The sequence below is a fragment of the Rhinolophus sinicus genome, linkage group LG07 (genome assembly GCF_036562045.2).
Source record: "Rhinolophus sinicus isolate RSC01 linkage group LG07, ASM3656204v1, whole genome shotgun sequence".
Classification (NCBI taxonomy): Eukaryota; Metazoa; Chordata; class Mammalia; order Chiroptera; family Rhinolophidae; genus Rhinolophus; species Rhinolophus sinicus.
In genome coordinates, this window is record NC_133757.1 from 12,954,725 (window position 1) to 13,026,813 (window position 72,089).

The window sequence follows — 72,089 nt, forward strand, 5'->3', positions numbered from 1 at the left end:
GAGCGCGCCCTGAGCGCAGAGCCAGCCCGACGCCCTGGTGCAGTCCGGTCGGGGTGCAGTCTGAGGGCCCCAGAAGCCCAGTGAGGCGTGGGTCCCGACCGGCCCGAGCTCTGACAGAAGGTTTGTCCGGGATTGAGCAGTTAACGTGAATGAGCCTCGACTGCAGAGTGAGGGGAATAAATTATGTGCAGAGTTCTCTTGCTAGGTTTTTCCATTTAGGGGCCTTTCTCCAGCTCACCTTGTTCCTTGTCAGCTGAAGCTAATTCAGAGCTTCCTTGGTTTAAGAGTTGGGGGGAGCACAGCGAGAAGTCCGTATCATATTTGTCGTGCGGGAGACCCTGCTCGCTGCGCCATTTGTCATGCCGGGCGGCCGGCGGGGTCTCTGCTCCCGCTCCCCACACAAGAACGCAGGATATGGTGAGGCCAAAAAGGAACACCCACGGAGCCATAGGTAGGGGAGTCATACCACTATATTCTCTCTGGCGGCTCTATACTCTCACTGGAGGCTGGGTCCACACTGTCCGCAAACCGCCATCCACACTTGCCAGCCCAGCCACCACCTCCTTGCTAGCCCCCATTCTTTTTGTCTCCTCTCTCCCTCTCTCTCCTAGCGTAGCCACAGCAGTTATATTAGTGGCCAATGGCTCACTGGTTACAGCTGACGGCCAACAAGCCACAGCTGATGGCCATGCAATCACAGTTGATGGCCATTTACTACCTGAGCCAGCACCTGTCTATGTGAGGCTGCGAGCCTGCAAACTACTTTCTGGGGCTCTGTCCCCACAATATTCATCACTGCCAGAGTTAGTCAACAGCCTTAGACATTGGGCCTTGCAGTCCCCCTGAATGTAGGGTACCACATTTGTCAGTTGACTCCCAAGCACTCCTGAGACCATTCAGATTTTCCTTTTAAACTTTGAACTGCCACATTTATACTCTCATTTTCATGAGGAACATTCTGTTTTAATTTTAACTTTTTATTTTGAAATAATTATAACCTCAGAGGAAACTGGAAAAATAAGAGACATCCTGTGTACCCTTCCCCCAGTTTCCCCCAAATGATAACATTTTGCATAAGCAAAACCAAACTAGATTGACATTGGTATGGCTATGTGGATTTTACAGGGAAACTTTTTGCAAAAAAAAAAAAAGATTACTTTGACCATATATGTATTGATGGTGATGTTAAAGTGACTTGGAGGGATAAAGCATTTTCTGATCTGGAAATCTCTATGGAACTATAGATTCTAGTAACCCTGAAAGCACAGAACACTATGGAAAGGAGTATGTTAGTTACACAGCTGGTACTCAGCTAGGTTATAGTAATCATAGTTTTAAAACTAACTATTAAAGGAATGAAACTACCTCTGTCACCTCACCTAGGTGGCCTGTGGCCAGTTAATAAAACCAGTAGATAAAACAACAGCAAGAACAAAAAAAATAGTAGTGACAAGCTTCCTGGTTAGGGTGACAGTGGTCATCTGGTTTGTCCTGGATGGTCCCAGTTTATACAGTGTTTCCCCGAAAATAAGACCTAGCCAGACCATCGGCTCTAATGCGTCTTTTGGAGCAAAAATTAATATAAGATCCTGTCTTATTTTACTTTAAGACAGGGTCTTATATAATATATACCATAATATAGGACCGGGTCTTATATTAATTTTTGCTCCAAAAGACGCATTAGAGCTGATGGTTCAGCTAGGTCTTATTTTCAGGGAAACACAGTACCTGTTGTTGATCAATTAAGGTCTCAATCATTTTAGCATTCCTCTTTTACTCTCAAAAGCATCTGGGTCTAGATGATAAATTACAGTCACCCTATTAATCCCGCCACCTAAACTTTTTACATCACATGACTGCCTTATGTGGGTGGGACTTACATTTTATTTGTGCAGTATCCTGACAAATGAATAAGGTTCTGCTTTGTTATAGGAAGACACACTAGACATCACAAACAAGTCTTTATTTTTGGCAAGCTTTCTGAACATAGCAAACTAAAATAAATCCATTTTCCCAGATGTTACCATCACAAATTGTGCCAACACGACATAACTGCCTTTCCACGGCGAGAGTAAGCCATCAAAAACACAATAGGAACTAAAATTTAAATTACACAGTGAAAATGGTCAACATTTAAAGTCTAGAACTGTGCTTACTGAATTTAAGTCAAAACCAGCTTTAATTTAAAAGACGACAAAAATCCAGTATGGTTTTTTATTATAGACAGGATCTCTCTCTCTTTTTTTTATTTCATTGGTATCAGCTCCAAAACAAAAACAAAAACAAAAACATTAGAATGAGTAGTTATAACTATATTTTCAGGCCAGCAATTGCAGCCCAATTTTAAGCAGTAACGTTTCATTAGAATCAAACATTTTCTAGATGATTTAAAAACACAATGGAAACCTGGCACTTTGGGAGCTCATGTGAATACAGCTTTAACTTCTTATTTTCAAAGAAAAATGAGATTTAACTTTTAAAAAAATCTAGTGTTATCCCCAAAGGTTCTTTAAAAAAAAAAAAAACTCAACCTGCTGTACACATTAAATAATTCAAACCAATGATTCTTTTAAGCCCGTAGCAATGCATGAACCAATGGGGGAAAGCAATCTAACGCTTCATGCATTTAGGGGATTGCATTAGAAAGACTTTTAGTCTGTTTCTGCTTTTATGAATGCAAATGTATGCAGAGCAGACAGACTGGGATCTGTACAATTTAGCAATGATCAAAACTTGTAATTTTTGAAAATGGGACAGATGTCCAGACTAGTTATATTAAGATGCTTCTTATTGAAGAAGAAACCAAACAATCCAATTCTACCTCCTCCTTAAAAAGGAAACAAACATACAACAACGCTACCACAAATTAGGATAAGTTGTATATCATCTTGTTTCTTTCACAGATTCTTCAAGTTGAGAGGCAGGTTAGGTAGAGGAATAAATATTTCTAGCATGCATCATCATTGCATTACTCATCTTCCTGTGCCCAAAACACAGCAACAGGGAAACGTTTCCCCATTCAAGGACCACTGATAGGCTAAAGGTTAACTCAGAGATCAGCTACATCTCTGACTCTGTGAACTATGCTCTCCTTGAACTACAGGCAGGAAAGCAGGCCAGCCAGGCAGTCTTCTTTAAACAGTCAATAAATATGTGCTAAATGAATGGCCATCTTTCTTCACTCACTTAAACTTGTTCAGTGCTGATCTTCCCATTCTTAGAGCATCAGGACTTCCAAGGTGATGATACTGAGTATCTAGAATGTGCCAGGCACTGGGGAAATAAAGATGAAAACGTAGTTTTTGCTCTCAAGTAAAGTGAGGAAGACAAATGAATGTATGATTAAAATGGGGTGCTAAGCATGTAATGAACGTTTTTGTATGAGGTGCATGGCGACTGAGATGAGGATTAATGAACTCTGGCCAGGCCATCAGAAAAGACTACATTGCTATAAACTCTTAGTCTTGAAAAATTGCTGAGTGGACAAGGGAAAAAAGCCCCCTTCTGGGTAGAGGTAAAGTAAGTGCAGAGGCACAGAGAGGCAACTAGGACAATGGGAGGCATGGAGATGTCATGCATTCAATCACATCGTCATTGGAAACTGTCTATATGCGAGGCAAGGTGCGACGCTCCAGGGCTATGGCCCCAAAGAAGAAACGGGCCCTGTCATACTTTATTCTGTAGAGGCTAAGAATGTCAACAGAGGAATGACGTGATCAGCTCGTTCAGAACAGCCACTTCAGAATCGAGGTGCAGGATGATGACAGAGAAGAGACTGGACGTGTGGAAGCCTAATTATAGCTACTGCAAGAGCTCAGGTAAGAGGTGATAAGGGCCCAAGCTGACAGTGACCCTGGGCTGGAGAAAGGATGTCTGGTCATGAGGTAGACTCAGCCAAACTTGTCCACCACTCGGCGTCTGCTTCATTTTCAGACAGCTCCAGTTGTTCCAGGTTCCTTCCTTGTACCGAGCTGGCATCGGCCTCCCTCTAACTGCCATTTGCTGACCTCGTTGTGCATCCTGGAGAAATTCAGACATGACAGCTCCTCAGTTACTGGGCCTGCGTTCATGCTTGATTGCCATCAGTGACATTCAGATAAAATATTCATATTCCTCTAACAAACAAAGCAGCAGACTTAGGGTGTATGTTCCCTAAATCTCTTGCCCTAAACATTCACCTGCAAGATGAGAGGTTAAAAGAGAGAAAGTGGTTTTAAAAAATCTTTTTTTTTTTTTTAAACTTCAGCTTCATAGATGTTTGAAATATTTCACTTTACTTTATAAATTGCCCCCTCTTCTTGCTTTTTAAGCTCCTAAGGGAAACTGTGTCTTCATTCAACAGAATAGGCCTTGGCCATTCTGAAGGCCCCTAGACCTCTGCTCAATGGCCAGTGTTTTCCAGGAACAAGGCACAGGTCAGCAGGAGAAGTCAGTTGTTAATGGTTCAGCAACCCTGTTCTCTGCTTTCTCCTCTGAAATACTACCTTCTAAAGCTACCACTACAGGCCCATGATTCTAAGAATTTTCTTGAATTTCTATCTACAGTTTTAGAAAGAGTCCTTCAGCCCAGCCCGATCTACATGGTCAGAGCAAGGCAGTAAACTGAGACATTTATCTCTGCCATCGTGGGCCCGAGTCAGCCAGACGTCTGCCTGTGTGGCAGTCATGCTCTTCTCTTCAGGGAGGCCAGGGATTAATACACTACTGAGCTTTGTTCAGGAAAATAGAATTTTTTTACATGAAAGTTTTCAAACGTACATAAAAGCAAAGAGTGAAATGAACTCACATATTACCTTCTTTCAGATTCAGCATAACCAACATTGTGCCCCACTTGCTTCATTTATCCTTTTCCTTCATTTTTTTTCTCCCCACCTCCTTCCTTCCCTTTTTCTCTTTCTTTCCCTCCTTCAGTTTCTTCCTTCCTGCCTCCTTTCCCTGCTGTAGTATTTTTAAGCAAATCTCTTACATCATGTTGTTCTCCCCCGATGTTTCATGGTAACTCTTAAAAAAATGACATTTTCGTATATAACCACAATACTATTATCACACCTGAACAAATTAATATTAATTCTCTAACATCATCTAATACCTAGTTCCCAGGGAAGTTTTAGAAGCCCTAAGGCTTGAGATTTCTACTGCTTCTAGGGAAAAGCTATGCCTAATAATCTATAGCCTTAATAGATTATTAGGAACATTTTCTTTACACTCAGCTTAAATTTCCATCCTATTACTACACGGCATACCCCCATGTGTCATGCTAAATAATTAATCTCCCTTTTTAATGTTTACACATTTCAAATATTTGTATACATTTAGCTTGTTTTTCCTTAGTCTTTACTTAGCTGAGCTATACATATTTAATTATTTCAGTCTTTCCTTATTAATCAATGCCATCAGCCCTTTAATCATTTTGGAGCTTTTCTTTGAAACTCATCCAGCTGGTTTCCATAAGCTCAGTAATGAGAAGCCAGAACCAGATGCAGTGTTCCAAGAGTAGTCTCACCCAAATTGAACCACTCCCCATCTCTTCTCTGAATGCTCAATCCCAAACCACACGAGTCTTATTTTCTGTCCTATTATAACAGGAACAAATGTCTTGTTTTCTGCTTTTATTTCCATTTATTTTTTGGCATTACAGCATGTGTTTCATTTCTCCCACTAAACATCTGTGCTTCAGATCATTTTCCTCCAGATGTGATATAAACAGCCTTTTGGAATCAGAGATCCAACTCTGCCATTTGGGCTACGTGACTCTTGGCAAGTCACCTAGTACTCAGCGCCATTCAAGCTCTTCTGCAAAATAACAGATATAGACTGATCCTTCCTCCTCCACGGGACTGTTGGAAGATCAAGTGAGATGATGTCAATGAGAGGGGCTTACTAACTTTAAGGGTGTATGTGTGTGTGTGACATTTAATATACAAAAGGTGAACATCTACGTTCTCTAAAGATTTGTTTTCAATGTGTAATCCATATCCTATTACACCATTTGATAATCTTTGCTGTCAGGAAATTCTTTGTTTCAGCTCAATTCTTCCTACCACAACAATTTCTAATAAAGCATTTTTGAAACATATACACTGATTCCATAAACCATCAGACTTTCAGATGTATTCTTCTCTTATATATGAATCAGGCATGTGGCATTTGCTTCTGTTTACTAAGTTCTAGGAATCATGCTAAACACTTTACTCAGATGACCTAATTTAGACTTCATCATTTTATGGAGACACTATTAAATTCCCCATTTTACAAATGAGGAAACTAGGGCTCAGAACAGTTAATTAAGTTGCCTAAAGTTAATAGCTGATGAGAAGCAGAAACTGGAAAACCTGCAATTCTAAGGCCATGCTTTCAATCATAGGCATGATTTAGTATTTCAAATAATAATTGGGAACCCCTAACTATAGATTAAATTCAGCAAACCTACTATACGCCAGGCACTTTGGAGAGAGGTGAAAAGGCATGGTTCTTGGAGGCTCACTGTTTGGTCACGGAGGAACTCGTGGCTGTTAAGAGGAATAAGCATGGTGGTCACTGCTATCATAGGTAACTCCGGAGAACGTGCTACTCTTATACCCAGATTCAGATTTCTTCCCTTAAAGAAAAACTATTGACCCACTGTTGCTAATCATTTCTTCCTCCAATTTCCTGGCCATCAGTTGTCTAATAAATCCCTGAACACCATCAACTGTCCATTCAAACATCCATTATCTGATAACACTCTAGTTCGGAGTTTTTAATACCTCAATCCCCGATGACTGCACCAGACCCAATTCCGACTGGCTTCTCTGCCCCTTCTTTCTGCCTCTCCAGTTCTTGCCACATACAACACTGCCAGATTAATCTCCTAAAAGGAAGGCTTCCGTAAGAACAGTCCCTCCTCTAAAGCCTTACTTAATTCTGGCTTTCAAGGCTCCAAACGATGTAACTAACGCCAGTCTGCCCTCCCAACTGCGTACTGCTATGACTGTTACTCTCCATCCAGACCGTGCCTCTCTGTCCTGACTGCATATGCCCTAGACACTGCCATCTGTGCTAGAACTATTCTCCCACCCCCCAAACTGCTCTCCTTCCTCTTACCTCTTGGAATGTTACCTGTTGTTCAAGGCTCTCCTCATCCGTGCAGCTATCCTCAGCTATCCTGATCACCATGTTGTCCCTCTTCTGTCCTCAGTCGGAGCTGAAGATGTTTGCAGAAATTAATTACTGCTCCACTAAACAACACTAGCACTTTTTGGCAACACCACTCACTGCTACTCAGGTATTATCTTGCACCACTACTTATCTTTTTATATGTACATTTCTTGAGTTCCCATCTGAAGTAAGTGAAAGCTTAAAGGCCTGGAGGATGTCTTCATGACTTCTTTTGTAATGCTATACATTGTTTCCCCACATGAAGGCGCTCATGAATCTTTGACAGTTGACACATTTAAATTATATGGGATAAAATCACCTCGTCACCACCATTAGATCATATAGCCAACATGTGAACCAAAAGATTATTAATGACTTAAGATATCTGACCTCTAAGAGGTGTCCTTACTAATGCATTAATTTGAAGTTGGGAAAAGTTACTTTTCTGTGCCCTAATTTTCTTAGTTACAATGGAAGAATTAAAAGTCAAAATAATCAAAGCACCCTGAATAGATGAATACTAATGTGTTAAATGCTTTGCCATTAGTCAATGGATCAAGAGATTATTTTCTAAGGATATAAAATTAGCTACAATGTTATGGTGTCACAAGTCAGTTAAGGTTATCTAACTACTCTGGTTACAAAGAGTTCCATTTCTAGCAAAAGCAGTGGACAAAATAACCTCAAAACCCTCACAACTACTAATGCTAGGAAAAAAATATTAAAGCATTATTTAAGGTGATGCTTCTACTTAGGATGCAGAAAGCTTGAAGAGAATCTCAATCCCATATTAATAGCAAGAAAAAGCTGGATAACTTCTTAAACCCATCAGAGAGTTGAGATTGCGAGGTAAAATAAACTCAGAGGAAACGTGAATTGTTTCACTTTTGACATAGTACCGAAGGAAGAGGCAGTCATCATAAAAAGTAGGTTAAAATGAAAACAATTGATATTGTAATGAATTCTTAAAGGCCTAGAATGAAATTTTGGGAGCCCCAAACACTAAGGAGTCCACTTCCTAGTTTCTAGGCCTAGAAGTACATAAGGCACAAATATTTCTTTAATATTTTGATTAAAATGAAAATAAAAAAACAGTACTTCAATTAGACTCTGGGAAGAAAACTAATTTGTTTTTGGATGAGTCTTGAAATTTTAAGAGCATATTGATCAGTTTCAGCTGCTGATGAGAGTTAATATTTTAAAGTTAAAAAAATTTATTCATACTCATAAATCTGACAACTATAAAAGGTGAATAATTATTAAAATTAGTTATTTAGTTAGCAAAAATGAAACTAAAAAAAAAAAAAAGGCCATGAAAATACTTCTACCAAGTATTTACTGCATTAATAACTCATACAAATGTATAAAGAAACCATTAAGACATTTATTTATATAAATAAAGTATACAGAAAAGTTACACAAAAGCAAATTATTAACAGAGCAGTTCTGAAGTCCCTTATACTTATTAAATTAGCAACAACTATAAAACCCCAACTCAAAGCTGTAAACTTAGTGAACTGATAATACTCAAATGGTGACACTGTAAAATGGTACAATTCTTTAGGAAAGCAATAAGGCAAACATATTAAGAACTATAAAATTGTTCATATTACTCCACTTAATAATCCCAGTCGCAGGAGTTTATCCTAATAAAATTGGAAATAATTGTTCAGCAATAAGGAAACAGTTTAGATAAACTGAATATGAAGTAATATTAAAATCATGATCAAAACTAACTACATCGGATAATATGAAATGAAAACATAGTCCACTGAAAAGTATAGGTGTCTTAAGACTGCAATCATGTGGACAAAAGAAGAAAAAATAGTAACATAAAATTAAAATTCTGAAGTCACTGGATCAGGATGGTAAGGTTTATGGGTAATTTTTCCATTTGGCAAAATTTTCTTCCATGTTTTCAATATGAAAGAAAAAGATTGGTTACCGTTTTAAAAAGTCACTTGTCTTTTCAAATAATCTCTTCTCTTCCCCATTAGTAAATTATACATGTCAATTTTTAAGTTGAGAAATAGACCAAAAATGCCCCAGTTGTTTTCTAAAACCTAAATATTCCTCTGTTTGGACCTTAGCTGGCAATGCATGAAGACATACCCTCACCTATACCATTTCAATACATAGAAGCAGCCTAACATATTAGTTTCCCAAAACAAAAATATGAAGCACTCATTATATATGAAACTTACTATTTTGTAATGTGATTATACTTTCAAAGTTATGTTAAAGAGGGATAGGAAACTTTCAGTAGGCTGTTTGAATGAAAACGTTTGAGAGCAACTGTTTTTAAATATTTAGAGCAGAAGAAATTAGCTGGAAATGCAGGGCAGCTATAAATAGCATTTGAAAGAGCAAACTAAAAAAACAATGTCATTGGGATTAATGCGCTATAAAAAGGTATAAATACTATAGAAAAAAAGGAATTTTTAATTAAAGATACATTCTTTAGCTTACTTTTGAAAAATTATGTTATATAGTAATTTGGTACAGGGTGGTCGACTGTGTTGAAAATATCAGGGAAAAAATCTTATAACTGCCAAAATATAAGCCATTGGACTGTCCTTTGCGCTAATGGGAGAGTGGAGATGAATTTAAAATTTAGTCTTCCATTTACATCCCTTTAGTGGTAGCAGCAATAATTTGGTTCAATTACAAATATTTATTATAAAAGTTTATTAGTATCCGAGATCTAAACAAACACAGCTATTACCAAATAAATGCACTCTTGTCAAAGAATGTGCTTAATAATCATAAACATAAGAAAGTTAAATAATGGCCTTTTCAAACAGAGAGAATTTCAATACAATAGAGAGACCAGGAAGCCAAAATAAAGTCAAAGTAACACTAACTTACATTCACCTTTGTGACACCAAAGAAACATGTAGCTCGTATTTCTTTTTTCTTTGATTAGAAAAAGTGTTCAGCTTTTTCACAGGAAAAGACTTTGAAGCAAGATCAAAATCAGAAAGTTGCTTTTCCTGAATCCAATCTAACAATATAATACCATCCGAAAAGAACATTCCATAGTATGGCAAAGAATTGAACAACTGCAAGGCTGTGTATAATGGATAGCAGGTAAACTGTACACTAAAGAAACTGGAAATGGTGGACCTTTTTCTTCATGCCAAAAAAAAAAAGGAAGAGTTGTTTGCCTTTTGCACGGAGCTTGTCGTTCTGCACACAGGATTCAAATGTCAACCAAAAAATAATGACCCAAGCCAATCTTAACATGACTTAATTACATCATCTTCTCTCTTTGTCTCATTTAGAGTTATATATTCACAGCTCAAAACTTGTTCATGAGACTCCTCGGGTTTTGATTTTTTAAGTGCCAACTCTGCTGGGAGAAGAGATGAGCAATGCTCAAGAGACTGTGCAATGTCATCAATTGTCCATTTGTCTTCGGGAAGGGCATGCTCTTCTAGTGTAAATGGTCCCTGTTTGGTTCGAGTCAGCTCAAGCACATTGGCACAGGAAGAGAGTTCTACAGCAACGAGAGGTGAAAAGAACGTCCACAAGATAAATGATGCAGTATTTCTCAGTCTAATTTTTCAAATGACAGAAGAACTAGATTAAACCTCTCAAAATCATTCCAAATGTAAAACTCTAATAATCCAATATAAGAACCAAGAGCTTTGAGATTAAGAAATGATTAAGTAGCAAGATACTTAATAACTCACCTTAGATACTGCTTCAAAGGCTATACGGAACTTGCACACATTTTCCTTATTTAACCCATGAAGCAACCCCATGATGTAACTATTACTTTCACTTCACAGATGACGTAATATGACCTGTCCAGTGTCACAACTGCCAGCAAATGGCAGAGACAGAACTGCAACTTTCTGGCTGTTTGTAACACTATATGGTATGGCTTCTAGTTTTTCAAAAATTTGACTTGCATTAATGAAAGTAATTTTTAGAAGGATGAATCTTTTTTCTTATCCCTACTTTGGGTGAAAATATTTTGTACTTGAGAAAATATTGGTCCTTACATTCATTATTCCCATCTTCATTTTCTGTGCCTTTCTCTTCTCTCCCATTTCAAACATTTCACTGAAGCTGCTGATGCTGGTAATTATATGCCATAAACCTATAATGCTTCTGAAGCTGAAGGAGGCAAGAGTACAGTTCCTAAGGCCAGGACTCGGAGAAATGACAAATAGAAAACTCCCTCTTCCCATCAAAAAGGAATATTACTCTCTAAATGATAATTCATAATTCATCTTTATGCTTACCTTTGCCAATGTCACTGACCAAGCTTCTGATATAAAAACCTCCTCCACATTCAACATCTGGAATGTTAACAGTGACATGGTAAATTGCTAACCTCCTATGAAATCCACTTTACATAGAAATGATGCCTCTAAACAAATGTAAAAATGCACTATGCAAACAACCGAGTGATAAAATATTTATATGCTAAAACATAAATTATTCATCCAGCAGCATATGTGTTTGTGAGATTGAAAAGTCAGAGTGTGGAGAAAGCAAACAGCAGAAACTCATGAACACATTTTAAATTAACCGGCAAGTCACACCACTTTAATACTTCAGCCTTGTTCATTTAATAGGTTTTAAATAGTTAGAAATCTCAGCTTTGCTATCATGAGCTATAGATTTAAAAAAATATTTCCCGATTTCTATGCCTTGTTCATTTAAGATGTTTTTAAATGGTGAAACATCTCAGCTTTGCTATCATGAGCTGTAATTTGAAAAATGTTTTCAGATCTTTACACTCAACGAATACAAGGAACAAACAAAAACCCCCTTTTAGGAACAGGAATTATGTTTGGGGTAATAGACCACACGGAGAGCTCAGAATACTTGAATGTTCCCTCGGAAAAATTCCTAAAGAAATCATAAAATAACTGAAATTACACAATGTCCCCAAACTGAACGCATATCTAAACATCTTCTTAACACAAGTTTATTGGTTAAGAGCAGGGATGTGGATTATTTTTATGCATCCACAACATCCTGAGTTTCCACACAAAAAGACTACATTCCAGCTGTTTCTAGTCTTATCATACAAATAAAGCCATTTGAGGGAATCAATCAAAACTGGCTACTGGGGATTTTCCTTCTTTTTCTCTTCCCATTAGCTCAAGAGTGGGGGCCACAGCTGAGATAAAAACATGAGCACTAGGACCAAACGCAGGTGTGCTAACATTCTTGCCCTGTATTTCACTCTGGTGAAAAGACAACTCTCTTGGCCTATCATAAGCTCCAGTAAACAAAATAACGTATTCACAGCTTAAATGCAATTGGAAAAATTTGAGTTTTTCTTACTTTCATGGATATTACCTACTATGCCAACTCAGCTGCTGCATTTTCATGGAATGGAACAAAATATCTTCCGGTATGTTTTTCTCACTATTTGTCAAACATTTTAGAATCAGAAAACTAAAGGAAAGGAGTGACTTTTTTTTTCAATTGTACCAAAAACGCATTTTATAGGGACTTAATACACAATAGATAATATGCCAAAGCAACAAAGTTTAGGAAAAAAGGTTTTGAGAAATTACTTCTAAAAGGAATCCTATTTAGTATGCATGGGAAATTAAGAGTAGGGTCAATTTAAGGGAGCCTAAGAATTCAGACGAACTACATACAGCTGTTATATGTTCAGGGTGTCAGCTACTACTTTCCGCAACTAGGAGATCATAAAATTTCCAAACAATCAAAGCAAACATTTTGTTTTTTTAAATTTAGTTCAAATATGGATTATAAATTCAAATTGATAACCTGCATTAAAATTTACCATGTCCAAGAATATATTTCTGCCTTGTGTATGTATTATTTCCAGATTTTCATGATCTTTAGCAATAATTTGCAGATAACAAAGAAGGCAGGAAAAAATAATCACTCCACTCTTAGATCTCTTGTCTAAAAAATAAAAATGCTTTGTTTTAAAAGAACAAATTAATATGAATTTTAAAACTGAATGTAAACTACCAGATGTAGCCAAAATGGGGGGACTAGTATCCACAAGACAACAAGAAACAAAATGTAAAATTCTGAAAATGTATACTTCTTACCTACTCTTTCTCTGTAGAGATCTAAGTTATGTTACAAGTTTATCATAAGATAATATAATACAATGTATAGAAACACTCAGCCTACTTAGGAAGGCATTTCTGAACCTACACGTGTAGGTATTCTCATTAAATGTGTTATCAAAAAGGTATTAACAAATCTGAACCTTCCTTAAATTCAAATTTTTAAAACTCTCCAATATCCTAGGGACCATTAAAATCACACAAAAGTAGCCAAATACAAAATAAAGGTACCTGTAAATACAAATGATTTCAAATTTCTCCAGCTTACCTAATGTGAAAAATGGTGGCTGGAATTTTTGAAGGGAGAGACTGTACACAGTAACTGGCCTGGCAGGCTTTGCTTCTACTACTTCACCTCTCTTCATCAAAGTTGAAAGTCTCTGTCCATCTTTCTTTAATGCAGAATAGCTTACAAAAGAGGGAGAGAAGAATTAAGAAAGAATGAGGGAGAAGAATTCCAGATTATAGTGTGGAAAGGATAACTAGCAGCCCTTTAAATGGAAAATTCTTCTGAAAAATGAACTAGTTTTTTTTCCCTTTTATTCCACTCCACAATTGCGTCAGGAATAGCTTTCCTAAATATCTTTGAGACTAATGTACTATAGCTCAATCTGGCCCCGATAATCTTATTTTCTTCTTAGCCACCTTCCTGGAGACGGCCTCTTCACATCTTCACAAGTCCTCATGCTGGAGTAGGGGCTCAGTCATCTCAGCTACATTTCCCTGAAACAATTTCCATTCCAATAATATTCATTTTGATATGAAAAGTTACCAAAATGTTTCTAAAAACCAAATGAGCAAATAATGGACTTAACAGATCTTAGCTTTGTGTGACAAAATTGTATTAGGTCACAAAATCTCTGGAATAATCACAGAGAAGAAGATTCTAAAACAGTTCTTATAAATAAATATGAATATGTTTATTTTAATAATAATGATCCAAAGTAATGTTTATTTGTATCCTGCTAAAACTTTTAAATCTTTACATTTGAGGCAAAATTATGAAGAAACATTTCCCCATAGCTATTTCAGTGTTGAAAAAAAAAATTCTTTATTACAAAAGAAATTCTAAAAGAATTGCCAGTAACTTATCCTGACAGATCTAATAGCCATTCAGCCATTTAAAAAAAAAAAAAGCAATTTGCTTGAAATAGTAATGTGCACAAAAAAATGTGGTTATGTGGTAAACCAATATTCTCATACTTTTAATAAGTTATAACTCTCATCTGTTGCAGAGAATTGGGAAGCGTAAGATTCTGGGCCCAAAAGGAATGGTCCCAACACTGAAAGGAAGTGCTAACTAGACTCTGAATTACAATTCTGACACTCGTACTAGACTGGACGGGTCCCTTCATGGCAATTCTGGGAAAAGTGACATCTCTGTGCTCCAGAACTGCCCTGATGTCTTGTAGACGGAATCAGAAAAACTGATAAACACTAGAATAGCATAGACGTCAGGCTGTGGCAATATCCAAGGACAGAGGAGACCACATCCCACTACCTCTTAGAAAACGTGAGAAGTGCTGCATCCTGTCCAAATCAGGTTCACCTTTACGTGACCATTTGCTATGTCAGATTTCAAACCTGTCTCACCACAACACAAAAAGAAGACCGTTTTTGTTATTTTTCATTCAAGTGATGTGAGTCATTGGAAAATAGAATTACACATTTATTCAAATTCAGTAGTTGAACTTACAGGGGAGGTACCTGCATTATATTCCCAGTAAATTTCTGTAAAATGCCTTCAATATCTTCTTGTGTTATTTTATCTGCCAAAAGTGGAAAAAAGTGACACTAAAATAATCATAGAAATACATGTGCTATTTTCACAGCACTGAAAGCTCTGAAAATTCATTAAAATTTTTTTTCCAACAAAACATATACTATAGTGTATGTTTTATACACCAAATTCTATCTTGTTGAAATGAATAAAATATGCATTAGTGAGATAAAAGGAGGAGAAAGTCTTATATAGTTTAATATTAAGACTAAATTCCTTTGCTTCAATTTTTTCTCCAATAAAAGTGATTCAATCATCTTATATCCAGTGAGTTCTTACTATGGCCTTTAGAAGAACTGAGAAAAAAGTTGCATTAGCTGTAGAAATGGTCCTGCAGTGATCAAAAATGAGGTGATCAGAAAGTAGAAAAAAAACCATAAGTTCTTTTCTAAGTTTCTCCAGGCATCAAATATTGTATATAATGCAATATTGAAGATTATCAAATATTAAGCACATTTAAAATTTTACCCGATAGGTTTCAAAACTGTTCTATGGCATGGCATAAATTTTACACAGCCACATTCAATTTTATCCCCAAGTAAAGTTGTATTTATGTGTCTCCTTCCCTCCCTCCACTGCTCTTGAAATTTCTCTGTTCTTTTAAATGAACACTCTGTCAGTAGTCTGACTTTTGCCTCAAAAATAAGCCGGTGCAAAAAGAAAATATATATAGCAAGGATTTTAGCATGATTACTAAGCATTTTTAAAAATGATTTTAGAAAATTTGAATGAAAACATAAACACAACTTTTAATATCTGTTACTTGGTCATGTTTTCAGCTTTTGTTTGACACTCTTTCAAAAAAATGATGTAATATTAATGTACAGTTCTATAATTTTAACAAAAGAAAATTATAACACTGAAATTAAACATTTGGGATTTTTATACTTACAGATGACTCTTTATACATATTTCATATTCAATAATAAACTAGATTATAGACATATTCTATAACTTGTTTAGGTCACAGTAGGAAATTTGTAGGAAATTTAAACTTTTTATTCTAGTATAAACATATTACATTTGATTTCATTTGAACAATATTAATAAAAACTAATTAATGTGCTTTGAATTCCTGTTCTATCACCAGAAGAAAAATTAAAAGACAGCATGGAATACTGTGCCCAGGTTTCAATACCAACACAGCAAGACAGTCTTAACCTCACTGTGACTTTGATCCTTACAAGCTAAACATGAACAAAAGACCAGAATCTACCAGACTCAAACAGAGAAGAACTATAGAACTGAAAAGAATTTCTCCAACACCTAGCAGCTCCCAAAAGACAGATCTCAGATGGCTATTCTGTTCATACTGTTTTTCAAACAGATGTAGCTCATGATACAGATGAAGATTTTTCCATAAAAATGTTACTCTACTGCAACATTAAAACATAATTACTGGTAGCACCTTAGTTATGCAAAACTGACAAATCTAGACAACCAATTCTACCACCATACTGACAAGTGCTAGAAGAAATACCATTGTGGATAAAATTGCAACAGCTCATAACTTAGCCACGCATTTTAAAAATAAGACCAAACAGCTTTCTACTGTTAGGTTGGTCTCTTTACTGACATTCCTGCCAATGTATACTCCTTTGTCCTGCTTCGATGGCTCTCTTTCACTGAGATTCCCCCACACAAGATGACAAGACATGCTCTTTCTCATTCTATGTCTGCCACGCTGTCTCTTTCTCTGACTTAACATCTCAGGCATTTATGCTTTGTGCTGTTCATTCTGTAATTAATCATACAGTTTTTAACTGTTACCTATGATTATATACAGGTATTATCTCACCAATGAAATTCTAAGTTCCTTAAAAGCAAAGACAGTTTTTCTCCTTATATAATGTACACAGTTACGATGGCACTCAAGACATTCTTGCTGAATTTAATTTGCTGAGGAATAAAAGATCTCAAGGACTAAAGGACATTAGAAGTGATGCAGGCCAATCTTTCACCTGATGTTTGAATCATTAGACAGAAAGCCTATGCAGCAAGTTATTTTATAATAAAAGTGAACACCGTATTTTAGAATAAAAAGTGAATATAATAAATGTTATATTCACTACATGAACATGCAGTGAAGCACACTGGCTATATCTAAGACATGATGTTAGTCCAATCCAAATAATAATAATTGTCTATAAGAATAAAGACTCTACTTGCATAGGATTTAAAAAGAAATGGGGACTAAAATTTCCAAAGCAAGTATATCCCATAACTAGCCGTAAGAATTACATTTGGTAAAAGAAGATGGATATAAGTGCCATAGGATTTGGGTAGTTATTCTTTGTTTACCAAACTAATAAATCAACAATGAGACAGCATTCATTTGAAATTAATTTTTTTAAAGTTATTCTCATAAAATTAACAAGATCATGTTACACATTATTATTTGCTTAAAATTTATTGACTCTTCCAGGAAACTGACAACATGATAGTTGGTACTTAACTGAACTATGAAGTAAAAACAATCCAATGGAGTTAAAAACAATATTCAGCCATGACAGGGAAACTGTTACTGGACAAGCTCTGCCACCATAAGCAGCTGTTTAACTGGAAAAAATGTAATAAACAACTGTTTTTTAACATTAGACAACAGACAGCAAGCACTGTGATCCCTGACAGAAGCGAAAGAAACAAGGCAAGGCCCACAATCCCTTGCTTTCGCTTGGAGGTACTTTCTGAACCTGGGGTGCAGTGAAGGGAATTCCAAAGCACTGTGATCTCACTGAACAGAAATCAGACTCTGGGGAAGCAGCAGCAGCTGGAATTTGAGAGAACTACACAGAAAGAAGTCTATAGGTGTCCACTGCAGACTTCAGCTACATTCCAAGCTTCACGTACGTACAGTGAGTTGCCACAAAATTAACCAAAGAACTGCTACCAAAGCTCTTACAAGGCTGAAAGATGTTTGAATTCCAACCATCTGGAATGAAGAAACTGTTGAATGCCCAAGACATTCGACAGAGATTCCAGGAAAGCCATGTCTTAAGCATAGGGCTAATCTAGACCTGGAAAACAATCTACTTGAGACCCACCCTAACAAGAAATCTACACAAAAGCGACTAGAATTAATGAGTTTGGCAACGTTGAAAGACATAAGACCAGTATACAAAAATCAACTCCATTTCTATGTACTAGCAATGAACTATCAGAAATTGAAAAAATTTTTAATCCAATTCATAATAGCATCAAAGTGATGCTATTATAAGCATCAAAAATAAGTGAAAGATCTGATTACTGTGAAAAAAGTGAAAGTTCTATACATTGAAAACTACAAAAAAATATGGCTCTATTTTTGCAACTTTTCTCTAAGTCTGGTATTACTACTTCAAAATAAAAAGGTCATGAAAGAATATAATGAACAACTTGATACTAGCAACTTTGAAAATTTAGATGAAATGAACAAATTCGTAGGGGAAAATTATTTATCATGACATAAGAAATAAAAAAATATTAAGTTCTGCAGTAAAGAAATCCAATCCACGTTTGAAAACCCTCCTAACTCAGAAAACTCCAAATGTCTACCAGTAAATTCTACCAAACAGTAGGAAAAGAAATAATGCCCACCAGACACTAATTCTTCCAAAGAATAGAAAAAAACAGACTACTCTCCCACCCACTTTAGGGGGTCAGCATAACTTTGATATCAGAGCCAGTCAAGGACATCAGGAGAAATGAAAAATACAGGGCAATCACACTTATAGATGAGGATGCAAAACTCCTACACTAAATCCAACAATTTATAGAAAGGATAACATACCATAATCAATTTCGGTTTATTCCAGAAATGGAAAGTTAGTTTCATATTTGAATAAGGACAAAAATCAATAGACATAGAATAAATATTTGATAAAAGTCAATGTCTGCTCATGATTTAAAAAAACACAGCAAATTAGGTATAGAACACAACTTCCTTACTTTGATAAGAAAGCTACAAAAAATACCTACAGAAAAAAATCTGTAAGAAATAAGATAGGAAAACTTGCTCTTTCACAGATCAAGACTTATTCTAAAACTATAGCAATAAAGATAGTTTGGTATTAGCATGAGGATAGACACACAGACCAATGTAACAAAAGATTTCAAACAAACAAATGCCTATATGGTGCTCGATTTGTGACCATGGAGGTGAGGAAACGTGCTGGGCTAACTGGATATCCACATATGAAAAAAAAAAGAAAAAAAAAAAAAAAAAGGTGGACTGTAGATGTAACGTGAAAGGCAAAGCAATAAAGCTTCTAGAAAATAAAAAAATATCTTCATGCTTTTGGGGTAGGAAAGGTTATTTTAAACAGGGCACCAAAAGGACTAACCATAAAGGAAAAAGACTTGATAAATTGGATTAAATTAAAACTAAGAACTTCTGTTTTCCAAAAGACACACTGAAGAGCCGTAAAGACAAGCCACAAAGTGAGAGAAGATACCCACAATGAACATAACCAAAAGAAGAGCACATATCCAAAGTATATAAAGATCTTAAATCAAAAATTCTTTTTTAAAAAGACAACTCAATAGGGAAAGAAAAAAATCAAAGACCAAAAACTGGGCAAGAGACCTGGGAAATACACAAAAGAAGATGACTAAGGAGCCAAAAAACACGTAATAAAGTGCTGAATCTCATTAGTAATTAAATTAAAACTACAATGAGGTATCACTACACAGAATGGCCAAAATTAAAAACACTGTCAATACCACGTGTTGCCAAGGATGTGAGGCAAATGGAACTTATTTATTGCTGGTGGAAATGCAAAGTTATACAAACACTTTGAAAACTGATCATTCCTAATACAGTAAAATACACACTTTACCCGATGACCCAGCAATTCCATTTGGGTATACTATACCCAAGAGAGATGAGTTCACATAACTACCAAAAGACATGTACAAAATACACATAGCAGCTTTGTTCATAAAGGCCAAACAGGGGTCAACCCCAACTCCGTCAACCCCAACTACATCAACAGAAGAGTGAGTGTGTGTGTGTGTGAGTGTGTGTGTGTGTACACATACGTGTGTGTACACACATAATACACAGCAATTTAAAAAAGTCCAGAATACTGATACATGTAACAAAATAGATGAATCTCAAAAATACAGTCAGTGGAAGGATCCAGACACGAATACATATTGTTTAACTCCATTTGTATCAAGTGCAAAAATGGGCAAAACTCTACTATTGTTTTAGAACTATCACCATAGTGCTGGAAGTTTGCACAGTAATCTTTGGAGTTGTGACTGGAATGGGGCATGAGAAGGGTTTCTGGGAATCTTTGATTTCTTCACTTTTCTTTATTTGTGTAATACTTTATAATACAAAGGCTTAAATACAAAGAAAAGGCACCATAAGAGGATTGATACCAGACAACATACTAGCTCTAGTACAGTGTACCCTATTTATTGAAATCACAATTTGACACCCAAGTCAATTCTTCAGCTTCGTCCAGGAAGAGTGGGCAGCCAAACCATAGCCCAAGAGCAGCCGCTCCCATCGACATTCGCTACCTCACTGGAGAAGACCTTGGGAACACCATGTCTTGGGACTACGGGATGGGGTTGTGTTTCGAACAGAGGATTAGCATGAGATACCAATAAAAAAGCCACAAGAGAGGAAAATCCAGTCCCATCTCAGGAGCAGTTAGTCAGGCCTTCACAGAAACTCGGCCCACATCTAAGACAGCCTGGGAAGCCATGGCCCTAGTGTCCTGAGCTCCGTGGAGAACCGATGGGCGCAATGAAGACATGTCCTTAGAGACACTAGCAATTGTACTTGAGACTTACTACCTAGATGTGGACGAGAAAACAACAGCAGAAGGTAGAAAGATGCTTTGCTTTTCCTGTGATGTAACTGGCAGTCACGTTCTTTGTGAGTGCCTCTACCACCCGTCTTACTTACTCATATACTAAATGTTTTATTCTACATGCCACACACTGTTCTAGACACCAACAGTACAGTGAGGACCCAAAGAGACATGGTGTCAGCCTCACAGCTTGGGAATTAACGTGCAAATACACATTCAGAAAGGGTGAAAAAACGCCACTTAGGAGTAACAGAAGGTGTTATGAAAGAGAATAAGGCAAAGGGCCCTATTAATAGGATTTGAATTTTGAGTCTACTGAGCCAGACACTTGTCTTCTTACTCCTCTGAGCTAACTTTCAGCTATCTGAAAAAATGGCTGAAAATAGTATTTGTCTCGACAGGACAAAAATGACCTAAGTGCATTCATTTGCCATTTACTGCATATTGCCTCAGTTACTTTATCCATATGTCAGTCGTTCCCAACAGGTCAATTAAGAACTGCATTTTTTATTGTTACAGTGATTGGGTGGAGTGGCAACGTTAGCAACACTTAATAGATGAGGACCAGGGATGCTAGGTATCCGACAATTCGCAAGATGCTGTAGCACAGTGAATTGTCCTGTGTACTACCTGACTTTTGGATGTCTGCCGGATATTTACATGGGTGAAAAGTTTGTTTAGAATCACCTGTGGCTAGAACCCAACTCCATTTTCTATTGAAACGCAGTGTATTTTGTACTGTTTTTCATCTACTAGGTTTGCCAGTACTGTCATCAACACCACACACCTGTATCAGTCTGTATCTGGGCTTGTGCATTGACAATGATTTATGTATAAGGGTAAACACCTGACTACTTCATTAAGACTTTGAGTGTAGTAATACCTGTGCATTTACATATCAATGTACCCTTTTATTAGAAATTACTTTTATTTCTTCATTATGTTCCATTTACTGCATTATATATATTTTTAAATGTGTAGGTAAATTAGAGTATGTCTGAATTTAATTTCAGGACAGTGAGGAAGGCTTTACAAAATAGTGGTTTTAGGTCTCGGTATCAGGTCTCAGAGTGTTGAGCACCGAGGCCCTACCTCGTTCTCCATTAGACAGAAGTTCCTTAGGGACACAGGCGAGGATGTATACTTATTTATATTCCCCTTGTACCTGCCAGAGCAGCTTGAACAGATAATAAACATTTCCTGACTCACTGAAATCACACGGAAAAATCATGTCAATCAGCAAAATTCTCTGCGCTCTCATTTTCTGGGGCTACAAATACTAATTAATCAACTGCAGGGAGCTCTCCTTTTTAGGGTCTAAATCAAGTTAGTTTCTCCATGATTTATTTCAACATCGTAATGAAATGATTTTTAACAAATGAAGCTTTCTTTAAGATAAACAATGTTACAAATTACACAGTACAGAGCAGTTTTTTAAAATTCCAAAATGCTTAAGGGGAGGAAGGGCATGTTTAAGCATTTTCATCCCCCTGCTCCTCGTCCAGCACCCCCAACTCAATGAACTGTACCACCACGTAACCAGTTTTAAAACCCCCAAACCTAGGGCACGGTTGACAACCTCCTCCTCCGCACCACCCCACCGATCAGCAAGTCTCACCAACTTTACTTCTTCACCATTCTTCTCATTATATGTGTATTGACATACACTTCCGTTTGCCCAGTGCCTCTTTAATCTTAAAAACCTTCTGGTTGAAGATCCTGGTTGGGTTTTCCTTAAGTGAGCGTCTGCTATTACTTCCTAATAATCATAATTTCAAGGATAATTCAACACCTAGTCTTAAAAAGATTCAAAATCAATCAGGAATTCTTTTTGTGTGTGTGGATTATATTGCTAAATTAATCAAGCAAGAGACTAGCTACATATAAATAAATATTAACAGGTCACGTGAAGCTACTATGAACAAGGAAAAAAAGCGGATCTCAGTCCTGGGGCAATATGAAATATACAGTGAGGACACTCAATCCAAAACCACAGGAGAGCCAGATGCTGGATTGCCTACCACTAAATTAAGAAGAGGTAACATTAAACAGGCAAAAAACCAACCCCGAAAGCCTACAAATAATTCACAATTCATGACATCATAGTATAGGTGAACTGACTGTACAAAAATGCGACTGCGGCATTATAAATAGCATGAGCACTGTGAGAGTTGCTAGGAAACCATTTCATTTATCTATCCTTTCTTAAAGTAGTGAAGAAAGGAATAGTAGAAAAATTGAGGTGGGCCCAGTGAGTTCTGCCTTACTTCCAGACAAATAGCTTTCCCTTTGTCGTATCTTTACATACTCCAAAAGCAAAGACACATGATTAGCTTTAAAGCACTGAACCTGGTACATTTATTTCAACAATGAAGAAATAATTGTAAAATAAACAAACAAAAAGATAGCAAGACAAAGGTAAAAATCTAACAAGTCTCTCTGCTTTGTTTCTTTTTTACTAGGAAAAATGCCCTAAATCCTAGCTACAAATGTTTTTTGGAAAGGGATTTGGAAGAATTCTGAAAAACACTGGACATAGGAAAAGAGGCAATTATAATAAATCTTCATTAACACACTAATACTAAAGAAATAACAACGTGATAAACCACTTCCAATCTTATTAATGTAAAGAAATGTAACAGAACTAAAATCACTGGTCACACCAAGTAAGAGATTCATTTTAAAATTCTGGATTCACAGAAACTTTCTCTAAATGCTAAAAAAGAGGAGTGTATGAGATGAACGTCATACCGTAAGGTTTTTCTTCTGTTATTCTCCCTGTAGAATCTAGCGTGTCAGTGGCTTTCCCCAGCTCTCCAATGGCAATGTACCTCTAGAGGAAGAGAAGCAAGGGAGAAGTATAGGCCATAAGGCAGAGAAAACTGTTAGCAAGTTCACACAGAATTTTACTAATACTACCAACTCGATACAAAATAAAGACAAAAATAATAGACTGCAAGTGTTTTGCTAGTTTTTAATATGTGGGAAGCACGTGTTTAAATTGAAGAACATTCATAAACTTCCCACACCATCCAATATGACAAAGTCAAGTCTGACTTTATTGATAATTACAGCTTATAAGCATATTGTAATTGCAAACCAATTTCTAAGACCAGTTTTGATTTTGAAAGAAAATTATTAAACATGTTTATGAGTAAAGAGAATGGTACAATATACCTCTACATGGCCATCACAAGATTCAACAATTTTACCACACGTACAGTTAACATTAATTTTAAAATAAATCCTTTTACTCTTTTTTATAAGAAATACTCAAGAGTATTCTTTGTGACTTGATTATGCACTTAAACAAACGCTAACTACGTAACTCTCTGAAAGGAAGTAAGTCGCTTATAAGAACCGACCATTATCCACATGTGAAGAAGTAGAGCATTCCGAGTTAACTGAGGCGTGTTTTACTTCTCATCTCGGGGCACGCTGTGCTACTTCTGTATACTCCTCTCATATGGTCAAATTCAAATTTTGTTTGCAGTATCACATGAAATAGTGAGAAAAATGCAAGGAATATAATTCCCACTGAAAAGAATATGTAGTATTGTGAGCCATTTTTAAAAGAGGAAGCTCAAATAAGAGTTTATTAATGACAAGCTTATTATGCTAGTAAAGGGACGGGAGACAAAAATGAAAAAATATTAAAATTTCAAATTATCATAAGCAAACAGACATTTTATATCAGCCTCAGTGCCCTTTGATGAAATCATCTTCTGTTATATAGCTCAGAATTTTCTTTTTTACAGATACAACATAAAAGGGAATGTTCCAATGCATTTGAATGAACTTCTTTACATTTTTCATTAAATTGACAAAAATTAGTTTCTTGTAACTAAACATTCGGTCTCATCACCTGCAATGCCCACTCCTGCTTCTATCTTCTGGAACAATCAACCTTGAGACGTACAGCAGGTAAGTGGCAAGAGCACACACGCAAACATTTGAAGCCTCACTCCCCAACAACTGGTAAAGTACTTAAGTTTTAGTCTTTCCTGCTGGAGCCTCCTTTCCTTTATCTTAAAATGGGGAAATAACAGTACCTCCTGAAAAGAAGTCAAGTTTAGAGCCACAGTACCTCGCCCTGGTAAGCAATGGAAAACAATACTATTATTTTAAAAAAATGATAAAGAATGAGTCACAGTAACAATGGTTAGAGTGACTCATCCGGTTACACTGAGTTCCCATATGGAACAGTAAGAGGACAAATGCTCTCTCTGATTTTTATCTTCTGATTTTTATCTTCTGATTTTTATCTTCATCTGTCCAGTTGCATGAGAAAAACACAGCGCAATCATCCAGTATGCTGTGTCTTCAGTGTGTTTCCACTGTTCTGCTACGTAACAGGTTTTAACCGGGAACCTGACAGTGCTTCCCAAGTAGGAATGCTCATTCTAGTCTCTGAACTACGGCGTCCTCGGCCTTGGCACGTCGTACTTCCCTGGCCTGCAGCTCCCTCTCTTCTCTAAGGCTCAAACTTGTTCACCTTTCAAAGCTGCAGTTAATGCACCCCAACTGCCACTCACCCATGCCCACAGCATAGCTAAGAGTAGGTGCTCAACACAAGTTTCTTACATAAAAAGAATGAAGGCCTCTATCAAATCAACATCAGATATTCACTCATTCAGTAGTATGCTCACGTATTCAATTCTGTTTCTTAAGGATGTGAATATACAGAGTTCTCCTACGTACTTGTGAGAGATACAGACATATACTACAGAGGGCCCTGCCTCTAGGTCCCAGTGGAACAGGCTAAGGCACCAATGACAGCAGCCTGCAGAGGGGAAGGGTGTGATGGGGACAACAGACAACCTCTGTTCCCAGTAGTTCATCCTACTGCGTGCTCATGCCATATTGCCTGGCACACAATTCCCTATAGATGTTCACTGCTTTCCTTATCTTCCCAAATTATAAACTGTTACCTCGGATTTTGCATTGTCCTTCTACTGTTTCTTGCTAGATGGAAAAGTCCCATCAGCAACGCTGGAGAAGTTCCTATGTGTGCAATTCTTTGCATTTCACCATAGTTTTGGACATCCAGGATGCACCCGCCAAGTTTCAAACCATTCTAGGTTCAGCAGTTATACCGAATCTGGCCACATGCTGGATTCTTTTTAGGGGAAATAATACCTAAACCGGCAGTTGACAAACACTGTGGTTCCAGAACCCCTACACATACATGAAAATGATTAAGAAACCCTGGCACAATTTCTTTTCATATGGGTTCTATCTGTCAGTATTTACTGTATTAGAAACTAAAACTGAAAAACGTTTAAAACACTAATACACATGTATACATTCCTTTAGCCATCAGAGCCATGACAATACTGTTCATCAGGTAACCTCTGAAAAACCCCACTGTGTACTTGTAAGATTGTAAGTAAAAAAAAGGCAACACTATGAAAATAGTTTTGCCTTCAACAGAAACGCTGAAAAAGCCTCAGGAGTCTCGGGTCCATAATCTATGAACTATTGATCTAAATCATAGTTGATTGCCAGTTTTCCCTTGTCTTGGAATCTAGCTATAATTATCTTTCAATTCTATTTAATGATCCACAAACTACTTAGGAAAACCCACCCAGACAGTTAAGCCTGCAGCTGAAACAAAGCCTCGCCACCAAGAAGTTATGGGATAGAAGAAAAGAGACATGGGAATGTGTATATACAATCCTACCCTTTTATCTTATGGGGTTTAAGATACTTTTCACTGGCCTAAATTCTACACAAAAACAGGGTTTTAAGAGTTGTTTATTCTCCATGGTATATATCTATTAATGTATTCATTGCAATATAAGTCCACTACAAGAAATGGAAGTCCTGTAGAATTTTTAAAGAAGTTTCCATCGAACAGTGTGCTCTTTGGGATTCCTGGTTTCTCAGTGATTCTGCTGTTACTCTACCCTCTACTTCACTCATCTTCAAGCTCCCTGAACCCCACAGCAGACAGTAACTAGATAACTTTAAAAGCAAATTGGTTCTGTACTCTTTAGGAGAAAGGAAAATGTTTGCATTACAGAAAGTGTACATAACCATTTCTACCTTCACTAGGCAATGGCTTTTTCTGAAGTTTGATTTTGAAAGCTTATGATTCAAAGTTTCACAAACCGACAAAGGAATATTATTTAGAATGAGGAAGAACATTTAGAAACAAACAAAAAAGCCTCACCAAACCAAAAACGTGTAGCTTTGAATGTCTTCATTAAAAAGGAGTAGCTTTGTACAGTTCATAAGTGTAAGCTCTTCAAAATTTTCAATATAGTACTTATGAAATGTTAAGATTATTAAGTGTAAAGAAAAGGTACAAATTGGACTAACCTCTGGAGAAAGTGGCTTAGAAATGCTCAAATCGTAGATAGTTGGCTAGGTTTCGCAGGAGTATTACTCAAGTCACACTTTAGAGTTGACATTGACTGGTTACCCTAAAAATGCTTCTGTGTTCTTGGGATACATTACTGTCCTTTGAATACATCCAGGGTAGAAAAGTTTGTACACCCCAATGATAACACTTGTAGGGCACACAAAGCTGTTTTCTGAGCAAATGTTGGCTTTACTTACAGGTATTATTATGGTGTATCTCCACACAGATAAGGGAGTAGCCTTGTATCTGGAAAATGCTAGAGTCTTTATATGGCATCACTGATTTCATAACAGAACATCAGCCCTTCCATCTGCTCATCTGGTTTCTAAAGCACACATACGGTAACCAACTTTAATAAGCAATATAGAAACTTAATAAATACTCAAAATCTCATCAAAGTCTGTTGCTTCAAAGTACATCTGCTATCCAGCTCTGCTCGATGACTGGCTCAAAGAAAGTATAGTTTAGGGGAGATAGAAGAGGGCCTGGCTATGCATCCATTGCCTTTTCCCAGGTAACCTACGTTCCATACTTAGATCAAGTTAGGTCAGAGGGACCCACTGGCCTAACTTGTCTCAGAATCATTTCACTTGCTATAGTTCTGTACATCTACATGTGTTATAAAACCATTTTTGAGTACCATCACCTATCTGTCATTCAATAGTCCTGACTGTGAGAAATTTCTTTCTGACTTTAATGCCCAGAGAAACTGTCACTCCCTTAAAGAGCTGGCATGCTTCCTTTTTCTGTTGCGTGCCATGCTTTGCTCAGGCCACCAGAAATCACAAAAAGGAATGAAAGGAATGAAATTAGCTGTATTCAAGATTTCCAACAGAACCTGCTTGGAGAAAATAAATGTCAGGTGTCTGTGGAACATGACGTTAGAGATCCAACAGGCCTAGAACTCAAGCGAGAGAGATTTGGGGATTGGTGAGACACTTAGGAATAGTAATAACAACACTTACCGAGCAACTTCTGTATAAAAGCGCTGCTTGTTATACAGAAACCTAGCTGCTTGTTATACACATTATACACGTAATCCCAGAAGGGAATGAAGAGGGAAAAAATGAAAGAAGCAACATGCTCATTGGCAGAGCAAAGCTTTCCATAAGATGGAGACAAAGCTAACGAAGAAGACCAGGAAAGACTCTCCTCTTAAATCTTACTCTCATCTGAAAGGGAAAGAATGCGAAAAAGGAGTGGCGGGGTCTGAATAATGTCTGGTCTTCAAAACGGAAGCAAACTAACCTCATGGTCTGAAGATTTTACTGAAAGGGTCAGCACCCCACCCACTAATTGACGGTGGTTGTATGAAGTACATTACGATGAACAGGCTTCTGAGCATGTTTCTTGGCTCAATTAGCAGGGTCTCTAATTGGGACGGGAGGATGAGGGAGGTGTGGACTGTGACATGCACATCGGACAGCTGCCATCCGAGGACTAAATATGTTTACTCTTGAGGTAACTCCACCCGACACACATCCAAGTCTAACTGTCTGTGATGCAAATGAAAATTCACCTGTAAAAGTAGGAAGTGGAAAAGAGTAAACATTAGGTCAAACAGTAGGTCTGTGTCCAGTTAGGAGGCTGCAGGCACCTTTTTATAAAAAAAAAATGAAATAGAAGGAAAGATATCAAGAGTACACTATATATAGTGTTAAAGTTGTTTGATACAAGTTTTATTTTGTATACATGTATGTGTATATAGGGTCCTGATGTAAAACAAATTCCTTACTGTGGGTCTTGGTCAAAAAAGTTTTGAAAGCCACTGGATAAGAGGATCTCTAAGATACCTTCCAGTGCTAAAAATAAAAAAATGAATTTTAAAAAATTCATTAACAGTTTTCGATTACTTTTGATAAAAATATAATCTTCAACATAAAGGTAAAATTTAAATGGTTTAATTTTTCAACAAATACATAATCTAAAATTAAAAGTATAAAAAACACAAATAGCTAATGAGATAATAATCCTGTTTTTGAAATGTGAAACACCCACGAACTAGGTTTCTGTAATGAAGGATTTTCTATTTAAGTTACTGAGGATTACTGATTTCACTGTATGCCATTCAGCTTTCCGAGCTGAATACCAAAATGGTTTGTGATAAAAGTTAAGCCATAGCCAATGATGTACTTACATTTCCAGTTGTCATATTTCTGGAAATACGCCTGGAATTTACATGCAAAACCTTTCAATAACATACAGTGTGTGTTTTGTGTATTTGTGGTTGGGGGTGGAGGGGTGGATAATAAACATTCCAAAGAACTCAACCTATTTTATCTTAGGAAAACCCAAATAAATTCTTTCATGTAAATGTATCTTTTTTGTTATTCTAAAAGTCACTTGTTCATTGTAAAGATTTTGGAAAATACCAAATAATGTTAAAAAACAAAATAAAAATCAGGGATAATCCTGTATCAAAATTACCAAGACTTGTATTTTGGAGTTAAGAAACAAGTATTAAGCAACTGGCAAAAAAACATGTCTCAGAAAACAGATTCTACACCCTGTGTGTCAGTATTTAAGCACAGTGTACAAATTTACTGTAAAACAACCAAACTCGTCCATGCTAACAGTTTTTGTATTCTGTGGTTTTTCAACACCAACATTCTGAAGACTGCAGAGCAAGCCACACTGAAATTTTTCCATCTAAGGCATTAAGATTCCTTCCAACTGAAAGACACAGGTTATATGCCAGTTAACTAAAATGTGATGTCAAAGGCTGTATGCTCCCTGGGGCTTTTTATCTTAAGAAAAGCTTACTTAGACTAGTGCCACTCAAAGTGTGGATGCTGGTTACAAGGGCAAGGATTCACGAAAAGTTCAGAAAATGAGGGTATTTAGAAACTTATTCAACAATTTGGCATTGCCATAACATTTTAATTATGTTTTGCAAAAGTCATCAATTAGTCTGCAATGAAATGAAAACAATTTGTAATGGTCTTTGACCACATTTTTTTAAAAAGTAACAATTTAGACAAAAATCACGTTACCAAGTATCTATATCCCACTTAGAGCAAGGGTTTTGAAACAAAAAGTTCAGCCCAGGTGCTTGCTGAAATTCTTCTCTACCTAATGGCTTACTAATCTTCCTCCCACAGGCATTTTCACTGGCCCCTAACCCCAATTATTATAACCTGGTTACTAAGTAGAATACAGGTATTATTATCCCTTTTAGAGCTAGAAGAGACCCCTAGAGAGAATTGAGTCATTTTTCCTAAGGAAAAACAGAGAAACCCAGAAAGGTCAGCCACTCTGACATCCTGCACCAGTGTGCCCCCCACCCTGCTCTTCCCTCCTGGGGGTCACTCACTGAATGCCTGAAGCAGTCCACAGGTTTAAGACCGCCCCAGGGTCTGCATAACCCTTCCCCCTCACTCCTTTCAAGCACCTCCAAAAGTGCTTTTGAATTCAGTCAAGGCTGCTCCAACAGATGAATGATGTAACTCATTGAAAGAAGCCCAATTCTTTTCTTTAGCAAATATTTGTAACCATTGAACAAAGCATGTCTTTTGTTGAAAAGTGCATAGTTTACAAAATGGTATTGTTCCTATAAAAATTCCAAGGTTTAAAGATTATCTGCCAGTAAATTTAGGATCTGTAAGTTCTCTTTCATCTAAGACATATAATTATATTAAAAAACTAAATATAATTTTTTAAAATTATGGGCACTGTCGAGTTTTTCTTCTATAAGTCAAATTTGTTTTCCAATTAAGAATTCCAGTGTATAGTCTCAATATATATATATATATATATATATATATATATATATATATATATATATATTTTTTTTTTACTGGGCAAGGGGAACAGGACTTTATTAAGGAACAGTGTATACTTCCAGGACTTTTTTCAAGTCAAGTTGTTGTCCTTTCAATCTTAGTTGTGGAGGGAGCAGCTCAGCTCCAGGTCCAGTTGCCATTGCTAGTTGCAGGGGGCACAGCCCTCCATCCCTTGCGGGAGTCAACCAGCAACCTTGTGGTTGAGAGGACGCACTCCAACCAACTGAGCCATCCAGGAGCTCAGCGTCAGCTCAGCTCAAGGAGCTGTGTCTTAGTTTCAGCGGGCGGAGCCCACCATCCCTTGCGGGACTCAGGGAGTTGAACCAGCAACCTTGTGGTTGAGAGCCCACTGGCCCATGTGGGAATCGAACTGGCAACCTTGTGGTTGAGAGCCCACTGGCCCATGTGGGAATCGAACCGGCAACCTTGTGGTTGAGAGCCCGTGCTCCAACCAACCGAGCCACCTGGCCACCCGGGAGCTGAGCGGTAGCTCATTGACTTCATTCTAGTTGCGGAGGGTGCAGCTCGCTGGCCCATGTGGGAATCGAACTGGCAGCCCCGCTGCCCAGAGCTTGTGCTCCAACCGAGCCACCCGTCCGCCCCCTAGTCTCAATATTTTGATTCTCAGTTAATCATGATTATAGGCATTGTGATTAACACTCAGGACTGACACTCATTCATGCAATTTACATAGCTTATTTTTAATTGATAAAATCCAACACATGGTCATTAGGAAAAACATTCTAAGAACGAAAACCAGAACGATTTCAGTAATCTTACCTTGGACCCTGACAACATGCTGGTCAACAGTTTGGTTCCCCTTCCAATTCCAACCACTACAAATCAAAGAAAGAAATGTTATGACACTCTATTCTGAAAAGCAGTTTTCAAAATCTCTACATATTTTTTTGGTCATGATTTCTTGGCATATGTAACAAAAGAGCATATATTTAGCATAATTTGAGGGCTCCCATTACTCCAGTCAGTGGAACTTGTCTCGCAACTAAGAAATTCCGAAGAAGGAATAGGAGACTTTTTTTTCTTTATCAAAGTGTAAAAACATGGTAGAAACCTCAACCCAGTCAATTAGATAATAAAAAGTTTTAGAAAACTCTCAAAGGACTCACTGGAATTTTTATGGGCATCAGTGAAAAATCCATGATACAATTAACCATGGTATGATGAAGTCTTTTGACAGAGTTCATTATTAAACAAAGAAAAAACCATCATCATAGCTAACGAACCATTTAAAGATGATTAGTGCCCAGCAGTATACAATCAAGAAAAGAGAAACATAACAAATCAACCCAAGACAAAGAAGAATACAGAGTAAATGAGAGCCTGGAGAATGTACTTGCACGTAGACCACATACTCGTATAAAGTACAACGGCCCACCTGTCTCTTCAATATCAAACATTGTTTATCCTTATGACCACACATTTCACCAGGTGAGGGTGAGAGGATGGAGTCAATTCTTCACTAAATAGCAAGCAAATTTTTGTAAGAATTGAAGTATTTCTCATCAATGGAGACAATTTTGTAAAAGGACTCATATAACCACAATTCAGAATTCCAAGAAACAAGGAGAAATGATTGGCATGCTGAGTTACCATTAATATTTATAGCAGCTATCGCTCACTGAGTTTACCATGTATTAAATTCTATTCTAAATGCTTTCCATGCATTAGCTCATTTAATCCTTTTAACAACCATAAAGAAAGGTAATACTATTACCCCTATTTTACAGATGAGGAAATTGAAGCAGGGAGAGACTAAGAACTTTGCCCAGCATCTCACAACCAGTAAGAGGCGGAGGTCAAATGCACACCAGGCTGCCCAAGAGCAGACGCCCTTCCTGTCCCTCCCCCTTGCCACCGTACTCATCTCAGCTCTCTTCCACTGCCACCAGCCTGAATCAGCCTAAACCATTGCAAACCTGGCTTTTCTACTTCCTATCCCTTCCCCTTCCAAGGCATACCATTCCATAACCACTTCTGAAAACCTATATTGCACACTACAAAGCCCCCCCTCCATGGCCTATAGCACCAACTCCCTCGTAAAGTATTCCAAGTCCACCCTTTGAAACCAGCTCAAATCCCAACTCCTTCATAGTCTATCCCAAACCCCTTCTGAGCTTCCACGATAGTCATATTGGTTTAAGGACTAAGAAAAACACTGTCTGCCATTAGCATCCTTTATTGAGCACAGTATTCTTCCAACAGTAGCTGCTAACTGCCAAGACAAAAACTTTGTATAACAGTAACAACAAACATTCAATGCAATTTTATCCCATTCAAGAATCCCCCAATCAGTATTTCCTGAGCAGCTACTAAGCACACAATCCCAAGAATGCTTTTAATGGAACAGCATATTTCCTGACTTTGAAAAAGCTTATAACCTCATAGGGAAAACACAGACAAGGGAAATCACAAGTGCTCAGAAAAATGTGGTCTGAATTAATAACACTAAATAATGATAGTATACGATTAAGTGTCAAAGTGAATTAAGTGTCAAAAGAGAATAATTGCTGTAGGAGATAAACGAGGAAGCACCTTAAGTGGCTAAAGAGGGCAGAGGACACTTCATTCGACACTTCATTCGAGCATCTCAGACAGACTTTGAGTTAGGTCTTAAAGGATGTATAGGATTTGAACACAGAGGAGAGAGAACCATGTTCTAAAGAAGGAACAAACTGCGCCAATTTTCAGATACAACGATGAGCACAGTGGGTTTATCAGCCAGAGAGCAGGGATTTCTCAAGAGCAGGCTGACATGTTCAGGTTAGTCATGGTTGAAATGCTGAACTAATGATGCTTTCTCTGCTAGTTCAGTAACCCAGAATAGAACTTAAAACAAGACGGCATCTTCGAGTTACCCATCTTAATCCTCTAATTTTATATCCAGGAAAACCAAGGCCCACTGAAGTTTGGCGATCCTGAGAGCAGAATTTGAGGAAGACCAATACAGAAGTGGCATGTAGAAAATTATCTGGAGTTGAAACCCAGGTAACAAGCAGCTTTCATGCAAGGGACACTTTACTGGACAACAGTTTTACTCAACTTTTCCCCATTCAATCATTCAAAACTTTATTCAGTACTTGTTGTATAGGTACAGGAATAAGAGCAGTTTCAGCCCTGTGAGTTAACAGAAACAAAGAATAGAATGAAGTTTTACATTAATAAGATAAAGAGCAAATGGGCAGGCTTCACAGGTAGGAGACTGCATTTCAGGGGAATCTGGAAAGATCAGCAGGGTCTCCATACAACTAAAGAAGACGGGGATTAGGAATTGATCTGAAAAGAAAAGCATGAGCAAACACACAACAGTTTGAAAAAGTGTTAAGAATTAGGAGAATGAATGAATAACAGGGTTTTCCAAGCACTATCTCAGTTACTATTTTCCCTCTCTCAAATTTTCTGATCGCAAATGTTTCTTAGTAAAAACATTCACTATCTCCAAACCTATCCAAATGGCCTAGTACTCTATTCTCAATTCATAAAAGTAGACTTTATTTATGATGAGAGCCACGTTAGGACAGGCAAGGGTATTACTCATGTAATTCCAAAGCTTTTTGCAGTTGGAAGCTTCTACTACCATTTATCTAATTCTAAGACACCCTTGCAATCATCTTAAAAGACCTGTATTTTCTAGGAATTTATCTTAATAATCCAAAACAAAGAAAAAGTTTTATTCATAAAGATGCTCCTCACAAAATCAGTTCTACTAACAAAGCTCTCATAACGTCAAGGACTTCAAATAGGGAAACGGTTAAATAAATTACATTTTATCCATATGGCAGCACATTATGTTGCTATTAAAAATAATGTTTACTTCTGTCTCAGAACTGCTTTTGTTGCATCCCATAAATTTTGCTATGTTGCACTTCCATTTTCATTTGTCTCAAGGTATGTCTTGATTTCCCTTTGATTTCTTCTTTGACCCATTGGTTGTTCAGAGTGTGTTATTTAATTTCCATATATTTGTGAGTTTTCCAGCTTTCCACCTGTTACTCACTTCTAGTTTCATATCACTGTGGTCAGAGAATACTTGGTATGATTTCAACAATTTAATATATTCAACTATACTTGTCAGTTATTTCTCAATAAAGTAAAAAAAGAAAAAACACTTACAAAGAGTCTTTTAATTAACATAATAAAATGCTTATGTTATTATGTAAGTGACAAAAACCAGGATACAAATGTACATGCAGTAAAACAGCTCAATTTTTAAAATTTGCACAGACAAAAAGCAGGAGGAACTAGGGCAAAAATATTAACAATAATTATTGTTTGACAGGGGAAAAAATGAATAATTTTTATCTTCAACTTTATTTCCTAATTGTCCCACTGTGATTTTATAACTCCTAAAGTTAAAAAATAAAAATTTTTAAAGTGCTATATAGAAACTCCGTTTCCAGTTTAAGTAATTTATAATAAACGTGCGTATTAGTTTGCCTACTTAGCGGTTATTGTCCTAGTTCCGAAGCTCAGATGTCTGAGATGGGTTTTACTAACATTCAAGGGATCAGCACGACTGTGTTCATTTCTGGCAGCCCAAGGGGAGAACCTTTCTCTTGAGCCTTCCTGGGGCAATTTCCTTGCTTGTTTCCAGCTTCGAGAAGATGCTCACATTCCTTGGCTTGTGACCCCCTTCCCTACTCCATAACAGCAATGCAATCAATCCAATGCACCTCTTCTCTCTCCTGCCTTCTCTTTCACTTTTAAAAACTATTTGTGATCGCACCAGGCCCACTGAGGTATTCCAAGAGAATCTCTTTAAGTCAGCTGATTAGCAACATTAACTTCCTCTCGTGATGTAACCTAACATATTCATAGGTTCCAGAGAGTAGGAGGTGGATACCTTGAGGGGGCCATTATTTTGCCTACTACAAGATTTTGGAGAATTCTGCAAGCCCTCTTTACAGAATTATATAGTAGATTTTATATATATATATATATATATATATATATATATATATATACACATATATATACGTATATATATGTATATATGTATGTATGTATGTATGTATATATATATATATATACACTATATATATATATATAATAGATTAACAGAATTATAAACCTGAATTGCAAATATCTTAAATTGTCAGCTAAATTCTTAAATTTTTTCCATTAACATTACAAAGAAAAAAACAGCAAAAACAATCTAAAATATTGAAAGTAAAAGTATTTTTTTTCATACAGGTCCAGTTGTTTTGTTTTTTTTTAAATACCTTTATGAAGAACTTCAGATTACAGTATATAGCTCTATAATATTTCATGAGATATTTCAATAAACCTTCTGACAGTTATGGTAGATACTACCCTTTTTAAGAGATAAACTGAAATTCATAGAGGTTACAGGATTTGCACAGGGTGTGTGTAATCAGTAAATAAAGCAGCCAGTACTCAAACGCATGTATGATTAGAGCTGTGTTTATTTCACCATGCAACAAAAATCAACGTCTCTTAACAGTCTCTGCAACTGCTAACTTAGACAAAAAATATTTCGTATGCTGTGACTAAAATACCTACTATTTTTTTTGTTTGTTTTCACTCTATTCTTTATTGGAAACTTTCTTATTCATCAGTTTTACAAGATAAATTCATAAATTTTACATATGAACATAAATTATCATAAAGATTCCTGTGTGCTCAAATGTAAATTAAGCTTCCAAATGAAAAATTATTTGCAATACAGTCTCTTCTACTTACTCAAATCTCAGTCAAATGCCACCTTTTTGTAAGGCTGAAATGTAAGTTTTGACAACATCCCATAGGTTTAGAGTAAAAAATAAACTTATTTCACTAACTGCCTAGAATATCACCAGCAATTAATAGAATCGGTCTATTCATAAATAAGCAGCAGATCTTATCCTCTCTCTTCTTACACTTACGGTGCTGTGCCTTGGAAAACAGTAGAAGAGAATGGTTATGACAAATCAGCTTCAACTCAAGGAGTTCTGAAAGGATGGGAACTGTAAAGCCACAACTAGGACCAATGGCAAAGAATGCTGTGATGCCTGGGAATTCCTGGGGTGGGGATGGAGAGTAGGGAACAAAAGCAGGCGTGCCAGGTGTGTGCCACCCCACTAGGGCAGAGGCTTTGGAACTAAGTGACATGGGTTCAAATCCTGACTTTGCCGCTCACTAACTATGATAATGCACACGTTGTTTTATCTCTGGGGTCTTCGTTTCTTTTGTAAAATGGGGATAATAATACCTACCCTGTAGGTTTATAATAAGGATTAAAGTATATAATTTATAAATGTGCTAAGTACATAGTAAGTGCTTCACAAATGGATATCATTAGATATAGTAGGAAATAATAACATTAAATTGTCAGAATTTGCCTATTCGAGTTCTCTAATTCAAGAAAATGGATTTCCTTTTTTTCTATTTTACCCTTAAGATATTTTTGTCAACATGAGTTAAATAAAATCTGTAATTTTAGAAAATGCAAAATCATACCGATAATTTTCCTCACCAATTTGATCCTTTCCTTCTAAATAAGTACTCGTTTCCTTTGGATCACTTAGATTTGGTTCGTTGTTGTTTGTTTTTAACTAATTTTAGCTCTAATAAAATGGATTGGATACTGTAGCACGGTTATAAACCATGAGTCACAACCCATTAGTGCATAATTAAATCAATTCAGTGGATTATGATCTGCATTTTAAAAACTGAAATAGAATAAAATATGAAACATCATAACATGTGAAAAGGTCAAGTATTATTCCATAAAGTTTGTTTCTAGTATATGGAGAAAGGGGAGAGTAGGGGAACCCCAATGTATATATTTCTGTGACAGAATGTAGTTACAGAAAAAGTTTGTAAAGCATCCCTAGCCTGTTGATACACACTTTTGTAGTGCGTAAAGATAGATTTCAGAACCTCTACCTGATGCCAGAATAAAAAGGATAAATGATTTTTCTCCCCTCAATCAATTCTACCATTTTCCTCCATAAGCACTAAAATGCTCAGGAGAAAGTGACTTCTCAGGAACTATAAGGTTCACCTTCTCAAGAGAGCTGATCTCAGAGATCAGATTCAACACAGACAAAAAACAGAGCCATGTACCTTTTTGTGAGTCCCCAAGACCACTCCATGAAGGAAAATTCATACACGGCTAAGACTTACTACAGTGACATAGTCAAGTTACACAGCTGTATCACATGGCGAAGACACTGGAGAAATGCATGCCCAGGTTTGCTTATCTCTCCTATGGGGGTGGGGAGCACTTGAGTACGCTCCTTTCTCCAATAATGAGGAAAGCAATAACATGTGTGCAATCTTCCTGCTCAAAGAAACCCATTAGAAACTCAGCACCCAAAGTTTTTATTGTGGGAGATGAGAGGAATGGTCACTCAGGCATCCTCTACCTGCATGGTGGGACAAAATTCCAGACTCCAAGAAGAAAAGCAGGTGTCCGGTATAAACCCAGTGTTCACACAGTGGAGGTACAGCAAACTACCCTTATCGGACAGGGAAGGGTGGGAACACTCCCCACACCCCAAACTTCCAGATGCCAGCCAAGGGCAAGCCTTGTTACTTGTTAGCAGGGTTTTTAAAGACAGTGATTTTGGGCCTGCTTTGTTAACTCTTTTCTGCACAGATACAAACCCTTTCTCAAAGTCCAAACCACACATAAAATTGGCTACTTCTAATAGTTTTGTATACCTCATAATATTTAAGGGCTTCTTTAAAAGATGGCACTATAAATCCAGTAGATCTGAAATACTCCACAGTAGCCTAAAAATGGCATGGCTTTTTCTCACCTTTTTTCAATCAATATTCTTTCTGATATTAAGTGACAGTTACATTAAACTTCCACTCATATTTCTTACCCAGAACTCCTCGGGCTGCACTGTCTAGAGTCCCTCCATGCCCAATTTTCAAAGTCTGCTTTTTCCTCTTGGTCCATTCTGGAGAAGGCATTCCAGCTTCTATGAGAGTAATTGGATGAAAAAATGTAATTACCAAGATGAATGAAGTAGACTCTCCATAAATATGAGGGGGTGGGGGTGGATGGAATATTCAAAACAAATAAAAAGTACTGTACAAACTTAACACATGAAGATTATGACAATATTATTAGCAACATTACTAACAAAGATGTAAAAATATATAGATACTCCCTAAATTACAAAACAAAATAATATTCCAAAAATTAGTGATCTAGAAACAAAGATTCATTTTCTTGCGGGGGGGGAAACAAAATTTAAAAAGTGGTTAAATATCCAGGCTAACCCACCAAAATCTGGTAAACTGCTAATAGCAGTGGGCTGTTAGGGACAGAGGGAAGTTAGTTTTCCTATAGGCAGCTAGTTTTAAAAGTCCTCAATTTCATTTTTAAATCTATTTTGTTTCCTCGTGTTTTTTTCTGGCACCCCCAGGTACCTAACGTTGGGAGCACATCTCCCAACATACAGTTGGGAGCACATCTCCCAACATACAGGGCTACTCCTAAGAACACCAAATTCCCAAACTATCAGTATTCATTGTCGTCTTCTAATCAAAACTCTCACTTCCTTAAAGAAGTTAATCCCAACAAAAGGTTATGTGGGAAATAGGAAACAAATTGCTTCTTAACCTCCGAAGCATTTAGATTAAAAAAAAAAAAAAAAGGATGCCAGCCTGGCCCTATCTCATATTCCTATTATAAAGATAAACTGAAATAATATTATCTGAAAGTGCTTTGGAAATTAAAAAAAAAAAAAGCACTGTAACAGTAAGAAATAGTAGTAGCAGCAGAAGTAATAGTATTAATAGTTATTGTTGTTGTTATTGTGGCATATAACAATATCCTGAGAGAACACTGACCGGCCACTGGACTTCAAATAAGAAAGAAGAGCAGGAACAGCTGTACTGATCTAGACTGCCCAAGCCCGTCAAACCTTCCTTATTACCACTGACACAGAGAAAATAGAACATGGAGCAAAAGAAAATGAAAAGCGAGGACAGATTAAGGAAAAGGGGGAAAGCAAAGATGTAGTGGAAAAGCTAGATTAATTGGCAAAAAAAAAAAAAAAAAAAAAAAGTGCTGGGTTGCTCAGCCTCACCATGTAATGACCTCCTACCGAGACAGAACCACGGTATCTGGAACAGTCCTAGTGCCTCTCTCTGAGTATGACATCACCACGCTTGGAAGGGCACAGCTGTCTGCTCTAATAGACACCTAAAAGGCCACACCTAGGCTTCCAACCCTTCTCCTTTCACTTGCAACCCATTATGGATCTCTCATCCATGAAGTTATAGATAACTTTTGGGGATCTCTCTGTATTTTCAACTTGACATTCCTTGGAGTATGAAGGCCTATAAATTTGCTAATTGTCCCTTTGTGTTCCAATTTACCCCTTTCAAGTTTGAGGACATACCACCTCTACTATATTGGAGTTTGGTTCACCCCACGGGTACCATTCATGGAAGAATTAATAAGGTCTTTTCTAGCTATAAAGTGCTGATGTTTCAGGCCTTGAAGGATTCAAACAGACAAAGAAGAGCAGGGATGTTAATGTGACATGAATCGATGTAAGGGAAGGCAAGGAATGTTAACACATAGAGGCTGTGACCACTGACTGTGGTTGTCCAACCTGGCTGGCATTAGAATATGGTGCCCTGGAATCTGTATCTTTAAGAATCTTCCCAGGTAATTATGACAGCGAGTCAGAAAGGCATTTAGGGATTCCTGGTCTAGCTAATATAAATATAGAATAGGCCAATTACAAGCAATATAGAAATGGAGAGTAGTAATAGCAATACCTATATTTGAGTGAGTGGCTTCCAGAAAATGGCTCAGCAATAGCCCTGAAACAATCAGTTTTAACCAAGTTTCAAGAAGAAATTTCAGTTTTTGGAGACAGATTAACCAGAAGGCCAGGATACGGCTTTGGTCCTATTAGGAACTGTCTGAGAGAAAGAATGGTAATCACAACCTTTAGGATCAAAAAAACCAGTCTGGCTAACAAATCAGGCCAAACGAAAGCAGCAATTTTGTGAAGGAAACAACTGTGAGAAGACACCGCAAAGCTTGTCCTTGTGCAATTCCTTCTTTCAACATCCACTGTATCACCCATCCCTACAGGTAACAAAAGTGTAGGGACAGTTTAACAAAAGAATGAGTAGATATAACACTGGAAATAAACATCTGCAAGAATGTACCTATTGCCAAAATGCACTTTCATCTGTATTGTGTAAGTTTCAGTTAACAAATTTTCATCAGAATAACTTGTTTTTGCATAAAATAGGTGTCAAGTTTGCCAGAGGATACAAAACAATGTAAGAAGGCAGTTCCTGTACTGGTTTAATAGAAAGACAGACCAGGGCCAAACTCTGGTGGGCCTTGAATATCTGGCTAAATAGTTCTACCATCAAAGGCTGCAGAAATTACTAGGTTACCAGCTTAGTTAAAGGAAGAGACAGTATCTTTCATCGTCACATCCTTCTAAGCCAGCACAGACCTGGCTAATTGTAGGTGTTCAACACAGCTAAGCTTCCCTGATGCCACTGAAATATCTACTGAGCTGATGAACTGCAAGATCCCTCAGGCTTTTCTAATATTCTCCCAGGGTAGATGAAAAAACAAACAAAAAGAATGCTCTTAGAGAAATGACCGAATTAAATTCCGTGTTCCTCAAAATGTGGTCTGTAGACTATTTACAGCAGAATTACCTGGAGCAAGTTTAAAAATGCAGTTTCCTAAAAATACCCCCGACCCTCAGAATCACAATCTCTGGGACTGCAGGGATTAAGAACCTGCATTTGTAAAGGGACTTGAAGTAATTCTTATGCCCCTACGTGAAAACCACTGTATTAAGTCTTGGTTAACGAAGTAATATCTGCATTTCCAACATATTTTTAAGAATGCAACTTTGGGGGTAGAGTCAGTGCGTCCTTTGGGTGGGGTTCATCTACACTAAACAAACAAAAAAAGGGGGGGGGGGCTCCTGAGGGGTGAGATTACAGAAAATTGGCTGTGTGCCCAAGAGCTGAGGTTTATTTGTGTATAAGTGGGTTTTGTTCCCTTGAGAGAGACAAGTGCCAACTAGGCTACAGGAGTTCACGTCGGGGCAGGTCCAAGCGCCAAACGCCCCCGATTTCGGTCCAGATCTAATTCAATGGACATTCTCTCTTAACCTTCCTTTTATCTCGAGCCATGAGCGCGCACAAACCCAGAGCTGCCTGCGGCTTCCGCCCTCGCGGCGACCGCCTCAGCCTGGTCCCCATCCCGGCTGCAGTACCTGCCAGCAGCTTCTCCTTCAGCCGATTCAGCAGCTCGGCTGAAGTGGGCCCTTTGGGCTTGTGCACCGCGAACACGCCGCTCAGGGACAGCAGCTTAGTAGCCATGGCGGCCTTGGAGACCCTGGCTTCAGATCCAGTCCTGGCCGCTGCCGCGACCGCCGCGGCCGCAGCTGTCGCTGACGAGGTGGCGGCCGTTGCTGCAGCTGTTCCTGCAGTTCGAGGGACTGGGGCTGTATCTCTTTCCAAAGAAGACGACGACACCACGGCAGCCTCGACAGCTGCCATGCTTTTGTAGCCCAGACCTGTATTTGTATCCCAGCGTCGCACGCTAATGACGCAATGAGGCGTGCGCCCGACACCCCATCATCTTTCCCAGACTTGGAAGCTATGCTGATGGGTGGAGGGTCGCAAAGGCTTGTGGGAATTGTAGTCCGTAGCCTTCCTGTGCTGGCTGAAAGGTGGCCTTCTGAGGGCTCTGATGAGACGATTGGTTTTTCTGCTATAACCCTGTCTGCTTCTTAGGTGGTGTTAGTTCGGTGCCACAAGTGTAATTTAGAGTTATATAACCCGAACACTGAGACTGTATATTTTTGGTGGGAAATCGTGTCACATTCCACCTGCCCGGTCCCCTTCCAAGAACTAAGAAGACCAAGCATCCAAGAATAAAAAACTTAAAGTTCTGACTTTTGCTGCGGCTTGTGAAGAATTATGGCTCTCTTGGTTCACTGTTTCAATTTATTGTGCTGTTGGATTCACGGTGCAGAATTAAAATACACCTGAATGTAAGCTCTATTAGACCAAGGAACGTATTGACCTCTTCGCTGCTGTGTCATTTGTTAGTGGCTCACACATAGTAGGCTCTTAAATAACTATTTGGGAATGAATAAACTGATATAAGTTCTTCAAATTCCCTGAAGAGATTTCTAGGCCCAGCCAATACTAAATCACGTGTGCTTATTTGGATGCCCGTCATGCACCCTGGCCACCCTCCAATCCCCACGTGTAATTCTCAACAATTCCAAGATTTTTAATACTCACTTTTCTGTGGATTGCATTCCACAGTAACACACTGCTTAGATATCAAAAGACATTATTGCAATTCATAAAATTAAATTTTACTTTCGATTTGAAACCTCTCTAGAAATTATTCACTGCCCTTCAAAATTGTTCTAATCCTAGCACAAGGCAGCGTGGAGAAAAAGTCTTCATTTTACTTCTGTGCCAGATACATTAAATGGTATTATTAGTGTTGTGAGACAGATAAAGTTGGTCTTCATTGTTTCCCCAAGTTTCCCTACAGCCATCCTTTTTCCTCATCATCCTCTTGCACATTAATATCTAGTATCCTAGTGATGCTTCTTAGCTGCTCAGAATCACCAATTTTGGGACCCCATTTGATCTTGCCCCGTTCATTCAACAAATGCATGAAAGAACAATGTTTCAATGACTGTTTATTTCTTCCTGTATTTTCACCCCATTTCAATCAGATCACCAAACTCTAATTAAACCTTTGGGGTGTACAATGATGCAAATGTACTTAATACCAAAGAACTGTATACTTAAAAGTGGTTAAAAGGGAAATTTTATGTTGTGCATATTATACCACAAAATGAAAGGCCAAAAAAAAAAATCTTTGGGGAGTTTTTGCTGGGTGGAAAGCTGAAATTTGTACAAGGGAGTCACTTACTCTTATGGTCTATTATAAAAAAAAAAAAATAGCCTAAGCTAACTGAAAATATTATGCATAGGGGTGCCATGGAGTACAGAAAAGAGAATTAATTTGAGAATAAGGAGAGAGAAGCTGAACAGGTTCCCTGATTAGTGAATCCTTGAGCCTGCTTCAAGATTTTTCCATTTCTAGGAAAGTGGCATGACTGCAGATGGGATGGCAACACCCTAGGAAGCAAAGCATTCTTTAGCCTCAGCCAAGATTTCTGTGCTCTCCTCTTGGCATAGAAGCAGAGAGCTAGGGACTTTCAGAGAAAGTTTAAAGCAGACTTGAAGAAGGATACCTTGAAGATTAGAGTGCCATTTCCCAGTTGTCTAGATATCAGTAAGCTTCCCTAATTCTGTGTGACTCTGGGGTGAGGGGAGTGGAGGGAAGGTAGAACCAGTGGTGAAAAATAATGCTTCCATTTGAATTTTCCACAAGCCCAGTACAGAATCAGACTTAACTTGATTAAAATAAAACACAGAAATGAACATTTCTTGCACATTTTACTTCTGGAATGCTAGGGAACAGCAAGATTAACTCTGTGGTGATATATTATCTGTATTCTTGGCATTAGAAGCACAAAGCTCTAATTTTCTAAGGTAACCAACTTCTCCTACATTGGGCAAGCCTTGTATTTACAGATTATTTTACTTAATATATGTATGAGGTAGGGTTCTTTGGTTGGGAGTGACAGAAACTGAGTCATATCAGCTTAGGACGTATCAGAAGGATTTTAAAAAAATAATTTATCAGCAGTATACTAGAATATTATGCAGAACCTGGGAAGTTCTCTCTCTTTCTACTTGTCTCTCTCTTTCTCTCCCCACACCCAGCTTTTATGCTATTCTCGTATGTATTCTGCATTCTTCTTTTTTCATTGTAACGGGGTTTTTGTTTCCACTCCTCATTCTACATTCTTGGTTTAAACCATCCTGTTTTGATCTGATTCCAAAGACATTCTGGACAAAGTCAGTCCTGGCCACGTACAGGACATCGAGCTTCATTCATTTTATCCCTCAGCCACAGCACTTTCCTCACTTGATTTCCTGCTTGATTTCTCTCCATAGCACATTTCATCTGGCGTACCAAATATTTACTTACTTTGTTTAATGTCATATTTCCTCCATCAGAATGTAAGCTCCATGAGGAATTTTTGTATTTTTTACCCATTGCTATATCTCCAGGGCCTGGAATAGGGTTAAATATAGCACTCAATAACTAGTTGTTGAATAAATGAATGAATAAACATGGCAGCTCCAGGGAAGGTAGTGCCAGTTCCTAGAAAAGTAGAGTGCTGAACACATAAAATAATAGATGTATATTCCTAGTGTAGCTTACCTCATGTGGCCTCAAATGCTTTTTATCTCTATGTTATATGTATAGAACTGAAGCAAAGAGAGAATATGATTACCTAAAGCTATATGACAAGAGTCCATCTTTCTACACCAACTTCTATGTTGCCCTCAACCACCCATGTGCTTCTAGGAGTTAATTAACAAAAATTTAAGGTTTTATTCCAAATTTGCCACTGGCTCCTCCATGGTTAAACTCCTGAGGCACTTACCAGATCCTTGCCATTGGCCTGTGTGTTTGGGAAAGCTATTCTTTACAAATTCTCCAGTTGTTCATCTGTGCAACTTCCTATAGAAGGTATAATCATAGAAAATAGTGCTTGATGAGAACTTATAGACCATATAGTCAAAGTGCCTCATTTTACAACTGAAGCACAGAAAAAGTGGTTTTGATAACCAAGCACGGAAAGTTGGGGATGCTTGAATCTATATCATGGACTTAAGAAAGGCATATTTTTTTAACGTTCAGAGAAAAGATGGGCATGCTTCATTGCATAAAATTTGAGAGAGCTGGAAAACTCTCCAAAAACAATCTTCTGTCTATGCCATTGTGAATTATCTTGATAGGGAAGGTAATTAAAACAACCAGTGGTAGTCTGCATATGGAGTTTTGCTGTGAACTAATGTATCTGAAGGAAATCTATAGTTTCTATAGAGATAGACTTCTAAGAAAATGTGCTTTCTAAGGTATAAATATTTAATGTTTTAATTTTGACCATACATATATTTTATAATTTAGGAAAAATAGTAGCAATAAAATAAAATTTTAAATTAAGCAAATAATTTTTTGAAAAGGAAGGGTAGATAATAAAAGATTAATACTAGAAAGTATCATAAACATGTAGGAATAAGGCCAGAAAAACTAAAGTTCAAATGACCTGGAAATAGGAAAAAAAAAAATCCCAGTGACATTTAAAGAAAATAAAGAGAAACTTTAAATGAAGATCAAGAAAGAGGTCGATTTACTGCTTGAGGCCAATAGAATGGCAAAGTGCAAGCAAAGCTCCTACGTTGCCTGACTTCTCCATCAAGGAGAATGATTTTTGGATGAAATGGGAACAGTAAACAATTGATAAGAGGAGAATGATGTCCATGTGTGGTGAAAAGATTGGAAGAGGACATCTCTGCACTAATTGAGGTTAGATTTTCTAGTTCAAAAATTATATCTTGGGGTAGAGGAAGAGGTAAGATATGAAAACTTACAAAAGGGATTGCTTAGAGGAACACTTTTGTTGAATATATATAGATATGCTGTGTGATAATGCTTTACATTTTCCTAGAATTTCTATAGTAACTTTCAAATTAGGCTTGTGCAGAAAATAAAGTGTAGGCTAGGTGCCAGAACTTCACTACAAGGCAACCATTAATAGTAGCAGTAGGTAGTGGTAGTAGTATCATCATCCTCATTTACAGATGAGGAGAATGAAACTAAATGAGGTGAGGTCATTTGACCAAGAGTATATAGTTAGCATAGAGTAAATGGATGTGCTCTGGTCCCCAAGGCCAACCTCAGACTAGATTTGCTAGAATGACCCACAGAGTTCAGAAAAGCTGTAATATTCATGGTTACAGTTTATTACAGCAGAAGCGTACAGATTAAAATCAGCAAAAGGAAAAGGTACACAGGAGGAAGGTGCCAGAATAAACCAGGCCCAAGCTTCCAGTTATCCTCTTAGTGGAATCACAAGGGCAGTACTTAATTTTTCCAGTAATGAAATGTGACAACATGTGTGAAGTGTTGCCAATCAGGGAAGCTCACCCGACCGTTGGTGTCCAGGGATTTTATTGGGGATCAGTCATGGAGGCATACAGCTCCTGCATGACTGACTGTAGCTGCTCAGTCTCTAGCCCCCAGATTGCAAACTGATACCATGTGGCCCAGGGCGGCAGGCATACAAAAACAGATGTTTACCATAAGTCATCTTGTTAGTATAAACTGTCTTGTCGAACTGCCACATACTCAAACATTCTTATCAGACCTAGGGCTCAGAGATTATCTCCCAGGCACCATTCAAGGGAGTCTTTTCTTTGCAATGTGCAGAATTAGCACAATAACTCATGTAACCTACATGTAACTCATCTAACAACACTGAGAAGTATTATTGCCATATAAAGATGAGAAATTGAAGCTTAAAAAGAATAAGCAACTTGCTGAATGTTCGTCCAACAACTAATAAGTAGCAGTTAAATTTAGTAGGATCCAGTTTTTCCTGATTCCAAAGTCTGTAATTGTAACCTATACTCAGTAACCACTCATGAGTACAGATAGGCTAGAGAGCTAAGCTGAATTTAAATGAATCTTTACAGAGATGAACATTAAGTCCCAGACTATAGATGCTAAGAACCGATTTTCAAAGGGACAAGTCTTAGAAAACATGGTCTAGAATCAACGTAAAGGAAAACATTTGGGGAATTTCAACTTTCATTGAGCCTTACATGAGTGCAATATAAAATGGCCACCAGAACAGCTAATATAATCTTGGAAGCAATAACAGAATTCTTATGTATAGATGGAGGGAGGTATTATCAAGTCCTGATAACATGGCTGACTCTTGGCAATACTTCATACTCCAGATCTTTCCCTGTCTCAAATATTTCTGGTCTGCCCTCTCCTCAGTTTGATAACAAGGCATTCTGATGAACTATCCCTAAGAAGATACATTGAATGAAATAAAACTATTATACCACTTGGGTAGGTCAAAACATCTGCATATCAGCAATTTCAATCTAATATTAACACCTGATAATAGTTTAAGGCATCACTTCTCTAGAGGTATTTGTGTTTTAGCAGAGGAATCCCAGAGACCGCAGTCCAGATTAGGAAAAGGAGACACTTGTGAACATGGAGATTCTCATGCTTGCAAATCACACCCTACCCAACCTACATTTTCTTAACACTTGTTCCATTAAGCTATACCAATATCTCTCTATGGCATTGTCAACTCATATCCATTCAAATACATTAATATTCCCATCTCAGCGGACTCATTTGGCAATAAAAGCTAGTTCACCTGCCAATGCATTAGCTGACTCTCATGACATTTCTATCAACCCCCCCCCACCACAATTTCATATTAAGAAGCAAAAAAAGCAGTATATCCTCCATCCCCCAAACTAGGTGTTGAGCTTAAACAAATGTGATCATTGTAAAGGGCAAAGAAGTGGAAAAAAGGGGACATGATACAGAAAGATAAATGAGATGATAGAGATATTTTACAATGTATAAAATAAGAGTACTTGACATTTTTTACCTTTTGGATCCATTAGAGATTCCTGCAATTACTCCTGAGTTCTCACAACATTTATTCAAAGGACGTATTGATTCTACTACAGTGTCTCCCTGAAAATAAGACCTAGCCGGACAATCACATAAGATCCAGTCTTATTTTACTATAATATAAGACTGGGTATAATATAATATAATATAATATAATATAATATAATATAATATAATACCAGATCTTATTTTACTATAAGACTGGGAATATAATATAACATAACATAATATAATATAATACCGGGTCTTATATTAATTTTTGCTCCAAAAGACGCTTTAGAGCTGATTGTCCAGCTAGGTCTTATTTTTGGGGAAACATGTATGCAATGTTATCAAGGTATATTAAGGACATTTAATAAATTCTTTTGTTAAACCAGTATATACAATTATAAATATTGAATTTTTATTAAGTAGTATTAGCATATAAATATTTATAGTTTAATGTAAACTAAATATATGTGATCATATATAGTAAGTAAATTACAAATAGAACAGACTACTGTGGGTTTGGTCAACTGTTGTTTTAAACGCTGCCAAAATAACACAGTAGATCCCATTGTTTTTACATTACTTAACATTCATTTGTTCATTCACTGGTCCAACAAATGTTTATTATGAACTTGGCTCTGGGATAGGCACATGAAATAACTTTCATATTGACCCTGCAAATAAAGTCATTTATAAACAGCTTGAGAAAGTATTATGAATATTTGGTTTTAAATAGGCTCTGAAGATTTGGAATGTTTAAAACCATTCTATAGCAGATTCATATTCTAAAGCTAATGTACAAATTGTCTTATAAGCCAGGGAAATATCGGTTCTGTGATTTCAGTTTTCTTTTTAACATGTAATAATGTTCTCCACTTGAGGAAGGGTCTGAGGCTGGACTCAGAGACAGAGGTGATGGATGTTTCCCATTACCAGGTTGAAAGAAAAGCCTCTTTTTTGGCATGGACTATGCCTAGTGGCTAACAGAGGAAGCAGGCTTTACTCCCATCATTTGTTATCTCAAAAGTCCTGAAGGCCTCAACCTTTCCTATTACTACTTAATTGAATTTGGAAAATCATGCTCTTCCCTTTAAATATTTTACACGTTTTTAAATGTAAGGTTGATTTTTTTTCTTTTTTTTTTTTTTTTGCCTGGAGAAGGTTTGGATACCTTCCTCCTACTCTGTGATTTGGTATCTATTCACAATTTAAAAAAAAAAAATTTTGAATGTTTTGGCCAACTTAGAGAATAAAAATATGTTCTCATTTTTGGAGCCAAGGCATATCTGCATAAGTTTTTTGATTATGCACATATGCTTTGCCTCCAAAATTTCTTGATACTTGTGGTTAGCCTTAAGTAAGGAAAAACAGTTCAGAAAAAGCAAAGCCTGAGTATGAAGTCCTAAAATTACTTTTTACTATTTAACATTGAATAACATATACATGTATTACTCTGTAGAATTTATAGTAAGAATTTCCAGAATAAGTTCTGGCCTATACCCATATCTTACATCCACAATATTCTTTTTTTCTTTCCTTTTCTTTTTTTCCTATTCTACTCTACGACTTGGAAGAAGTACTAATTAACCATGATTGCCCTGGTTATTCTCCCCAGAAATAAAATTTACTTCTACTTCACAGCATTTCTGGAAGGAAAGAAAACAATTCTCTCTAAGTTCAGTTCAGATCGTACTCAAACTCAACGTTGCTGGGCCAGGATCTGTTCCTTAAACTGTAAGATGGGAACGTCAAGTTCATATCTGGTTTGTGAATTGACCATGACCTCAGTCAATGGCTGAACTGATTTAGCCTACCCTGTTAAAGGTTATATTCCACCTGTAGGAGAGTAAAAAAAAAATTGTCTTGACCCTCCTAGGATCCCTGGCTGGGTCTGAAAATTAAACTGACAAAGACAGATTAACAGGAGAAAAGCTTACACATTTTATGGAATTTTTACATCTATAAGGGAGCCTTCAGAAGAGAAAGAGGACCCAAAGAAGGGACCCGACAAAGAAGCAATATATGTGTGAAGAATTGTCAAGACAAAGTGATTTGAGCGAGGGGTAGTAAATGGTGTAGAAGTAGCTAGAAAGATAAAGGTTAGTTTAACAAGGTTTGCTTGAAGAGATTCCTCACCCCCCAAATTCCCATCTGTGGTGATAAGAAGGTCTTTTTTCCTCCCAGTACTGGGAGAGGACCTTTCACGTGGGCGATTTAGCTCCCTTTTCAGGGAGAAGAACTGGTGGGGGCTGGGAGGTCTGAGTAACTTTCCTGCTTTTACCATCTATCACATTCCTTCAGCTTCAGATATTCAATATGCCAACGGGCCGTATTTTGGGGTAACATGTCCTGAACCCCACCATACCCAACAAATTTATCTTTGACAATAAATAACTATTCCAGGGGGGACATCTCCCCTTCTCTCTATCTCTCTCTAATATATATAGTTTTTAGAATATTGAGATCCTGCTATCTATATTACAAAATAATATTCTATATTTTATCAGAAAGCTGGGGTACTTATGGTATTCATAAAGCTGTCAGTCTGGGTAATTCATCAAATAGACAAGAAAACCCATATATGAAATTTTAGCCTTGATTTATTTCAGAGTTTAAAACAGGCCAGCTTGTTTTATTAAATATAGGTATCTAATATTTATATATTTCATGTGTATAATTCCATTTTGTGATTACTGTGAAGGCACATTTAGTTCACACTCCAGCAAATCACAGATAGGGATGCCAGGCAAGAATTTTTAGACCTGATGTCCATTTATTGAGAGATATTTTCTTTTCTGATAAATGGCTTTGAACGCAGTTATACAGCCTTTCCCTTTCCTCATCTCCCCCACCTTATAGAATTTGTCAGTGCACCTTTGTAACCTGCCTGAAGAGAATTATAATCTGCCGTGTGACTTTGCCAGCCATTAATCTTCCTCCCATTTTAGAGGACTGAGAGAAGAAAGCACTAGAGCATGTTTTCCCCTGGTCTTTGCGTCATCCTGTTAGCGTCTTTAGTCACAGATAAAAGAGCAGTCTTGTGCTCTTACTGCTGGCCCCTGGGGGCGCGGCCAGCCACGCAACACGATTCCTCAGATTCTTCCATGAAGGATTCATGCTTGTCACCACCCAGCAGAAAATCAACCCTATCAACTTCAGTTAAGGTGTCACTATAAGCGGAAGCCGTTTTCGTGGCCAGAATACAGCTCTGAAAATAAGGAAATGACACATACAATTGAAATCTGAAATATATCATCGTTCAGGGTGTGGGGAAAGATTTCTCCTAAAAGCTTTCATAAAATAACATTTTCTGCCAGCAGCTACATTTTATCATCAGTTGCAATAACCAACTTCTTAAATGAATGAGTTCCCTTAGAAGTCAGGAATAAGCCAATTCTGATTCCTGGGTACATCAATTGTCCAGGATATCTCCTCTAAGTACCAAATTGTATGTCGATATTCTGCCCACAGAAGAGCCCTGAGATGGTCTTACAGTCTTGTATTGTTCCCTGAAATACTCACCAAGGTGGGGGAAAAAACACAACTCTCAATCAACATAGTGTGTAAATGGCACCACTTGAAAATATCTTCAACGTCGTCTCTTAGTCCTGTGATCAGAATTACTGGAAGGTTTATGGAATTGTCCACATTTGATTCTTTTTTCACCAAGAAATATGAGTTAAAGCTCAGCAGAGACTTTTACCTCATGGGTCATTGGTCACCAATTATTCCATTCAACGTCCATCCAGCACTTCTTGAAAACTCTCTTTGTCCCATGCCTGTGCTCCCAAATCCCACAGTAACAGGTCCAGTAATCAGTGAGCAGTTCATCAGTGCAGGAAAGAGAAAAGATCTATTTTGGGTATCCTAGTGGTGTGCCTGGAAAATCATATTGGTATCATGCTAACATGATTTAGATTTTGCATATTTATATTCACAATAACCAAAACCAGTACTTCTCAAACTATGTGTAGGGAAGGCCAGTTTTTTTTCAAATGTCCCGTCCACGTGGGCTGGTACTTCTGTAAAACAATAAAAATGAACTACTAGGAAAATTAAATTTTAAAAATTTCTCAATATATAATGCTGTGTTATTACATTATTTTATTGTATATTATCATATAACTATTACTAGTACTCAAATTACTATAAATGTTTCTAAATGCTTGGTCTCCATTTCTGTATTTATCTCATCATAGGCTTGTAATACGTAGTTTACCTATTAGCACTGGTCTGTATATTAGGTTTTAAGTAGCACTGACCTAAACCATAGCCTTTTGTGTCTTATACTATCCTTATGTGCTTTTAATGTTGCTTTCATTGATTGCAATTAAACTGAGATGCACATTTTCAGAGAAATCTTCCCTCAGAAGAGGAAAGATCCCTTGTTAGTGCAGTGGTAAATATTCCCCAACCCAGAGCTCATCTTTTCCTTTCTAGGAACAGATTACAATTGTGGAATAAACATTGGCTTTGGATCTAAACAAACCCAGGTTTGAATCCCAGATCTGTCATTTACCAGCTGTGTGATCTTTGTCAAGCTAATTAACCGCTCTGAGCTTTTTTCCTATCTGTAAAATAGGATGGTCAAATGACTTCCATTCAAGATTGTTATGAAGATTAAATACAACCATGTATAAAATGCACCTGGGATAAATTATTATACAAGGTGGCTCACTGAACTCGGAGCTCCTTCGAAGCAAGTTGGGAAAAACACGTCTCTTCCTTTGTATATGCCCCAGCTCCCATCTCAGTACTGGCAAAAAATATTTACGGGAGTAAATAGAAAAGAAAGGGAAAGGGAGGTGAGTACATAAGAAGGAAGGAAGAGGAGAAAAAAAGAAAGCAAAAGAGGAAGGCAAGGCCAGGAGTGTTAATTCAAGGTTTTTCTCCCATTAATGAGTTTCAGAAACTGCTTCATTATAACTTGCAAAAATGGGAATGGATGAGACATAAATTCCTTGGTTAGCTGCCAATGAGAGTTCAAAGTAGGGTCACTATCCTTCATTTGGCATTGGACACCTACTCTGGCTAATCTACACTGCACTCATTGAACAATCCATCAGTCAGCGGTCTTTACAGAGCAACATAACAGCATTACGCTAGGCACGCAGAGCAGAAGGTAGCGTGACTTCCAGGATACACCTATTTAACTGGGGGGAAGAAAAGATTACATAATTTGATATCCTCTTGAAAACTAGAAATTATCCATAGCTTTGAAAAAAGACACGCTTAGCTGTATTTTTACGAACAAATTTTGAAAAAGCGTATCAGTAGTTTCTAATGTGTCAGTGAAGTTGGATATCATTATTCAGAAAGTCAGCCTAGTGGAGCAGAGCTTGCTTTGCAGACAGAAGTGGCAGTGTAGGCTAAATAAGGTTATTTATAACCTGCCACTGTTCAGGGTTCTGACGGAGACTGCAGAGTACTATTTCACTTTGCAGATGACGTCAATTATTTTGGTGCATGTTCTTGGAACGTGGTCTCTTCTAAAAGGTTGTTAACTGGCTGCAGTTATGATAGGACATGATATTGGTCTTTGGCCTTTTGCAATTACAGTAATAAAGTCTGTAACTGGGTATTAGTCTTCAATGATTCATTTTAAGACTACAGCTTTTTCTTCACTCTTCTTTTGTAGGGAAGAATTGCCATGGAAGGAACTACGTTTTGCTCTTTCAAAGAAAGAATTGGCGTTTTCAATATTCCCTAGAAGTATATAATACAACATTCTTTTTCTTGCACTTACAAAAAAACCTTTTCTGTGATTGTTTAAAGTACTTAACTTGGTACTTCCAGTAAGAGAAAGATTTTAGTTTTTACTGAGGCTAACATAAAATGTTCACCTATCAGCAATACTACAATGCCGTGAGCTGTGAAAATACTTAGTATGGTAATTACTCCCCTGAATAGAATTGATAATGGCCTCTTTTCTCTGAATTAATTCTCTTTTATTTCTAGGGATAAGTAAGAGAAAAAATGTAGGCTTACCAGGGCACTAAGGAATCAGTCTCCATCCCTCCAAGAAACTCTAATTTTCATTATGTTGAGTTTAGGAAGTTCTTTGGTGTCCTTTAACTTTGATTTTTGAAACATTAATTCTTCAGTTGGACAAATCTTTCTAAGATAAATCCGAGAAGATAAGTCCTAGAAGTTGATAAATGAAATGGTAGTTAATAAAGGCCTTTTCTCCTCTGACACATTAAACATTTGTAAGCATCAGAATTCTATGTGTATAATTAGTAATTTACAATGTAATGTCTCATCTTGAATATCTGCATATTTCAGTCCATTATAACAAGACAGCAGGCAAAGCCTGACATTAAAAGAATCACACTGCCCTGGTGAAAATGAAAGAAATACATTTTACAGTCTTTTGATTTCCTCCTAACTCAGTGGGGCTTTGATTCCTGGTTTAAATTTATAAGATTTATTATCATTCTACTTGCAATAAAAAATATTTTCCAAGTAGTGATACTCTAAGAACTGAGGAAGAAATTACTGTAATACAGTGGAATGTAGAGCTTTAAAAGCTTTCAAAAAATTACCAATATAAACAATTGCTTATTTAAGGCCAATGAGGAATCGTTTTTTTGTTCTGGCAAAATATAAGAGAAAAATCACTCCTATGGTTATCTTCCTTTGTCAGTGATAAACAGGGATGGAGATTAGGACAGATCTTGGCATGTGTACACACAATTCCCAGTGAGTCATTTATGAAAACCTTGGAGCAGAATTTGGCTCCATATTGAAACTGTGATGAGCCCCAGCTGAGTGCCTTAAATCACCTAAGGTAACTGTCCTGTGTTTAACACCATCTCCCAATCTTTTAATGATATTTGAAGACACCCAAATTACACCCTCAGGATGTGTCTCCAATGACCCTCTTCTGACCTTTGGTCCTGATGTAAGCCTTCAAAACTGAGACACACTCAAGATGATTTCACATTGTTCATCAGAAGATTCAAACTATTTCTCTCTTTCTCTTTATTGCATTCTCCCTCTCTGAGACCTGGGCTTAGCTGTTTTGTTGTCTTAATAGGCTGAGATACCATAAAAGGTGTATTTTCATACTGTTGTTCCTTTACAATCTCTGCATGCAAGGCCCTGGGAAAATGGTGAATTTACAGGCTTTTGTGCTTTCTCTCCAATGCTGACTGCTTCACACCCCTTCATTTATAGGTCGTACTATTCTTTTATGTCCCCTCATTCTCTATCAAATTTTTCTTTGGATCTTCATTTATACTGAGGTTCAAATAACTGATAACAACCTAAAGCAGTGGTTCTCAATCCAGGGTGCACATCAGAATACCACGGGGAAGAAAGCTTCATAGGGTTTAGTTCTGTTTTAGATTTAGCAAATCAGAATTACTAGGAATAGGAACCAGGAACTTTCATTTATTTCAAAGCTCATAAGCATTCCTGATTAAGCATTACTGACCTTCCATGGAGCTGCATTTGAATAGGTTCAAAACTTGCAACTAAAGCCACTATGCTCAAGTGAAGAATTTTAAGCAGCTATGGAAGAGAAGTGCCGAAAGCTGAGAATTCCCAGGACATAGTGGGTGGAGGGCTTTGGCTTCAAATTCTTTGCCTATTAACAACTGCATTGTTCTAACAATAAAATAAAAAAAAGTATTTATAAAGTTTCTTTTTTTCTGACTAAAAACTGCAAGTTCTTTACAGAAAACAAGAAAAAATATAAAGAAGAAAATTAAAACTATGTTTATAAAACATAGAACTATTAACATTTTGGCTACTTTCCTTCCATTCTTTAGGTTTTTTTTTTTTTATTTTATGTTGTTACAAAATTGGCATGGTCTTTTTTATATTCTTTCCTGGCAATAAATATTCACTTTATTCTCTGTAAGGTCTATATCTGATTCTCTCTGTTTCTCTCTCTCTCTCTCTCTCTCTCTCTCTCTCTCTCTCTCTCTCTCACACACACACACACACACACACAGTGACTTTAATGTTTCATGTACTTAACAAACATATTCAGACTGTGAATTTGGTGACTCAGCTTTGGACTTCTTTCTGGGCATTCACAGAAACACAGTAACAAGTATTATAACGATTTCTATTCCTTGCTTTTTAAATCAGCTTCGAAAGATTATATTTTTAGGGTAATTGTGTAAAAATATATAAAATAGAATTAGTAAGTACAATTTGAGTAGCTCCTTGCTCTTTCAAAGTAACTAAATGGCAATCTTTAAATTTGAAAAAAAAAAAAAATCTGTCTTCTAAGAAATAAACCTTCTGCTTCTGTCTTATTTCTTTCAGAGTATCACTTATAATGACATTCAGTAGCTATAACAGTCAGGATTAGGTTTGGTTACATATATAATAGTGGCTTAAACAAGAAACTGTCCAGAGAAGATAGTCTAGTGCTAGCATGGTGGTTCCATGTCAGCTCCTTCTTTCTTTTGACCTACTATCTTTTGTGTGTATCTTCCATCCTTAATGTCTACTCATAGTCAAATATGGTTGTTGGAATACCACCCGTTACAATCATTCCAGGCAAGAACAAAAAGCAAAGAGGGAAGGGGAAAAGAAAGAGCACCTTGGCTGAGTCAGTGCCCTTTAGGGAGCAGTTCCAGAAGACACACCCATCAATTTTGTTTATACCTCAGTGAGCCCTAGCTTCAAGGGAAGCTGCGAAATGTGGTTAGTTGCTGTGAAGAACACAATTACGGTTCTGTTATTCTGAAAAACATGGACAACAGATATTGTATAGGCCACTAGAAGTCTCTTCTTTCACAGCAAATTCTCATGGCATTTAACAGTTAAGATGCTTTGGCTGCAAATAACAAAATACTTAACAATTAGCGGCTTAAACAGTCAATTTTATTCCACAAACAGGCAGGGCGGTTCAAGGTTGGTTCAGAAGTTCAAGGATGTTATCAAGGCATAGGCAGCTATCATCTTTTTGCTCTGCCATTCATAATATATCAAGAATATATTGATATATTGTGCCTCCCATTACAACATCCAAACATTGGAAGGGGCAAGTTCTCATGTGTGTTCTTTTGGGGAAGAGACCTCCCAGCTGACTCATTGGGCACCGCTGCCCACACTTAAACCCATCATGAGCAAAAGTAATGGAATTACAACAACTGGTTTAGAGTGATGAATCAGCAATTTCCTCCTGGGGCTGAGTATGTGGGGAAGTAAATATTTGAACAGAATCAGGGCTCTGCCACCAATGAAGAAAGGAAGTACAGTAGTCAGGGCTGTGGGAAGAGTGACTGTGGGGATTTCAACATTTGTGTCTGCCATACTTTGTTTTACAGAATGCGGTGATGTACAACTGTTCTCCTGAGTAGTGTATACTTAGGAAATTCCATGATATCTCACTCATTAATTAAGTAGCATTTTCTTTCAAAAGAGCAAAACACAAGCTTGAGATCAGACAATGAAGGACTAAACATTAACACATAGGAACAGACTTCTATTTCTATAACTGCAGAAAAATAAAAGTAAAATTACCTTTTGATGAATAGTATAGTTACTCATTAAGTGTTAGACTTAGCATTACAATGGCATTGGGAAAAGGAGATCAAAGTTCTAATTATTCTAAAATTCAAATAATAATTTGTATTTCTCTCACATAGATGAAAATACATTTTTATTGGATGTCCCAGTTAAACTACTAAGGACACTAACTGGTCAAAGAAAAATTATCCTTTATTCCCCCCAATAACATTGTTTCCATGCCCTATTAAATGTGTTCCCCCGCTCTTGCCCCAAATAAAACAACCCAGCCTTATATGTTGAAGATTTGAATTGCCTTAGTTGCAAGAAGAAATATTTGACCTTAATTCTCAAAACTTAGGCCTATAAGAGATTTCAAACCTAGATTATCCTGGATTGGGGGAAGGAGTGTTTCTGGGGGTTCAGGAAAAACAAGAGAACCTCTATGGGAGAGTTAAATCCCCTGAGGGTGGTAGGATGTGGTGGCAAATTCTACAACGTTGTGATCCACTCCCACCCAGCACTCTAGAGGTGACTGGTCATCTGATGGAGTATCAGCATGGATGCCTCTGTGGAGGCTGAACCTCTAACACTGTGGCTTGTAGGGTAGGCTCCGGCCAATAGATTTCTGTGGTGGCATTCTTGGATCCCAGCCCGAAACACTATTAATGTTTATCCAATATTCATTCCTTCTTACTAACACAACTGCTATGCTAACAGAGGCCACCACACCTGCCTTAAAAACTTCATTTCCTAGGCTTTCTCACATGTGACCAACGAGAATTAAAAGAAGTTGAGAAGCACTTTTGAGAAAGTTCCTTTGCTCTTTGGATTTTCCCTTCCTCCTGCTGGGAATGAAGAAACCATGGATATCCAACAGCCATTTTAACCTGGAGGATGGAAATCACTCATTAAAGATTGCAGAGTGGAAATGTAAGAAGAAGTGCCTTGGTTTCTGGTGACTTCCTAGAGTGTCCATACCAGCTCAGGGCAGCCTCCATCAGAATTGTACATGAGAAATTAATCCTTGTCTATTTGAGCATTCTCATTGGGTCTCGTTGGCAGAAACATCACCCTCCTAACCATATAGTTGTCACAACAACCTTGGAAGTATTATGACTGATCCCATTTTTTTTTACATAGTGAGAGACTGATACATCATGGAGTCAGAATTCAAACACAGTTTTGTCTAGCTCCAAAGCATATACTTTTAATTATCAGCCTCTCTGTAAATCAAGCTGGGACAGACAAGATTCGACAAGGGGTAGGGGTGGAAAAGGAGCAGTGCAGAGGCCAAAGCAAGAATCAGGTAACCAGAAACCAGGGAAGAACCCTTGGAGGGGTATGTGTGTGTGTGCGTGTGCACGTGTAGTATCAAGGCCCAAGAAATACAATCACGATACTGAGTGCTGTTCCATCTGCTTTTTAGCCCTGATCATTGCACTTGAGGTATTTGGGAGCTTGAAACCTGAAGCCAGAATTGGAAATATGCCTAATAGTTAGTCCTCTAATTGAGTTAATGTAGATGCCAATCCTGATAAGTCAAATCCGGAAGAAGAAATTTTGATCTGAATTAACTAGTTTAATTGTCTGCGAAATCCAAATTGACCAAATAATTACAAATTAATCCTTTCATTTAATGCTGTGTAGATCCTCTCACCCTGATTGGAAACGTGCTATTGGTATCCTTAGAGTTCTCGTCTCTATGTAACAGGTATGACTCCTTTCACCAGCATGGAGTGCAAATGTCAGGGCACATTTGGCAATGTCTAGACACATTTTTGGTTGTCACAACAAGGCGATGTTACTGGCATCTAGCTGCTGGATGTCAGGGATGCCACTAAATATCCTGCAATGCACAGGACCGTGCCCTACAACAAAGAATTACCCAGGTCAAAATGTCAATAGCGTTCTGCTGAGAAACCATGCTCTAGTCAAACAGTACTTAGTGAATGGAGAATTAGGCACTTTAACCTGTTAATGACAGCCCAGTTATTTCAAGCTTCCAAGTACCGTGTTTCCCGAAAATAAGACCTAGCCAGACAATCAGTTCTAATGTAGCTTTTGGAGCAAAAATTAATATAAGACCCAGTCTTATTTAACTATTATTTTACTATTTTACTTGCAGTAAAATAAGACCGGGTCTTATATTATATACATATATAAAATATATTATATTATAGTAAAATAAGACCGGGTATAATATAACAAAATAAAATAAAATAAAATATAATATAATATAATATAATATAATATAATATAATATAATATAATATAACATAGTATAATACCTGGTCTTATTTTACTATAAATAAGACTGGGTCTTTAATATAATATAATATAATATAATATAATATAATACAATATAATATAATATAATATAATATAATACCGGGTCTTATATTAATTTTTGCTCCAACAGGCGCATAAGAGCTGACTGTCCGGCTAGGTCTTATTTTCGGGGAAACACGGGTAATAGTTATACTTGGCCTCTTGATTCATCAAAGCAAGTGGTAATTGATCATAATCTGTTTCACTTTTTTCCATTGTAGATAAAGCCAAAAAGTTAGCTGATGGGTTTCTAAAAATCCTTCATCCTTTCTGTTTCAAGTCTCTGTGTTTACTGGAAGGTCATTAAGTTGCCTGGCTTTAGAAGTCCATTTATTACTTCTAAATCTAGTGCAGTCTATTTACTCTTCCTTAATGCTGTCTAGTGAAACATTAATGAGACCCTCACGCATAGTCATAGAATTTGTCTGATTACCTTATTAATTTTTAATAAGTTTGCTGCTTACACTTCAGGACAACATAACAGAAATTGGATAATGTCATTCTTGCTGGGTGGAGTGCCCCTAAATTTGGCTCTAAATTATTGATCATGTAGGCTGAGGACATTAAAGAGTCTTTTGCCCATAAATTTACCTAAATCTTTGACTACATAATTTCATTAATATATTCGCTTCCCAGAAATTTCTTTAAATCAATTATTGTGGCTGAAAACATTCAATTTTCTTCAGTGAAGTTTTCAGAATTTGAAATCTGAGAAATCGAGCTTCATCATAAGATTCAGACATGAACCTACCATTAAGGAGCATTATAATTACATCAGTTTCTTAAGAAGAAAAGTGAATCATTATTTTAAATATCAATTTGTGGCTTCTAGAATCCAGGAAATATCCCTAATTCAATCTATTTCTGTACCTAGATCATCTAAGTTTATTATACGTTGTTTTAAAATTCTCGTCTTATGGATTTGGAGCATTAAATTTCATTAATATTCTACTAGTTTTGCAGCTATTGAATAATCTAAGTCCCATGGTGGAACGATTATAAGATTACTAGGCCAGTAAAAGTTTATTTTACAATTAGAAACATCTCAGTACAATAAAGATTAAATTAGTTGTTCTAGTCAATAAATCTAGAACTTCTGCAGCCCAACCCTTTTCTAAGAGTGGTGGCAATGAATTCTTTCCAATAGAGCAAGAGTAATAATGAAATTCAGACTGTAAAAACTATGAAGATTCCTATATAATTCTGACTCTAAAAGTCCTAACTACCCCATACCAAAGAAAAAAGCAAACAAACTAATTTCTGTCAATTTATGAGAGCTACAAATCAATTCAGGCTGTGTTCATGTATTTGGCCTAGAATCATCATAAAACATTACCAAAGAAGCATTCTACTGAGTTAATCAGCCTCATGGCAACAGCACAGGAGTGCAATGAGGATGATGAGTACTTCCCAGCCTCTACTAACCCAGCTATCATTTCTCTCAGCCAGTACCAACTGGTATGACTGAAAGCTGGAGTAATCAAGTTTCAGTGCCACTTTGCAGGACCACTTTGCAGCATGGCTTTAGAGGAAATGCAACAAATAAGGCAGTCAAGCTGGTCATTTTGGTCATGTAGACCAAGTCACTGGGATGCCAGGAACCTAATTCGTCATACCCTTTTGTTGAATCAGTTGAGAAATAGACCCCAACGTCAAACGGAGATCCAAATACGAAATTTGATGCTAGTAAAGCTGGACTAGAATAAACTGCTCAAAACTATGACAAAGTCAGACATTCTGTTTTTGTTTCCTGAGATTCACACTGAGGGGGGACCCTCTGCAGAATAGGGAGGACCTTATGCTTGTCACCTGAAGAGCAGAATGTGTGTGTCATGTGGATAGGCTAGTTGAGAAAAGATGGATGCCAACAGCTCAATACTCTTCTAGAAATCCCACCATGGGAAGAAGCCAGCAAAAGAAGGAAGGCAGAAGCTTCCATCCAATACTTCCAAGAGCCTTGAAGTTCCTACTTTATGAGTCAAGAAGAAAAGGATCCTTAACTATCCAAAAATCTCAAATGCAAAACAAGGGATTTAATGTTTCAGTTTTCAGTAGTCAATCTTTAGGTATAAAAATAGAAATAATCTTTATCCTTAAAGCAGACTTTGCTTGTAAGATCATTGGAAATAAACTATTGAATCGATGGCTCAGACAACCTTGAATAAAATATTCAGCTTCATCAATTTAGGCTTTTCTGTGGAGATGACCCAATTATATTAACCTGAATTATTGAGTAAATCTCCAGTGTCTCTTGCCTTTGATGACAAGGTTAAGATTAGACACTTAAGTAATAGTGTGGTAAAGGAAGCTTGGAAATCATTTTGAACAGGGATTCTCCACTCTGGCTGCACATTAGAATCACCTTATGAGCTTAAAAAAAAAACCTATAAATCGCAGTTTCCATTCCCAGAGGCTTTGATCTAATGGGTCTAAGGTGTAGCTCAAACATCAGTATTTGCAGAGTCCCCAGCAGGGCCTCCAAATTTGTAAAAGTCTCTCTCTTTCTGATAGATGCAGCCCCCAGCCAGGGGCTGTGCTCAGGCTGTGCTCTGCCCCCCATTTCTTTGATTAGTACAAATTGTACGAGTATTCATAGTGGCCCTACTCCTGAGGCCACACTCCATAGATATGGAAAGTAAAGCCCTGAGATGGTGAGTGAGTCTGGCAATAGGGAACTGAACTGAGTAGAGCCACAAATGTGCTGAATTAGAAGTGGCAAGCTTGGGGCGCCAGTCTGAGGTCTGTAACTTAAAAAGTGTGCAACCTCAGAGACTCCGCTCTCTGGGTCTCTGTGCCTTCCTTGTTAAAAAGTATAATGGGAGAGTGTTAAGTCTCTGTTCCAGCTCTGGGGATCTTTAGAGCTGGTTTTATTCCATCTAACCCAAGTATTAATGTGGGGAGTGTATTAGATTAAGAGCTAGTTTTCTAGTTCCAGAGGACGGGCTACACACAGATTTCCCCCCTCAATATGTGACCTTTTACCCAGAGACACAGATTCACAGAGCAAAGATAAAGAAAAGCAAGGTTTATTACTGACCCTCATCCTCCAAAGACCCAGTGAGGGAGAAAGAGGATCCCTGACCGAAGAAGAGGAACAGAATCTCACCGCTCCTGGCAGGATTTGGGGCATGCTCAAGGGGGAAAGGATGTGTGTGGGAGAGGAGGTGGGGGGGGTGGGGGGGGGGCTGCTCTACTCTTCCACAGGGATCCCAGGGAAACTGCCTCCTTCTTTGTTCAAGAAGAGTGGGAACAGAACTTCATTCCTTTGACAGATCTCAGGAAACATAGAGCTCGTAATCAGACTGTTGCTTCACCAGTGGTTCTCAAAATTCAGTATGCATCAGAATGATTTAATGGGAGTACTGGAACCCAGATGGCTGACCTCCGCCCCCCAGAGTTTCTGACTTAGTAGGTCTGAGTGGGGGCCTGAGAACTGACTATTTCTGCCGGTCTGGGGACACACTTTGAGAATCCCTGCTTTAGGCCATCTTAAAAAGAGCCACTAAGTGCACCATCTTATAAGACAGCTGCAGTGCCTTTGGTCCACTAATATCCTTCTGAAAATTTCTGAATCCACTTGTACTTTTTTTTGTGTAAAAGATATGTCCACTCTTGAGGTTGCATCAGGATTAATGTACAATGTTGTTGTTAATCAAAGACAAATTTGTCATTCTATTAAGCTATAAACACAAAAGAAAAAAAATCCTACAAAAGTTGACCTTTTATTGGACAGATTAATATCACAGATGAAGATCACGTTGAGATGTGCTTCTCCATATCTTCTCTGATAGTTTTAAAAATTCCATAGGCCGACTTAATTAGTACACATGCCCTTTTCTCCACTTGTAGCCAAGAGACTATTTAACTTTTTGGCTATTACAAATAAGGCCTCAATGAACTTATTTAAGTATAATTTTTCCCCCCAGCATTTCAGATTGCAAATACAGCTACTGTCATGCTCAGTGACATAATACTTTATGCATTGTATTAGCCTGGGTTTTCCAGAGAAACAGAACCACTAAGATATAAAAGGCGATTTATTATGAGGAATTGGCTCATGCAATTATGGAGGCTGAGAAGGGCCCCGGTCTGCCATCTGCAAGTTGAAGACCCAGGAAAGGCAGTGGTGTAATTCAATCAGAGTCTGAAGGCCCTAGAACCAGGGGAGCTGACGTCACTCTTAGTCTCAGGGCAGGAGAAGATGCATGAGATGTCCCAGTTCAAGCAATGATGCAGAAAAAAGGGGGTACGTTCCTACTTCCTCTGACTTTTGTTCTATCGGGGCCTCACCAAATTGGACAATGCCACACTGGGGAGGGTCATCTACTTCACTCAGTCCACTGGTTAAATGCTAATCCTATTGAAAATACCCTCATAGACACACCTAGGAATAATATTTAACCAGATATCTGGGCATCTCCTGATCCAGGCAAGAGGACATATAAAATGAACTATCACATGCACATTTAAAAAAATTCTCTTCCCAGGAAATGGTTCTAACCATCCCTCCAACGTCCAATCTTGTTTGACCGTGGCTACCCTAAATAGTCCTTCATTCAAACAGTATTTATTGAGTACCTACTATAGTTTTGTGCTAGATGCTGGGGATACAGTGGTAGACAAGACAATCATGGTCCTTAATTTTATGGAGTGTACATTTTTTGAGAGAAGGAGAGACAGAGAGAGAGAGACAGAGAGAGAGAGAACAAGTAATTGCAAACTATAACACCTCCTATGAAGGAACAAATGAGGTGCTGGGATAAAAATTAATAGACATGGGTGGTCACCAAGCAAGTCCTCTCTTAGGAGTCACTTAAGGTAAAATTGAGGATGGAGAGTAGCTAGGCATGCTCTTGTAGGGAGAACATTCCACCTAAAGAAACAGTACAAAGGCCCTGTGGTGGGAAAGAGTTACAGGCAGAGAATCGTAAGGAAGAACAGTGCAGCTAGAACCAAGGGACAGAGAGGAGAGAGGCAAGATTCAATGGTAAAATGCTTTGTAAGCCATTGTGAAAGGTTGGGGTTTTATTCTCAGTGACATGGGTGGTGTTAAGCAGGGGAGTTCCATAATCACATTTTTGTCTTAAGATCACTTTTGCTGTTGAGTCAAGAATAGATTAGAGGAAGAAGAGTGGAAGTAGGGAGATGAATTTGAAGGTCATTGTGGTGTCCAGGCAAATGAAAGTAAAAATTGGACTAAGTGAGGTTATGGGCATGGTGAGTAAAGGACAGATGATTAGTAAAGAAAATGTAGTTGGAGGTGAACTATCTGGGATTTCCTGATATGTGGGGATGAGAGAATGAAGAAGAAGGAAGAACCAAGGGTGACTCCTAGATTTGTGGCTTGAGAAATGCAGGGAGTAGTTATATAATTTACAGGCCCGGGTGAGACTTGGAAAGTGACGACAAGATTGCCCGTGAGGCAAAGAAGTGGTGATTCCAGAGCAGTTTTCAGGCTCCCCCTCTAATGAAGCCGGCCAAGGGGGAGACTGAAAACAACACCTGCTTATGATTTTTAATATGAAAAATAATCACTGGACATTCTGAATATTTGTTGTCAATCTGGTCAATGAGTGTTTTCCATGTGGGCAGGCTACATGGGAAATCAAGGTAACAGACACTTGTTTGGAAAGAATGGAATAAGCTGGAGGTGTGGGGATGGGAGGCAGGAGTTTTACCATTTGGACATTTGGTGGCCTCCACCCTGGACTACACAATAAGAAGGCAATTAGAAGGCCTCCATTTGTCAAGATAGCACTGCGAGTCTTGTCTCTAAAAAGTGATTTCTATACCCTTGACTCACCAAATCTTCCCCTGTACCAATTATTTAGGAACATATTAATATTTTCAATCTGATGAATGTCTATTCTTACTGCCTTGGGAACCATTTGGTCCCGTTAAGGCACTTACGAATCTCAGCTCTGATCCATAGGATTTCATTTAGAGTTTACCTCTGAGAAGGCAACTTCATTTCCATGGTTTTGAGGAAAGTAGTGACAGCTACACTGAAGAGATTGTGTTTTTCTTCAGTTCATTTGCCTTCAAAAGAACAGAGAGAGCAAATTCTGATGGATTAGAGGGAAGGGAGGTAAAGGTCCCAGCAAAGGGGCTACCTTGTTGGGACAACAACACACTACAAATGCTCAGGAATGTGGGGACATGATAGGAAGACTCTAAGGAAATGAGAGACAATGAAAGTGAAGCCAACGTGGACTTTGCATTTCCCCCTACAGCCAATTCTGACAGTATCCTTCTACCTCTTTACAAAGAACAGCTAGTGAAAACTGAGATGACAACGATTTTTTTTTTTTTTCTTGTAAAGCTGGGCTCAATTTGAGATAGAATATTAATGGCAAAAGGCTCAGTATCTCATTACCAATCCCCATGGGCAGATAGTCCCCAGAAAAGATAAATATTTGAATAGATGATGATAATTTGTATGATAATTTGTAGTCAGCATTCCACATGCATTTTCATTGAGTCTTTTATTTTAAACTAGTGTTTCTGAGTGAGATTTGCAATGATTATATACATACATATTTTGAATTCTGACTTCAGGATTTGAGGATCATTAAGCCCAAACACGGCTTCGAAAAAGAGCAGCATTCTTATTGATTTACCCAGGACTGGCAAAACAATGTCTAGATTCTTTTCCCTTTTTCATTCAGTTCATTGAGTAAATATAGATTGAGGCTCACACCAGTTTTCTTAAAATTTTGCTTGAAGGTGAACTTGAGGCCACTTGAATAGCTAACAAAACCCTTCTTATTGTCAAGCTTGGAAATCTTTCCCCAATTTTCTTTTTGAAATTTTGTCTTTGGGGGAGCCTTAGCCTTCTTCTGACTTCTAATTAGCTTTTTTCTTCAATAACAAGAGTTCAGCTGGAAGTGAAAATAGTCGCAGATATTGCCTAGAGTGCACAGGTTGCAAAAGTAATGGGACACTTCCTCTGAAGCAGTTCCAGGGATTAATGTTGTTGTCTTTAAATATTTTTTGGAACAAAGCCTCCCCAACAAGATATTGATATATAGGAGCAGACACAATTTGCAAATGGGCCATTGGTTGATTTCTGTGGATCCATGCACCTACCCTCTCTCACGTGTGTCTTCAATGACAACTCTTACAAGATGAGTCATTCTTATAGGGATTCTTCATAGACAGCCTGTTAGAGAGCTTCCATTCCCTGTGGTCAGTGCATTCTGGAGCTAAGTACTTTTCCATGGTGGGAGGTGGTGGGGGGCGGGAGTTCCTCAAGCAGAAAGGGAATTTTCCATTTGTTTGGAAGTGGGATAAGAATGACTGGCAGAAGATACACGGTCTCAAAATTCTCCATTCCAAAAGAAGTTCTATATTTTCACATTGCTAAAAGACACAATTCAGTGATTTTTGTTTTTTTAAATAAAGAAGCAGTTTTTTCTCAAAGATACATTTATTTATCTTTTGATTTATTCAATAAATATTGAATGGTATCAGTGTGTATGTGTCACGAAAAAGTAGTACTAGATTTAAACTATAACTTTCATTCTCGTAGAGCTTACTTTCTAGTGACTAAGAGGAATAATAAGTAAGAAAAGACACAAACAAACTCAGTAGTTTCCAACAGTGATAGGTTTCTTTAAAAAAGAGGTGAATAGGATAATTGAAGGGTAACTGGGAAAGGAAACTGTGTATAGGGTGATCCTGGAGGGCTTCCCTGAAGAAGTGATGATTTTGCCATAACCAGAAAGACGAAAAGGAGACAATCCTGAAAAGTGAAGGGAGAGTCTTCCAAAAAGAGGAACTATCAAGAGCAAAGATCTTGAAGCCAGAAAGAGCAGAAGTGGAATTTTCAGAACAAAAAAGAACCATGATGTCTGACTGAAAGTTAGATAAAAATAGAGAAGTGGGTGAGAACTCTACTGTGGGAAACCTGGAGACTGTGGTCAAGAGTTTGGATTTTTCTAAGCAGTGAGGAGGCATCAGGGGATTTCAATCATGTGAGTCACATGGTCTGACTGAAAGGTGATCTTTTCAATAAATTTATCCATTGACCAAAACTTTGTTTTTTAAAGCCATTTATAATGTTTAGATCAACACATAATTGATTTTACCAGCCCATTTTTGCAGCATTTCAAATGGAATATAATAGTTTTAACAGCTTTTGATGATTGCTGTGAAGGTTGAGACGACTGGTTCTGTTTTGTTAGCACCATGTTAAGGAATGGTCAGATAGCTAGCCACCCTGCATTATAGAGCGGTTTAGTTTTCTATGAATATATTGAATATTACAAATCAACTGTAACCAACGCCTTACTATTTCAGTTAGGAATTTTTCTCTTTGTACTGATTTTTAATTCTTTTTAATGTCATTTTTAAAGTATAATTTTGTTTTTCTAATATTTTAGCATTTTAAGATACTTTCCCTACATTTACAAGTAACGCATTAATGTTTGTTATGTTTAGCTAGCCACAGCGTGAATTTATTATGTGATGTGATTGTTCTTGTCACTTCTTTGTTCATTTCTTGATTTAGCTTTTTAAAGATTTTTAACCCTTGTTAAAATTCTTCTGGTTTTTCTTTTCTTTTTTTTTTTTTTTTTTTTTTACAATTTCATGTTTATGGTTAAGGTAACTCAAGTTTGAAGTATTAATCATACAGTACATTATGCTAACCCCTTTGAGGCATTCTTTCCAGAGTTGAATAATTTCCCTTTTTCTCGTTAAAAAAAGTCTTTCTGCAAATTGCTACCGAGTTTATGTATATAATTTTTCCTGGGTAGAAATAAAAATAACATTTAACACATGGCAGGATTGTATAGCTTACTTCTCATTTGTGTGGGATACTTTTTAATTTGATGTTAATTTACTGTTTGAAAAGTAAGAAATAATATTGAGTAATTTTAATAAGACAAGTTTTTTTTATAAACCAGTGAATCTGATAAATTTAGAGACTTGGTCATTTGGTAAATTGTCGTTTGGTGAATTGAATTTCTGAAAACTGGCATTTGGCAAATTGATTTTCAGATAATTCACCCAGGAGAGATTCAATATCCATTAAAGAAGAAAGAACACTGACATAAATGTAGAAAATGTATATTGAATTCAAACCTCTGCCTTTTGAGAAAAACACCACCTGCTTAGAGAAATCAATTTGGTACTTTTTAAAGCTTCCAGTCATGAAAGTTACAGAAAATCTTGAAGTTCACTCTCAACTCGGCATCTCTTTATACATGGTTCTATCAAACTTATTAAGTGGCATTATTTTCTGCTAGACTTTCAAGGCAGACTTTTCAAATGCTCACCTTTCATAAATAATTCTTTTCTAGGCTAAAAACTCAATTACTAAGGAGAATAGACAGACAGCTTCAATACAACAGAGACATGCATTTATTAGTGTTTCTCATTAAATGTCTTCCTGGATTTTTTTTCTCCAGCAAAGTTCCTGGTATGCTGCCGGATGACTACCCCAAATGATGTTACAATTGTGGGATTTTATGATTTAAAAGTAATTTAAAAATCAATCCCTCTTGCCATTTACTCTAAGAAACACTCACTTACTTTGTATTGTTTTGAAATGTGGTCAAATGAAAGAAGCTTTCTTTGGTCCTCAGCATCCTCCAAGACAGGGGTTCTGTCTTCCTCTCACTCAAGTCCCGTTTTATGAGAACGCTGCTTTTTCCCCCTTCCTTTCTGAAGCAATGCTAGAAGCTACTTCTGAATTGTTGACCACTTCTACTCTGCATTATGCTCAAGCCGTTCTGTCTTTTCTTGTCTTTGTCTTTATTTCACTTTTCCACACTGGCCAGAGCGCAGTGTAAAAATTAAAATGAGTATATTTTAAGAAAAGTTTGAGCAGTATCAGTTCAAGCCAATGTACTTGAAATCCCAGTGTCCCTTCCTTACCTAGGATAAAGTGGAATGACAAACATCTGAGTTAGAGGTACTTTTGCTTAGAAGACAAACATTTCCTCTAAATGGGTGACTTCAAATTTTACATTATTGTTATTACAATATTATTTGGGCAATACAGGTTTTTTGTTGTTGTTGTTTTTGTTTGCTTGTTTGTTTGTTTGTTTTGTTTTAAGGAATGAGTACACTGGTTCAATGGTAGGCTAAATAATAGCCTCCCTAAAGATGTCCATGTCTTAATTCCGGGAACTGTGAATTTGAACTTTATATGGCAAAGGGATTTCGCAGATGTGATTAAACTGAGTTTGAGATGGGGAGATTATTTTGGATTATCTGGGTGGGCAAATGTAATCACAAGGATGCTTAGAAGAAGAAGACTAAACTCATAAAAGGGGATGTGATGATTAAAGCACAGGGTGAAGTGACAACATTTTGGAAGGGGGCCAAGGAATGCAAATTGCTTTTAGGAACTGGAAAAGGCAAAGTACAAGAGTCAACCCTAGGACCTCCAGAAGGAATACAGCCCTGCTGACTTATTAGTTACTTCTCACCTCCAGACGATAAGATAATACATTTGTGTTGTTTCAAGCCATAGGAAACTAAAACAACTGGACTGTAAAAGGGAGGTTTGAATTGGAGTCTTTTTTAAAGAGGTAAGTTCTATTTAAAGAAATATTTTTACATTTTTTGAGGACATAAAATCAACTTGTCCATAGTCATTCCTCATAATTTATCTTCCCTTCGAGAATTCTGACTCCCAAGACAAACACTACAATCTTTGGACAGCAGAGCAAATTTAGGTAAACTCTGAAAACTTTTTTAAGCTTAAAGCACTGGCCCATGGCTCAAGTGTGTAAAAGGCCCAAGGCTTCAGGTAATGGTGTATCTGAGAACTCAAATTATGTCATTAGGCTGTATTCTCTCCTCATCTCTTAGACAAGCTGTCTTCCATGTGTCAGGCCACAGAGCTCCAAGACACATCTATCTAATTAAGTTAGGAAGGAAGGAGAACTCAGGATAACTGTGGCAGAAAGGTCAGGAGGACTCTGATTAACCCAGCTTGGATCACATAGTAGATCCAAGTCATTGAGGCCAGGAAGATGCTATACTCTGATTGTCTCGTTTGGGAAATGCACCCACACCTGTGGCAGGAAGCTGGGTCAGACCCAATAAAACCTCAAAGGATGGGTTCCCCACCGAACTGAGTTAAAAATTAATTATTGGATTTCTGGTCAACATGGAAGAATAGGTAAATGCTCTGCTCACCTCCTCTCAGGACCACGTGAATTACAACTAAAGCACAGAACAACCATCACTGAGAATCACCTGAAGTCTAGCTGAATCAAAGCCCTACAACTATAGACATACAGAAAAAGCCATCTCAAGACTGGTAAGAGGGACAGAGACCTGGAACAGCCTGGTCCCATACCTGCATGTGACCATTAAAAATTGGGAGGGATATCTCAGCTGCAGAGGTACCCTCCAGAGGAGTGAGGGGTCCCAGCCTCATACTAGGCTCCCCAGCCCAGGGTTCTAGTGCAGGGAGGAGAGAAATCTCTATAACTTCTTATTGTAAAAACCAGCGGAGATTGTGGCTGAGTGAGACGGATGGTGGCTGGAGTCTCAGGTACTCCTCTGAAAGGGACTGTGCATTTACTTGCTGACAGATTTACTCTCTCTGAGCTCCAGCACTGGGGCAGCAGCTTGAAAGGTGCCAGGGACATATGGGGAGGAACTGAATTGTCTGGCTTCATTGCAAGATCTGGAGGCGTAGCTTTCTCCTAGTTGGAGCTGCTGACGGAAGCCGTTGTTTCTTTGTTGAGCCCTCCCCCTTCCCTGCGTGCAAATGCAGGTAAACGTAGAGGCAGACA

General features: G+C 37.5%; 1 protein-coding gene and 1 pseudogene across 1 annotated transcript; one reads left to right on the top strand and one right to left on the bottom strand.

Moving 5' to 3' along the window:
- The window catches only part of LOC109443869 (mitochondrial import inner membrane translocase subunit Tim29), a 603-nt pseudogene extending 519 nt beyond the window's left edge, over positions 1 to 84 (top strand).
- A 10,220-nt stretch (positions 85 to 10,304) lies between these two features.
- TRUB1 (TruB pseudouridine synthase family member 1) lies at positions 10,305 to 42,524 on the bottom strand. Its single transcript, XM_019725235.2, has 8 exons — positions 42,197 to 42,524; positions 38,804 to 38,902; positions 31,731 to 31,786; positions 23,553 to 23,634; positions 14,911 to 14,983; positions 13,483 to 13,622; positions 11,391 to 11,447; positions 10,305 to 10,636 (listed from the first exon to the last, which is right to left on the bottom strand). Exons 1-8 carry the CDS (start codon positions 42,480 to 42,482, stop codon positions 10,377 to 10,379), a joined length of 1,053 nt encoding a protein of 350 aa, XP_019580794.2. The 5' UTR covers positions 42,483 to 42,524; the 3' UTR covers positions 10,305 to 10,376.
- Positions 42,525 to 72,089: the final 29,565 nt, after the last annotated feature.

What these genes read in the sequence shown, in the direction of transcription:
- TRUB1 (XM_019725235.2), bottom strand. Translation starts at nt 42,482, where the DNA reads ATGGCAGCTGTCGAGGCTGCCGTGGTGTCGTCGTCTTCTTTGGAAAGA. An exon ending in GAAGGAGAAGCTGCTGGCAG is followed by an intron (nt 38,903 to 42,196) that starts GTACTGCAGCCG and finishes TTACTCTCATAG; the next exon opens with AAGCTGGAATGCCTTCTCCA. An exon ending in GCCACCATTTTTCACATTAG is followed by an intron (nt 11,448 to 13,482) that starts GTAAGCTGGAGA and finishes TTAACATTCCAG; the next exon opens with ATGTTGAATGTGGAGGAGGT.